The 60,948-nt window shown below is 48.0% G+C and overlaps 5 protein-coding genes across 9 annotated transcripts; 3 read left to right on the forward strand and 2 right to left on the reverse strand.

The window, feature by feature from the left end:
• The first annotated feature begins 1,039 nt into the window (after positions 1-1,039).
• On the forward strand, positions 1,040-5,876 carry LOC120688583 (ubiquitin domain-containing protein DSK2a-like). Its single transcript, XM_039970948.1, has 8 exons — positions 1,040-1,468; positions 2,995-3,717; positions 3,822-4,111; positions 4,215-4,328; positions 4,400-4,458; positions 4,540-4,568; positions 5,228-5,320; positions 5,410-5,876. The coding sequence occupies exons 1-8, from the start codon at positions 1,213-1,215 to the stop codon at positions 5,556-5,558; spliced, it is 1,713 nt and encodes a 570-aa protein (XP_039826882.1). The 5' UTR covers positions 1,040-1,212; the 3' UTR covers positions 5,559-5,876.
• A 33,200-nt stretch (positions 5,877-39,076) lies between these two features.
• Positions 39,077-39,523, reverse strand: LOC120692673 (EC protein homolog). The gene has a single exon (XM_039976045.1). The coding sequence runs from the start codon at positions 39,461-39,463 to the stop codon at positions 39,224-39,226; it is 240 nt and encodes a 79-aa protein (XP_039831979.1). The 5' UTR covers positions 39,464-39,523; the 3' UTR covers positions 39,077-39,223.
• Positions 39,524-44,658: 5,135 nt separating this feature from the next.
• LOC120689134 (putative cyclin-dependent kinase F-2) lies at positions 44,659-45,738 on the forward strand. Its single transcript, XM_039971465.1, has one exon. It carries the CDS (start codon positions 44,659-44,661, stop codon positions 45,685-45,687), a length of 1,029 nt encoding a protein of 342 aa, XP_039827399.1. The 3' UTR covers positions 45,688-45,738.
• A 2,640-nt stretch (positions 45,739-48,378) lies between these two features.
• LOC120689135 lies at positions 48,379-49,644 on the reverse strand. Its single transcript, XM_039971466.1, has 2 exons — positions 49,612-49,644; positions 48,379-48,735 (listed from the first exon to the last, which is right to left on the reverse strand). The coding sequence occupies exons 1-2, from the start codon at positions 49,642-49,644 to the stop codon at positions 48,379-48,381; spliced, it is 390 nt and encodes a 129-aa protein (XP_039827400.1).
• A 420-nt stretch (positions 49,645-50,064) lies between these two features.
• On the forward strand, positions 50,065-56,603 carry LOC120687530 (ABC transporter F family member 4-like). 5 transcript variants are annotated; one of them, XR_005680773.1, is made up of 7 exons: positions 50,065-52,324; positions 53,448-53,671; positions 54,098-54,201; positions 54,325-54,713; positions 54,785-55,193; positions 55,565-55,985; positions 56,059-56,603. XR_005680773.1 is itself a non-coding variant. In XM_039969547.1 (2 exons), exon 1 carries the CDS (start codon positions 50,162-50,164, stop codon positions 52,304-52,306), a length of 2,145 nt encoding a protein of 714 aa, XP_039825481.1. In that variant the 5' UTR covers positions 50,065-50,161; the 3' UTR covers positions 52,307-52,324; positions 52,826-53,164. The 5 variants fall into 5 exon arrangements, 1 of the variants encoding a protein (XP_039825481.1); XR_005680770.1 differs by having other exon boundaries at positions 54,325-55,193; XR_005680771.1 differs by having other exon boundaries at positions 53,503-53,671; positions 54,325-55,193.
• The last annotated feature ends 4,345 nt before the right edge of the window (positions 56,604-60,948 follow it).

The following is a 60,948-nucleotide window of genomic DNA, read 5'->3' on the forward strand; positions in this document are numbered from 1 at the left end:
CCACAAGAATTGGATCCCCAAATTCCTATTCCCCGTTCTGCCACCGCGGCGCCCGATTCGCCAACTGCCACGCCGCACCTTGCTATGCCGCCTTCTGTCGTCTGCCGCAAGCGCTCCCTGTCCCCTGCGCCCGGCTTCGACTCTGCTGCAAGTGCACGCGCCCGATGCCGGTGACGGACAGACGGAGTAGGCTAGCGCCGCGCGACGTCATCCGTTGCACCGTCGTGTGCCGCCGCTGGCGCGGAGGCGCCGTGCCTCTCCCCGCGGCCGCCGTTCATGCCCGTCGCGAGCGTCATCCCCGGCGTCGCCGGCCCCCTCCCGTCGGCAGCGCCCTGGTGCGGCATGGTCCTTGCAGACTCCCGCGACCAGCGCCTCTTGCTGCGGGAGCTCGGCCCCGTCTGCAACCGCGAGCTCCGGCTCCTCATCAACCCACTCGACAAGCATGTGCGGGCGCTGGCTGGCGACGCCGTGGCAAGGAAGGAAGAGACAGACGAGTCGGAGTTGTAGCAGGGGCAGTACGGGCAGCGTGTAGCGGAGGAGGCGCGGCGCACGCACGAGCCCAGCAATAGCAAGCTAAATGGTTCGACCCACCAGAACCATTGGTGCAACCACGGATCATTTGGTGCTCCTCACCTCACTGAATGGGTCGTTGGATAGTTCCAGGATCGCTCTATGGTGCACATACGCCCATTTTGGGATATATTAATCTATGATTAACGAATAGTTACTGTAGCAGCACTATAGAAAATCATGAATTAATTAGATTCATTAAATCGTCTCGCAAATTAGCACCCGCAAAAAATTTTATAAACAAATTTTATTTAATACTTATAAATAATAAATAATAAATTATAGCTCTGGCCGTCACGCCACTAAAGCAGTCGAACCTAGGCCTAGAACCTTCTTCACAACGACCATCACGCGCCGGTTCACGCCCCACTCCCAGCCCCACCCCGCAGAGACACACACCTCCACGTCACGGGACGAATCCGGGCCGTCCATCTCCTCTACCACGCCCCGCTCCCCGCCGTTAAATCCCACGCGCCACACTGTATGTTCTTCTTCAGTTCTTCTTTCCTTGCAAGCAGAGGGGAACAGGGGAGGAGGGGGAAAAAAAAATAGAGAGGAGAGACCTCGCAGCTCACGCGCACACGCCAAACCCCAATCGGAGCCGCTGCCGCCGACGCCGATCCGGAGCAAGGTATCAAATCCATGGCGAGCGGAGGCGATGGCGCAGGGAGCGGCGAGTCCCCGCCTGCTGCCGCGGGGGAGGCGCCGGCCGCGGCGGGGGCGACGCTGCACATCCGGTGCGCGAACGGCTCCAAGTTCACGGTGCAGGCCGACCTGGCTGCCACGGTGGGCGCGTTCAAGGAGGTCGTGGCCGGGAGCTGTGACGTGCCGGCGCCGCAGCAGCGCCTGATCTACAAGGGCCGTATCCTCAAGGACGAGCAAACCCTAGAAAGCTACGGTGCGTGCCGAATCACCTTTGGTAGAGTAAAGTAGCTCGCGATTTAGCCTTGTAGGGTGAGATTGGCTGGTTATGCGCATGAATTCGGTGGTGGGGTTGTGAATTATGCGTGCTTCAGGTTATCGGCGAAATGCCTGTGCTTGTAGGGTATTAATGGTGGCTAGATTCTGCATTTGGTTTTTTTCCTGGCTATGCAAGCTAGCTCGTAGTAGATTTACTGTGTATTGTGCTAGCTGACACGTTTGATTCGGTGATGTAAGTATACTGTTATACTCTCAACTTACATACTATGTAGTGTCCGATCGTAACGTAAAACCGTTAACTTGATCAATATTATTACAGCCTAGGATTAGATGAACTGTTAACTTGATCAATATTATTACAGCCTAGGATTAGATGAAGTAAAAGGCAGCTTCTTTTGTCCTGATTCTCATATAAATCCAAATGTTATGCAGACTTTCCAGAATTGTTGGTTGTGCATGTCTCGGTGTGTATTCATAGGAAACACGTATGACCCGTGGATGGACTTGGGAGGTCAAGTAAAATTTGGTATATTTGTAGCATAGTGCCCGTGCGTTGCTACGGGTAACATAAATTTACTCAGACCTACATGAGACCACTATTTTTTTGCTCTCATTCCATGTGCCGTGACCGCATGAGGTATTGATTGTCCAGGTTCCGATTGGGATTTGGATTGATTTGTTCGGGTTCCGATTAAGATTCCGATTGATTTGTCCGGATTCCAATCAGGATTCCGATTGACGGACCAAGGAATCATTTCTTGCTTTAGAAATAGTAGAGATAGAGATAGCGATTAGCTTATGATTGACATGGGGGAGATACATTATTATCAATTTTTTTTTGTTAGAGTGCACTTGATTCTCTTATATATTTATGTGGTTGTAAATAGAAGCTATTGATATCAATCTAGTGTGGTGAGCTCAAAATATTTTATTTGCCATAGGCCTGCGTAGTAAATAATATACTATCATTATATTTCTGTAAAGTTCTCAACTTTCCTGAAAGTTATTTGGTTTGTTTGTCATGGGCATGGCAACCAAAAAACAATTGGCTTCGATTATCTGATGCATCCCGCAGTTGATTGTTCAAGTGCTAATTTTAAAAACTAAATGAGGGGTTGATATCACCCCAGTGAATGTCTCTGCCATCTACTTTTTATCGTATAGGATGTAATGTGACAATTTTGCACTAAATGATCGTGCCGTTCAGTGTAATTAAGTCATACTGCTTTATAGTGTTACAATATAGATTTATTATTAGTGCATTGCAGTAGCCGTTGTATGGTGGCAACTTCATTTTTAATGATACTATAGATTTATCGCACACTCACAAGATGATTGCCTTCCGCACATATATAAATTCTGTAGGTATTTTAACTGGGTGTTCTCTTGGTTTTGTTTGTATCAGATCTAGGAACATTCTCTTTCTTTCTTTGTTAGTTTATCATGTACAATACAAATATTGGAATTATTAATCATTTTGCACATGCTTCTTATATGTTGTAGGCGTTGAAACAGATCACACAATTCACTTGGTGCGTGGTGTTGCCGCACCGGCTGCATCAGGTGCACCTGCTGCTGCCAGTCCCCTTGCTTCATCTACTCCTAGCAGTGGCCCAGCAGGTGGCCTGGGAGGCCTATTTCCAGGTGTTGGTGCTCCAAGAAGTGGCAGGCCATCAGGTTTATTTGGAGCAGGATTTCCAGAATTAGAGCAAGTTGAGCAGCATTTAAGCCAGAATCCCAACTTGATGAGGGAGATGATGAATATGCCAGCAATGCAAAATCTCATGAACAACCCAGATTTAATACGCAATATGATCATGAGCAACCCACAGTTGCGCGAGATCATGGATCGGAATCCAGATCTTGCCCATGTGCTCAATGACCCGAGTGTCCTCCGCCAAACTCTTGAAGCTGCTAGAAACCCTGAAATCATGAGAGAGATCATGCGGAACACGGACAGAGCTATGAGCAACATTGAATCTTCTCCCGAAGGGTTTAATATGCTCCGACGAATGTATGAAACTGTCCAGGAGCCATTCCTAAATGCAACAACAATGGGCGGGGAAGGCAACACAGCCTCAAACCCATTTGCAGCTCTTCTTGGCAATCAGGGTTCTAACCAACCTGGTCAACCGGCAACAAATGCTCCAATTCCTGGTTCTGAGTCAACAACAGGAACCCCTGCTCCAAATACTAATCCACTTCCAAATCCCTGGAGCACCAATGGTAGGTTTTGAATAATTCAGTTTTGGATGTCTTGTGTTTTATTTGAGTATTTTTGTATTGATGTTGACATGTACTATATTTTGTTTGCCTACTAAAATCACCAGCTGGGGGTGCACAAGGAGCAGCACGGTCCGGTCCTACTAGCAATGCAAGAACTGGTGCCACTGGGAGCCTGGGAGGGTTGGGTTCACCAGATTTGAGTAGTTTGCTCGGTGGTCTTGCTGGCAGTCAAAGATCTGGTGCTGCTGGTGGTCTAGGAGGGTTGGGATCAGCAGATCTTGGGAGCATGCTTGGTGGTTCAGCTGATGCTTCTTTCCTTAATCAGATGCTGCAAAACCCCGCAATGATGCAGATGATGCAGAGCATTATGTCTGATCCACAGACCATGAACCAGGTACAGTAGTGTTCAACTTGATCCCACATTAAATTTCTTTTGTCCTTTTCTAGAAGGTGGAATCCTAGCATTGGGTCGTTTTGTAATCTCTCCTTGTCCACAGTTGCTTAACTTCAACCCGAATGCACGCAACCTGATGGAATCAAACACTCAGCTGAGGGAAATGTTCCAAAATCCAGAATTTCTTCGCCAGTTGACATCGCCAGGGACTTTGCAGGTACTTTATGATACAAGACATTAACTACTTCCATCTGTTACTAAGCCTAAATGTTTTTCCCTTTCTTTCAGCAATTACTCTCATTTCAGCAGACCTTATTAGGACAGCTTGGTCAACAACAACCTAGCCAGTGAGTGTTTTTGAAATAGAATTTGAGCAGTGCCATTATTATGTTTTTGGAGTTACATTTTAATTGTTTGATTTGATTCAGGGATGGCAACAATTTGGGCAGCGCCACAGGTAAATTCCGAGTTGCTTTTGCCCACTATGTTTTCTTTCACTTGGATTTGTATGTCGCTATGTCATGTTCGGTGTGAGTGGTGTTAGTGTTGTTCTGCTTGTGCAGTAACTATTGCTTTGCTTTGCATTTGGTGCTTGATTGACTGTATTCCTCAAGGTTTCAGTCATGCCATGAGTTAAGCCATAAATTTGATCATGAGAGCTATTACCGATTACCATTTGATCGTTTCTTACTTAGTGCCAAACTGCTAAGGTAACTTAAGTGCATCAAGTTTCCAGAAACATTTATCTCAAAAGTCCCATTCAAGTTCTCTATCAGGCATTGCTTGAATATACTGGAATTAGTTTGGATATTACTAAACTGTTGCACTCAAATGGATTCGATGACTGGGAAACATATGAAAGTTCCCTAGGTCTTTATATCACCACTCTGGAAACACTGGAACTATTCAAGTTAATTCGTGAAGTGGTGGACATGCCTGTGCTACTTTACAGTTCCTTTACTGTACCATCCAAATAGTGAGTGAATTCAGGCCAGTTTCAGGCTAACCTCCATGAGTTCCCCATTCTAGAGCAATTTTAGATTGCAGCTGTGCATTCTTGCTAGATAAATTGTAGGAGAGTACTCTAGTTGAGCACTTGCAATGATATATTTTCAGGTACCCAAGGAAACCCTAGCCTTGACACCTTGATGAGCATGCTCAGCGGGCTTGGATCAGGAGGTGGCCTTGGTGTTCCAAATAATTCCAATGGTGAGTATACTATTACTGAAAAACTTGGGTGCTTATATATGGATGATTGTTTCTTGGTTTTGTAATCATTAATGATGATCTCATTTCAGTGCCGCCGGAGGAGCTGTATGCAACACAGCTTACTCAGCTCCGAGAAATGGGTTTCATTGACAATGCGGAGAACATCCAAGCACTGCTTGCTACTGCTGGGAATGTACATGCCGCGGTGGAGCGCCTCCTTGGTAATCTTGGCCAGTAGCCAAAGCGAGTCAGAGGCTGCTCAAAATTCCGCGCACCTGCAGGAGTGTCCCCGGCTTGCTGTTTTTTGAGCCCAGAATTTGAAGGCGGTGCCCATAGTCCGGAAAACAAAATAAAAAAAAGAAGTCAGCCAGCCATTAACTTTGCCATACATGGTCGTCGTCGTGTCTCTACAGACTACAGTGTTGTATTTGCAATTTGGATTAGTGTACATACATATCGGTCGGATGTTGCCCCATAGAATATGCTGTAGTCTTTCCAACTGTTGATTCCTCATCTATCAATCTATCTGATTCAACCGGATTTCAGTTATGTTATATACATGTCGATGCTGACATGTCAGCTATGGGTTTTGTGATGGCTGTAGAGTTATCCATGAGGAATTAGCAGTGTTTGGGGTGTTCGGATAACATACTACCGAAGATACACGCTAATACAGTAGTTTCACGTAGAAACACACTAGTTTCCGCAGCAACTTACTTGGAAATGATCCATTTGATCAGCTTCTCCCTAAGTACCTAAAATTGTCACCAGTCAACCTGTAAGCATCCGGCTATAGCAACTCCTCTTACAGCAATCTGCCAGCAGCCACACGCATTCCTCTTGTGAAGTGAACTACGGACGAATAAAATCCTGTCCCGTTCTGCATGTATTTCTATATTTTTTCTGCCTGTTTCTGTATTTACGGGCAACTACGAAAATGGAATGGGAAGTGGAAAGAGGTGTATCCCGCCCGTATTTGCAGGAACCCATTTTTAACCCGGATGATCCCGTATTTATAAAATCCAGAAAAGATTTATTAGGCACATCATATATTCTCTCTTGTTCCACAATATCAATCGGTGCACTTCAGGTTTAGACATAGGAAACATGAAGTCTTAATCATATTTTTTGAAAAAATAGCTTGCATGAAGGAGTCTGTAGTGTTATATTTATGTAAGATGAACGGCGATTAAACAATAATGCCTTCCGGTAAATTTTCTGGTTCACGCGCGTTCCGTAACCGGTATATCCTGTTTTCGCTCCCGTTCCCATTTCTCGTAATAAAATATGGAAACGGAAACTGCTGAAGGGTTTTCCTGCCCAATCCTGTCGGGTACCATAATTAGGGGCACCCTCGCCCCCAAAAACGCAAAACACGATTGGGCAATCAGGCCCACAGTACCTACCACCACGTCATACTCTACATTTATGATGAACTGAGGCAAACAGTCTTCCTCCTATCCGAAGGGAAAGAAGGACTACTCGACGGCGATCCTAGAGAGGAAGAAATCCTCTCCAGATCTCGAAGAGGCCCAATTTGCACTCGGCCCACGGCCCAGCTCCGCAGTACGGCCCATCCGTGGCCCCCCCTCGAACCCGCGGAGCGATCTCCGACTCGCTCGAGGCCCCCCCACCAAACCCTCGACAGAGCATCACCTCTCCGCCTCGCTCGAGGGTAGCGGACCTACCCTCGGGAGAGCGGACCAACTCCGCCTCGCTCGAGGCCATCCCTCGGCAGACAGAACTAGTAACCCATCTGCTCACCCACCCGACGGACGGAGGCATTAAATGCCAACCACTCCACCGCGGAATGCGGAGTCAAGCGGCATCAGGCCACCATGCTGCACAGCAGCTGTGACCGGAGTCCCGTCCGCCAACTCCGGTCACTGCTCCGCCATCCCCAGCACTGTGTCGACACTGTGGGAACCTGCGGCGTCCCGTGCAGACGTGCCCGGCGCTACTCCGGCCACTGTGCTGCCTACTCCGCGTACTTCCTCTGCTACGGAACCCTCGATCGGCATGGGTGCAACCCTCGAATGCGGTCCGAGCCTTGACCGGAGCAAGACCCCCCGCCTGCAAGACCCTTGGCGCTCCACCACGCCACGCCTGGAGGATGGTACCCTCCACAGCGACCGCCACGACGCCTACAGGAGCCATCAGGACGCCGGTGCGATCTCCACAAGACCAAGGACGTCGCCCAGGACAACTGCCACGCCCGGCGCCATGCCCTCCACTACACCACAGTGTACTTTCTACAATAGTCATCCACTGTGCACCCCCGATTCGGGGAGGAGACGACGACTCTAGATCTCCTCGTACATGTACTCCGCCCTCCATGTGTCTATAAAAGGAGGAGACGGGCCTCTCATCCGGACAGACGATCTCACATGCTCAGACGCTCAACTCATCCCTTAGAACACACACCCGCTCTCCGGAGCACGATATTGGCACTTGCCTCAATCTCTTAGCAGAGACCTGGGAGTTTCCCTCCCTCTCTCGCCTCGCTTGTACCCCCTACTACAAGCACCACGGTGCAAGATAGTACAGTGCACTCGCACACCCCTTTGCTGGACGTACGGCCCCGCGGCCGGAACCAGGATAAACTCGTGCATTACTGTGTTGCCTCTTGCATCAACCATCTAGGGTGAGGGACCATGCAGCATCATCACTAGTTGGTGCCGAACCGCCGGGTCAGGACACCGACAGTTGGCGCGCCAGGTAGGGGGAGCTGCGTGACTCTTGTATTCGTTCCCTCTTGTTCCCTAGATGGCAGACGGGCCACGCCTGCTCCCGGCAGGCACAGTGCTCCAGTTCGGGAGCCTCAACTTCGTCGCGACCGGCAACGGTTACGACATGGAGCTCCTCCCGGCCGGGGCCAACCCCGACACTCCGACTCCACCGCCCCAGCGCAGGAGGCGCTCGGGCCAGCGCGCGCGACGAGCGCGCATGGAGCGGCGCAGAGCGGCTCGCCTTGCCACCCCATGTGGGTCGAGGTTGGCGCGTCGCAACCTGCAGCCGCGGCGGAGGATGTCGCTGCTTTACCACCACCGAGTGCAGCCTCGGTGCTTCCCAAGGAGGGCGCGGCCGCGCCGTCGCCCTTTCCCTTCGGGATGCACAACGCCGCTACAACCTACGCTTCGTCGGTCAGCACCAACATGAGCACGTACGAGGATCTGCCGAGTCATCACCTCCTCTCGATCCGCAACCTCATTGCGTCATCACCCGACGACTCCCGACACTGCCGACGGCATCAACTTATTCATGGACAACTTCACGGCCGCAGAGTGGGACCACTCCGGGATCCGTGACCTCGACGCTTTCCGATCGTTTCAGCTTGTGGCGGACTACTGCCTCACCTGCTCCGAGGACTCCAGCGAGAGGGATTACGATCCCACTCGGGAGTGCTTCATGGTCGAGTTGGCGGATGGGGCTATCGACGACGCGCCGAGCAACGACAGAAACAACGAGGACCCCCACTAGCAAACCAAGCGGTAGTGCCTGCCGCGAACCCAGCTGCGTCGGCAGCCTCGGCGGCGCGGCAGGCACAGCTGGCGCAACTCAAGGAGCTCGAGATCAGGCTCTATGTGGAGCGTCGGCAGACACGAATGCTGCACACCGCGCTCGAGCAGAAGCACACCACACGCGGTACGCGAGCTCGGGCGGCGGGGCGCATCGCCCAGGAGCGGATCCTGGCCGATGACGACGTCGACAAACCGCTGGAACTGAAAAGGGCTAGCCAGAAACTCGTCACTGCGGCGTACCTGCTTCAAGCCATGCCCGAGCCCTCTACGACTGCGGGACGCAACCTGCGCAACGAGGCATGCAGTATAGCAGGCTGAGAGCTCCGCGTCTCGTATGCGTTCGGTGGCTTCGGCAAAGGCTGGTGGGACTGCGCAACAGAACCACGAGGCCTCGGTGCACACACTACCAGGAGGACGGGGCAAGACAACCGCGGCCGACGATGCGAAAGCACCCTCGGTGCATGACCGCATCAAGAGACCTCCTGTGAAGGAGCGCCTCCACGACGCGCGCCGGCACACCGACGACGGCGACGCCAGCAACGGGAAGAAGTACGCCCCTCGACGGGGTGGCCGGTTCGACCCCAAGCATGACAGGGGCGTATCACCGGAGTCTCCGGGCACCCGTGTGTTCAGCCGGGAGATTCGCACTGCTCCCTTCCCCCCGCACTTTCGACAGCCCACTACCCTCGTCAAATACACGGGAGAGACAGACCCCGCGCTCTGGCTCAACGACTACCGCCTAGCATGCCAGCTAGGCGGTGCGACGGACGATGCCATGATCATCCATAATCTTCCTTTGCACCTCGCAGACTCTACGCGGACATGGCTCGAGCACCTCCCCACGAACCAGATCCATGACTGGGCCGACCTGGTCAAGGTCTTCGTGGGCAACTTCCAGGGCACTTACACGCGCCCTGGGAATTCCTGGGATCTCCGAGGGTGCCGGCAGAAGCCCAACGAATCCCTGCGCGACTACATTCGACGCTTCTCCAAGCAGTGCACCGAGCTCCCCAGCGTAACCAACGTCGAAGTCATCAATGCCTTCCTCGAGGGCATGACGTGCAATAACCTAGTGCATGAACTTACGCGGAGCCGTCCCACCAGCACCAATGAGCTGTTCGATACTGCCACCAACTTTGCTTCCGGCGAGGAGGCAGTTGGTGCCATCTTCGATGGCAAGACGAGCAAGCGCAAAGAAGATGCGCCCGCAGAGGGCAGCAGCAAAACCAAGACCCCCGCGAAGAAGCAGAAGTGGGGAAAGATAGGAAAGAAGCCGGCACCGCAGAACCAGCGCGGTCAGGGGCAAGGAAAGGACTCCGACGAGGCCTTCATCGCTTCCCCAGATCACAAGGGTCCCCGAGGCCCCCCTCGGGGCGGCGGCGGCCTGTTCGACGACATGCTTAAGAAGCCGTGCACTTACCACAAGGGCTCGGTCAACCACACCCTCGAGTAGTGCGAGATGCTCCGCAAGTACTACAACCGCGTCGCGCACTGCGACGAAGACAAGAAGAAGGATGCAGACGACAAGGGTGGCGACGACGAATTCCCCTCGGTGGAAAACGTCTTCTTCATCTTCGGGGGGCTCACGACGAATATGACCTCTCGACAACGCAAGCGCGAGCGCCGAGAAGTCTTCTCCATCACCAAGGCCACGCCATCCTACCTCGACTGGTTGAAGGACACCATCTCCTTCGGTCGCGAGGACCATCCCGACTACATCCCGGATCCGGGAGAATATCCACTCGTCATAGATCCCATCATCGGCAACCCTCGCTTCTCCAAGGTGCTCATGGACGGGGGCAGCAGCCTCAACATCATGTACACCCACACCTTGGAGCTCATTGGGATCGGCATGGACAAGCTACGCCCCAGAAAGTCGCCATTCCATGGCGTTGCGCCGGGGAAGCGAGTCCAACCCCTCGGCAAGATTGACCTGCCCGTCTGCTTCGGCACGGCGGCCAACTTCCACAAGGAGGTGCTCACCTTCGAGGTGGTAGGGTTCCAGGGAACATACCACGCCATTCTTGGGCGTCCATGCTACACCAAGTTTATGGCGATCCCCAACTACACCTACCTCAAGATGAAGATACCGGGCCCGAAGGGTGTCTTCACCGTCGGTTCCTCATTTGAGCACGCCTACGAGTGCGACGTCGAGTGCGTCGAGCATGCCGAGGCCCTGGCGGCGGACGAGGCCCCCGCCGCACAGCTAAATAGCATGGCAGACGAGGCCATGGACTCCAAGCAGCGGCACGCAGGCAGCTTCGAGTCTGCCGAGGGTACCAAGGACGTCCCCCTTGACCCCAAGACTCCCGATGGCAAGGCGCTGAAGATCAGCGCTACCCTCGACAGCAAATAGGAAGGGGTGCTCGTCGACTTCCTCCGCGCCAACGTCGATATCTGTGCGTGGAGCCCCTCGGACATGCCTGGCATCCCGAGGGAGGTCGCCGAGCACTCCCTTGATATCCTGCCGAACTCCAAGCCGGTCAAGCAACGCCTGCGGCGCTTCGACGAGCTCAAGCGACGGGCAATCGGCGAGGAGGTGCACAAGCTTTTGGAGGCCGGATTCATCAAGGAGGTATTCCATCCCGAGTGGCTAGCTAATCCTGTACTAGTTAAGAAAAAGAATGGGAAGTGGAGGATGTGTGTAGATTATACTAGTCTAAATAAAGCATGTCCTAAAGTTCCTTCTCCTTTGCCACGTATCGACCAAATAGTTGACTCGACTGCGGGTTGTGAACTTTTATCCTTTCTTGATGCATATTCCGGTTACCATCAAATCAAGATGAAAGAGTCCGACCAGCTCGCGACTTCTTTTATCACCCCTTTCGGCATTTACTGCTACATCATGATGCCCTTTGGCCTTAGAAACGCCGGAGCTACGTACCCGTGATGTATGCTCCACGTATTTAAAGATCATATAGGGCGAACCTTAGAAGCATATGTCGACGACATCGTCGTAAAATCCAGGAAGGCGAACGACCTGGTAGCCGATCTCAGGATCACGTTCGATTGCCTCAGGGCCAAAGGGGTAAAGCTCAACCCTGAGAAGTGCATGTTCGGAGTCCCTCGAGGCATGCTCTTGGGCTTCATCGTCTCCCAATGAGGCATCAAGCCCAACCCTGAGAAAGTCTCGGCCATCACTCGGATGGGCCCGATCCGAGACCTAAAGGGGGTATAGAAGGTCATGGGTTGCCTAGCAGCCCTCAGCCGCTTAATCTCACGCCTCGGTGAGAAAGGCTTGCCTCTGTATCGGCTTCTGAGGAAATCCAAACGCTTTTCGTGGACCCCCGAGGCCCAAGAGGCCCTTGACAAACTTAAGGCGTCGCTCACAAGCGCTCCAAACCTAACGCCACCAATGGACAGTGAGCCCTTCTACCTATATGTGGCGGCCACGACTCAGGTCGTCAGCGTAGCCATCGTTGTGGAACGACAAGAGGAGGGACACGCTTTGCCCGTCCAGAGGCCGGTGTACTTCATCAGTGAAGTGCTGTCTGAAACCAAGACACGATATCCACAGATCCAGAAGCTGCTCTACGCAGTGATCTTGGCTCGGCGCAAGCTGCGCCACTACTTCGAGGCTCACCCATCACCGTGGTCTCGTCTTTCCCCCTCGGAGAGATAGTCCACAACCAGGAGGTCACAGGTAGGATAGCCAAGTGGTCAGTGGAGCTGATGGGAGAGACCCTCACCTACGCTCCTCGCAAGGCGGTCAAATCCCAGATCTTGGCAGACTTCATTACCGAGTGGACCGACACTCAGCTGCCCCCACCTCATATTCAAGCCGAGTGCTGGCTCATGAACGGGTCAGTGATGAAGACTGGTGCAGGCGCGTGCCTCCTCTTCGTCTCACCCCTCGGAGAACACATGCACTACGTGGTACGCTTGCACTTCCTGGCGTCCAACAACATGGCGGAGTACGAGGCCCTCCTCAGTGGCCTCCGCATCGCCATCGAGCTTGGTATCAAGCGCCTCGACGTCCGAGGAGACTCCCAACTCGTCATCGATCAGGTCATGAAGGAGGCCAGCTGCCACAACGAGAAGATGGAGGCGTACTGCAACGCAGTGCGCCGCCTCAAAGATAAGTTCAACGGGCTCGAGCTCAACCACATCGCACGCAAGTACAATGAGGAAGCAAACGAATTAGCCAAGATCGCGTCTGGGCGGACCACAGTTCCCCTGAACATTTCGCCCGCGACCTCGCCAACCAATCCGTCGACTCCAAGACCCCTGCGGAAGCCAGCGGAGCGGCACCCGAACCCTCGGGGGCTGCGACCGTCGAGCCATCGGCCGAAGACCCCTGGGCGCAGGAGGCCGAGGCCGAGGCCATGGACACGGAGACCGAGACCTCCTCGGCGGATGAGTCCGAAGCAATGGAAATCGACGTGGCCCCACCTCTGCGAGGCTGGCGTAGCCAGTACCTCGACTGGATGATCCGATGGATCCTACCCTCAGACCGTGCTCAGGCACGGCGTATCGCCAGGAGGGCCAAGTCCTTTGTCTTGGTCGACGATGAACTGTACACAGCCCCTCAGGCGTTCTGCAACATTTTATCCCCATCCCCGAGGGCAAGAAGTTGATCCGGGATATCCACGCTGGCATCTGCGGTCATCACGTTGCACCGCAGACCCTCGTGGGCAACGCGTTTCGACAGGGATTCTACTGGCCCACTGCAGTCACCGATGCTACCGACGTCGTACGAACCTGCGAGGGCTGCCAGTTCTACGCCCGGAAGACGCACCTCCCGGCTCACGCTCTGCAAACCATCCGCGTCACATGGCCGTTCGCCGTGTGGGGATTGGACCTAGTCGGGCCTTTGCAGAAAGTGCCCGAGGGCTTCAACCATTTATTGGTAGCAATCGACAAATTTTTGAAGTGGATCGAGGCTCGACCCATCGGCAAGATCAAGTCTGAGCAGGCCGTTCTGTTCTTCACTGACATAGTCTTTAGGTTCGGGGTTCTAAACTCGATCATCACCGACAACGGCACCCAGTTCACAGGCAAGAAGTTCTTGGCGTTCTGCGACAACTACCACATACGCGTGGACTGGTCAGCAGTGTTCCATCCACAAATGAATGGCCAAGTATAGCGTGCCAATGGTATGATCCTACAAGGCCTCAAGCCAAGAATCTTCAACAAGCTAAACAATTTTGGCCGAAGGTGGCTCACGGAGCTACCCTCGGTTATCTGGAGCCTGAGAACGACCCCGAGCAGAGCCACGGGCTTCACCCCATTCTTCATCATCTACGGCGCCGAGGCCGTCCTCCCCACGGACTTCAAATACGGATCGCCGAGGCTCAAGTCTTACCAAGAGCAGCAGAACCAACAAGCCCGCGAGGACTCGCTAGACCAAGTGGACGAAGCAAGAGATGTGGCGCTCTTGCACTCAGCATGATACCAACAGTCTCTGTGACGATACCAAGCACAGAGGGTTCGACGCCGAGACCTCAACAAAGGGGACTTGGTGCTGAGGCTTCGACAGGACAACAGAGGACGCCACAAGCTCTCACCACCATGGGAAGGTCCATACATCGTCGTTGAAGTGCTCAAGCCTGGCACATACAAGCTAGCTAACGAAAATGGCGAAGTCTTCACCAACGCTTGGAACATCCAGCAGCTATGTCGCATCTATCCTTGAAATTCCAAGCTACTTGTATTTCAAATTTTCCGAAGTAATAAAGAGTATGCTTTACTTATTTATTTTTTGGGAACCTTCTGAACCCTCGGGGGCTCGGACGCGCACGAACACTGAGGTAGGCTCGACTTTACCCTCGGCAAAGTCAAGCCTCCCTCGGGGGCTACTACGGGGGGAACCCCGAACGTCCCCAAAAAAAGCCAACATTTTTTCGAAAAATTTTCGTTTCTCGTATACTTAGAAAGGTAGACGCAAGGCATAAACGACTATGGAACGGGACCAGCCGAGCCGCGGGACCGCCTACGCCTCCGGGATACAGCATCCTCTCTCACCTCCCTACGCCTAAGTTGCTTATGAACGCAAACTTCCTCGCAGAGACCTATCTAAGACGCATACGATAACACAGAAATAAAGTAAAGAAAACAAGGGCTCGAATGCACATGCCTCGAGTGGCCACACTATCAATATACATCAACTAGTTTTCTCACACATAAACATAGTTAAGACAAAATACTAACTTATCTACACGGGCTCCATGTCCCAAGACTTCTACAGGTTTCCTTCTCCTCCCAGCGGACCCTCAGCGGCGTTGTCTTCAGCATCAGGGAGGAGGTTGACCTCGAGTCGCTCGGACAAGGCGGCGGTGAAGTCCTCGACGGCGGCGGCGGCCTGCTCCATAGCAGCCACCGCGTCATCCCCCTCGACGCCAGGCGCAACGACGTATCCCATCACCACCTGCTCGAGGTTCATGTCGTAGTGCATCGACGCCACGGTGAGTGTCCTCTGAACGCTGAGGCGGAAGGCGCTCCTGAGGCGCTCGGCCACCCGACCGCCCAGCGGTCGCAGGCGACTGGTCCCCGAGCTCCCGGACGAGCCTCCCTCCCCCTCGAGTTCTTGGCACACGGCCACGGCGATCCTCTCCAGGTCCTCGTGTTTGGCCTGCGTCGACATGAACGCGACTTGGATGGCTTCTTTCGCCGCGGTCTTGTCCGCCACCGTCTTCCTCAGCTCTGAACAAGAAAACGAAGATAAGTTTCGGCAAAATAAGAATCAACTTAGGTGAAATCATAGATACTTACCCTCGATGCGCTCTTGTGCTTGCGCCAGCTGAACCCGCTCGGCATCCGCCTGCTCCCGGAGCACGGACAAGGAGGCCTCTCTCTCCTTGAGGGCGGCCTCTGCGTCCCGAATGGCCACCTCCTGTGCAGCGAGGACAGTGTCCTTCTGCACGAGGGTCTCGGTGAGCGTCGCGACCGCCATCTTCCCGCTCTAGAGCTCAGCCTCCTTCGCCTCGAGCACCTTGTCTTTTTGCTCCAGCACCACCGCGTTCCGCCGCAGCTTGGCAGCCTGCGCCGCTGTGGCAGTCCCGCCTAAATTAATCCGGCTTAAGTACGCTAACCATCATCAAAACAACAATAAGGGTTAACACGCACTTAAAACGGAGTAATCCGGCAGTGCTGTCGGTTAAAATCCCGATTAAACCACTTGAATAGGATCAACAAAGCAGTCCAGAGGATGCAATATTCCACAAATTTTACAGCACAGAGTATGAAATTGAATTAATATTACAAACCAAGTTTGAATTTATAAAAAGAGAACAAAGTTCAAGTGCAGCAGAAAAATACACGATAGTCTAGCGACGATAGAAGACGTCATGATGAAGCCCGTACATGACATCAACCGTAACCTCTGATCCACCACCTGAAAACAAAGCCACAAGCAAGGCTGAGTATACTAATACTCAGCAAGGCTTACCCGACTAAGGGTATACTTAGCCCATTATCTAGACATGCAAGGCTTTTGGCTTGAGGGGTTTGTTTTGCCGAAAAGCATTAAGAGTATATCCTTAATTTCAGGTTTTAGCTTCCAAATTCTAGTTCAATTAACCATTCTAGGTGAGCATCTATCCAATAGCATACATGGTGGGAAACAATTATCTTTCATCATCCAACCAAACATATTCATCATCATCATCATCATCTTTCACTTCTTACTCTATGTGGCAAAAGGGTTAAGCAGTCCCAAACCATGAGAAGCGGACAACTCGAATCGAATTTGTTAACCTGGCCAGGCAGACCTAACACACACGCATGGGGATCGACATCTCGCTTCGCCCACACGACTTTTCCCTTCAATTCCCGCTGCACAGAACAGGCCCACCGCCCTCGACTACAAGAATCCACGCCACGGTACTACGCCGGGTCGTGAGCCTTCTTGCACCCGCATGTGGCCGCATGAGAACAACATTCAAAGACGGTGGGGAGTATGTTCCGGCCTCGGTGCATTCCAGTACTTGAGCTTACCGATTACCATATTTCTCGGCATGTGGTTAGTACGTTCAAAAGCTTAACCACCACTACCACACACTGCGGCCTTATCCATTTTCACTAAACAGAAGGGGTATCACAAGTACCACAACCCTGTCCGTGAGCCTTATAGTTGCAGTATGTAGTAAACATTCAACTCCTATAATTCTCGCGAGTGACAAGAAATCACTCGACTTCTACCGATCCATTAGCCTAGCCAACTAGCGACCTACACATACTAGTGTTCAAGCATAGGTACCTAGGATCATGCAGCTAAGGTTCCAAGCAACTCCTGTAAACTTAAATGTGCAAGTAGATAGGAATAATAATAAGTTGCATAAATTTAAAATATATAGGACATGCTCCGGGGCTTGCCTAGGAATAACACTAGGTCAGAGTTAGTTAGAGGAGAATTGCTCAACGAGCAGCTTCCTTCGGTCTTGTACATCAGGATCCATCTGTCCATCTTCTAGACGTATCCACTATTCACCGTCTTCTGGCTCGGCTCCGATATCACATCATTCACGCGGTTCTTCTATCGTACCTAAATGAAATGCGACAATGCATATGTATGAATGCAAAGTTCCGAGTTGCTTAGCGATTTAGGTGTTATTGTTTTTCCTTCACGATAAAGTTGCAGTCCAATAAAACTCAGGTCAAGAAAACAACCATTTCATTTTCTACTTACAGGGCAGTTATTTATAGAGTAGTAATTAACTTGGCTTAAACTTATAGAGCAAGTTGGATTTCTCATTTTTGTCTTTTGTCATTTGTCACATAGAAACTTAGTTTATTTACTATCATTACTAGGAAGAGTTTATTGTGTTGAAACTTTTATGCAGAGAACAAAACTAAACAAAAAGCTTACTAAAAAAAAGTTTCAGCCATTTTCATTAATCATATCTAACATGAAAATTAAAATACACAGATTCTTCTATAAACAAGATTCATTTCTACAGGATGGAATATGACAGTAATGGTGCTCATGATTTTACAGAGTATTCCAGATATTCTAATAAGCCTACTGTAAAAGTTTCAGCAAATTTTAATGAGCCAATTAATCGTGAAAAATAAAACAAATAGACACAGCTAGAAACAAAACCTATTTATACAGATCAAGGTATACAAGTTCTGGTATTAAAACTTTTTCTGAATATTTCTAATATGGTGTAAAGTATTCTGTGAATTTTTCATATTTTTCTAGTTACCAGAACTAATTATCATGAAATAGCACTATTAAACATGGATTAAAATCACATATATAGCTAGACTGATCAAAAATTAACCAAACTTGGACAGTGGTGTTTACCTAGCATTAAAAAAACATGGAAAATTTTTCATACACATATCTATAGTATAACATCCAGAAATAAATAGCAAGTTGTTATGCTAGATCTAGCAAAGACTAGGATTTCATCTTGTTAGGGGTGTTCATTGGTGCTCAGATTTTTACACAGGTCTACACATTGCAGGAAGTAACATCTAGCCAAAAAATCAAATATAGATACCTAGTAAAACTCCTAGAACAAACATAGCCCATTTAATCTAATCTTTTTCCTAGATTAAAATGTAGACAGATTATGAAGATGTGCATGTAACAAAACTTGTAGATATCGTAACAAGGATTCCAAAACATTTGGATTTGTATTTTTATGATTTTTCTACGAATTGTTACGAATTTTTGAAGTCCGCAAAAAAATTTAGAAAAACCTAACTAAACCTTACAAACCAGTCCCTGGTTTCTTGTGCTGAGACCCCTGGGATTCTAAAACTATTTGCGGTTGGGTCCTTCGCCGGTGGAGAAGAAACAGGGGACGGCCCTGCCGGCCGTTCCCGGCGGCGATGGTTGCCGGCGGCGAGGGAGAACGGGTCAGGGAGCTCGGGTGAGTTGAGAGCTACCTTGGGAGGGTGGTGGCGCGTGAGATGGGTGCCGGCGGCGGCGGCGCTCCGATGGCCCTGGGCGGCGGCGATCGGGTCGAGGAGCATCGATGGAAGCTGAGGAAGGGGTCTAGGGCTTCAATTTGGGCTGAGGAGGGTCAGAGAGGGGTGCTCCACGGTGGCCTATGGGGCGGCGGCGGTCTGCTCCGGCGCGACGGCGCTCCGGTGGGCGAGAGCGAGCGGGGACGGGCTGGCGAAGCTGCAGTGGAGGATGTGGGAGCTTGTGGGCTGCCCAGTTCGGGCGCACGGAGGTCGGAGAAGGGGGTCCGGCGGCGAGCTAGGTGGGGGCGGCGGCCATGAGATGCGGTGGCGCCTCTGGCGTGCGAGCAGAGTTCGGCCTGGGCTCTGGCGCGAGGAATGGAGAGGGGAAACACGAATTGGCTTCGTCGGACGGTTAAGCGGTGACGAGGGCAGTGGCACGGCGACACGTGGACGCGGACGCCGAGAAGCTGCGGCGGCGCGAACAGAGGAGATGGAGGTGATGGCAGTCTCGTAATTAACTCGAAGTTCCAAAATACAGTTTGTAAATTCAGTTTTTCTCCTTCTTCCTGGCCTCAAATGAAAAACTCTTGAATACCAAAGTTGTTCAAAATTTTGAGATCTACAACTTTAGTTTTGGGCACTTTTTCATTTGACGCTTCGTTATAAAGATAAAATTTAAAACTTGAGTGCATTTGAAAAGGTCCTATACACTTCGAAATTTAAATTTTTCTCCCATTTTTGTGTGGCGACTCGAAAAACTTTGAACACAAAAGTTGTTCGTCACTCGAAAACCTATAATATTTGTTTTGGGCAAATGTCCATTTAAGCAATGGTTTGAAATTTATTTTTTTAAAACCTGTTTGTTACAATTTGAAAGATAATGTAAACGTTTAAAAACTGTGATTTGAAAAATTCGTCATTTCATGTGCAAAACTTCATTTTCTCACATGTTTTCATATACACATAGACACATACACATGCATATACAAACACACACACATATATATTTCCCAAAAGAAATGCATAATTTGAATTGTTCTTGTTTATTAAGCATGATTCGGTATTTATTATTTCTTGCTTAGTATTTTAAAAATCTGGGATGTCACAGCCTCGACCTCCTGGGCCTTCTGCTCTGCCGCGGCCCTCTGGGAGGCGCGCTCGTCGACCGCGCCAGCTCCTCTTCCAGTGCGCACTGACGCGCCCCCAGGTCGGACACCAAGATATTGGCCTCGTTCATCCGCGTGACCATACTGGCATTGCATTGCTCGAGCCACTGCACCTGGGAGTACTGCCGGGCTAGCTCGGCGCTTTTGCTCTGCGATATTTCCTTCAGTCGTTGCGAACGGAAGGACATAAGCAGAACACACACAAACGGGATCAGAAACGGACAATTCCTAGGGAAAGGCATTTACCTTGCTGATGAGGAAGTCCGTCTTCTGATGAAGCTGAAAGGCGCGGCCAAGGGCGTCCTAGATCGGAGTGCCGACCTCGTACTGCGCCTTCCAAACCTCCTCCTCCTCCTCCCGCTCATTGCGATCAAAATCCGAGGGGACCCCGTGCTGGACCGTCGCCCACTCGACCCCCACGGGGGGCCCCTCGGACATCCCCGCACCGAGGACACCCTCAGAGGCTGAGACTAATTCGGCAATCCGGGCAGCGGCGCTAGCCGCAGCATTCGGGTCGATCTCCGCTGAAAGTGATCTAGGCCCCTAAGTGGGTTTTGGTGGTTAATGACAAAACACATGTGCATTTAATCGTGTAATTGAGCATGTGTGCAGGTGGTGAACATGTATAGGTGAATCAAGTGACGATATACGACCCTCAAAAAGGAAATGAGAGAGTGGAGTTCAAGTTTACTCAAGAAATTAGATTTTGAATTTGAAATTTGAGTATAGGAACGCCGTACTATCAAGAGGGACTTGGTTCAAGGGTTTCGATTTAGATCTTGTGCTCAAGAGAACCTATACAAACACTTGTGAGCCACAAAACACCTCAAAGGAGCTATAAACCGAAGTTTTTCCCTGCCTTACCCGGATACTCCGGGTATAGGGCCGGATACTCCGAACCCCATTGCCCGGAGTGTCCGGGTGCCTTATTTCCATCTCTTGAGCACTTGGTTTTGGTCAAGCCCACGGATTCAAGTTTATTACTCTTGGAGCCTTGTGCTCCTAGACGGCTAGGCATGCTTGTGATTGCTCAATCAAGATTGTGAGCTGCACAAGAAGTTTGTAAGCTTCATTCCTCGCCGAGGAATCCATAGTAAGTAACCTTGGGCTTGAGAGGTGATCTCGCCCTTGGAAGAGGAGCATAGGGGTTCTTGAGCACCGTCTCTCGAATCCTTCCTCAACGGAGACGTAGCACCTTCGGGTGTGAACATTCGGGAAACAAATCCTTGTCTCCTTCATGTTAGTTTACTTGATTTCATTGCTATTTGCTTGTGAGACTTCATTTCTAGGGTTTGAGCTCGATCTACTCACTCACAAGTTTCTAGTAAGTTTTGTTTGTTGGATATCAACCTTAAGGAACCCCTGGTACTCTTACTTTAAATCGATCTACTTTTCATACACAGATTCTTGCAGTTTTCTTTCAGGTCATTCATACCCGGAGACTCCGGATATATCTCCGGATACTCCGGATCACAAAACCCGGAGTATCCGGGCCTATACCCGGAGTATCCGGGCTAGTCTGTGTCTCACATTTTTGTTAAGTGTTTTAAATTGCAGATTGCCTATTCACCCCCCTCTAGGCATCTTAAGATCCTTTCAATTTTTATCAGAGCTTGGCTCTCCACTCAAAGGGCTTAACCGTCTGGAGAGGTCAAGATGTCGGATGATGAAAATAATCAAGAGAATCCGGTTAATGAAGGTGAAAAAGGTGATCCTAGTGATAAAAGAGACAAAGACAAGAATGTAGAGCCATCCAACAACAACAAGAAGGGAAAGAATAAGAATGGTGGAGTAGAAAGTGAAGAAGAGACATCCGATGATGAGATGTCTTATGAGGAGTGGAAGGCATGGAGGAAAAAGAAGAAGGAGCAAAGGAAGAAAAAGACTAGCTCCCGAGTTATCATTGACTCTAGTGATGACTCCGACACCGATTCCAAGAGAAGAGCCTCACGCTCTTCAAACAAGGGCAGCTCATCAAAGTCAAAAGGCAAAGGTGATTATCAAAGAGTTGCTCATGATTACACTTTTTCTCTACCTAGTGAGCACAATGCATCAATTCATATGGGCAAGCCACCTTTCTTTGATGGTACCGGATATAATCAATGGAAGACTAAGATGTTCGGTTACATGAATGCAATTCACAAGGATCTTTGGAAAGTTGTGGAAGTTGGGTGTGAAATTCCGGATGAAGATGAAACTCCAACCCCGGTTCAAGCATATGTGCTACAAAGGAATTTCCAAGCATTGAACATCCTACACACATCCGTGCGTCCCGAAGAGTTTGACAAGATAGAGGATGCACCAACCGCCAAAGATGCTTGGGACACTCTTCTTGTGAACCATCAAGGGTCAAGGAAAGTACGTGAATCAAGAATCAAAACTTTGGAAGATGAATTGAGCTTATTCTCCATGAAGAAGGATGAAGGTGTGAAAGAAATGTATAACCGCATGAAGAAGATCACAAACCAAATCAAATCTCTTGGTGGTGACAAGTGGGGTGACCGTGAGATTGTGGACAAGCTCTTGACCGTGTATATGGCTAGGGATGTTACTCTACCTAGCTTGATTAGAGCCGAAAGAGGATTCAAACACTTCACCGCCGAGAATGTTCTTGGAAGAATTGAAGCTCACCATGATCAATTGAAGAGAGTCAAGATCAACCAAGATCTAGCCGAGCTTCAAGAACAAGCGGCCAAGAATAGTGGGTTGGCACTTCAAGCTAAGTCAAGAGGCAAAGAAAAGGCAAACCAATCCTCAAAAAATGATGGCACTAGTAGTGATGATGATGAAGAGCTTAATGATGAGCAAATGGCTTTCTTTATCAAAAACTTCACAAGAGTATTGAAGAGAGGCAACTTTAGAAACTTTGAAAGAACAAGAAGTATGAGCCAAGAAGAAAGTCTAATAGGCCGTGTTTTGGGTGTAACAAAGTTGGGCATTTCATTGCCGATTGCCCGGAAGAGAAGAAGGAGAACAAAGACACCAAAGAAAGCACATCCAAGAGAGATAGATCAAGATACAAGAAGCAAGCCGGAGAAGCTCACCTTGGTCAAGAATGGGATTCACAACAAGAAAGTGAGTCCGAGAAAGAAGATGTTGCAACCATGGCTTTTAAAGCATCATCTCCACATCCTCCAAGCTTGTTTGAAGATCTCACCGACGATGAGGATGAAGCTCCTATCATGTGCCTCATCATGGCTAAAAACTCCAAGGTAACATCTCCAAACTCATCGGATGATGAATTGGATAATGAAGTAGAAGTTGCTAAACTAGTCAAGAAATATGGTAAAGGGGCCGCAACTAAAATGATGAAATTAGTTATGAAACTAGATGAAGCGGATGAGACTCTTGAAACACAAGAAGAATTGCTTAGACTTGAGAGAGAAAAATTCAAGGCTCTTGAAAAGGACCTCGCCTATGAAAGGGAGGAAAACAAGATGCTTGTGAACTCAATCAAAGTCAAGGATGGCACTCTTCTTGAGTTGAAAGAGTCACTCTCTAGTGAAAAAGAAAAAGTGGATGATTTGACTAGAAAATTTTCTTTTGTCAATGACACTAACACTTTTCTAAGAAAGGATAATGAGAAACTTCAAGAGAGCATGACAAGCTTACAAGCTAATCACACGGCACTTGAAGTTCAATTTAATACTCTTTGGGAAAGTACTTCTAAGACTAAAGAGACATCTAATTCATCTAGTCCTTCTACAAGTAATGGATGTGCACGGTGCTTTAATATTGATATTCAAACTTGTGCTACTAACCATGTTGAGATGAATGCAATGAAGAAAGAAATCTCTAGACTCACTCACTTGTTGCAAAAAGAGGCTCCATCACATACTCAAGTCCCAAAGAAAATTCCCTTTACAAGGGTAGGTGAATTTGAGAAACACACCAAGGGATTTGGGTCAAGATACATGAGCAAGTTTGGGTTTGAAGTGGGTAAGGGACTTGGTAGGAATGGGCAAGGTACCCCACATGCCATTCCATTTACCAAGAACAAGAACAAGACCGCATTGGGTGCTCAAGGAGGTCTAGTGAACATGACCACTCTCATTCACAAGACAAATGATGTAATTCAAGAAAGTGGTCGTGTCAACTTCATCAAGAGAGGCACAACATGTGATGAGGGTGCTAAGATTGTTGCATCCTCATTCAAAGAAGATAAGTTCAAGGCCTCTAACCCAACTAAGATCAAGGCACAAGAATCATCTCATGTATCCTTCTATACCAATTATGTATTGACAAGGAACCACCATGGTAAAGTGGTTGCCAAATATGTAGGACACCGTACATGGAATACAAAAGTGAAAAACCATGTATGGGTGCCCAAAGTTCTTGTGACTAACATTAAAGGACCCAAGTATTGTTGGGTACCTAAAAGAAAAGAGTAACTTTGTTTTGTAGGGATACTCCTCCGGTGGATCAACTTGGGTGATTGATAGTGGTTGCACAAATCATATGACCGGAGAAAGGAGTATGTTTGAAACAATAACCGCATCAAGTGGAGATCATTTCATTACTTTTGCGGGAAATCAAAAGGGAAGAGTGCTTGGTACCGGTAACATTAATCTAAACTCAAAGTTTACTCTCTCAAAAGTTCTTTTAGTTGAGTCACTTGGTTACAATTTGTTGTCCATCTCACAACTTTGTGATTCGGGCTTCAATTGTTTGTTCACTAACGAGGGTGTAACCGTCATTAGAAGAAGCGATGACTCCGTTGCTTTCAAGGGGGTGCTCAAGGGAAAGCTCTATCTTGTGGATTTTTCTCAAGAGAGGGCTCAACTTGATGCTTGCTTGATAGCAAAGTCTAGCTTGGGTTGGTTATGGCATCGCCAACTAGCTCATGTTGGGATGAGAAATCTCAACAAGCTTCTAAAGGGGATCACGTCCTAGGACTAACAAATGTTTCTTTTGAGAAAAATCGTGTATGTAGTGCATGCCAAGCCGGGAAGCAAGTTGGTGTTCCACATCCATCAAAAAGCATCGTCACCACCGTCAAGCCATTTGAACTTCTACATATGGATCTCTTTGGCACGGTGGTATATATTAGCATTGGTGGTAACAAATATGGTCTTGTCATTGTTGATAATTATTCTCGTTTCACTTGGGTGTTCTTTTTGCATGACAAAAGTGTAGTGCAAGAGACTTTCAAGAAATTCGCAAAAAGAGCTCAAAATGAATTTGAGACTAAGATCAAGAAAGTGAGAAGTGACAACGGCACCGAATTCAAGAACACTAATGTAGAAGAGTTTCTAGATGAAGAGGGCATTGGTCATGAGTTCTCGGTTCCATATACTCCTCAACAAAATGGAATTGTTGAGAGGAAAAATAGAACTCTCATCGAGGCCGCAAGAACAATGCTTGATGAGTACAAGATCTCGGATCAATTTTGGGCGGAAGCAATCAACACGGCATATCATGCAATCAACCGCCTATATCTTCACAAGATCTTGAACAAGACGGCATACGAGCTCCTACTTGGTAAAAAGCCTAATGTGTCTTACTTTAGAGTTTTTGGAAGTAAGTGCTTCATTCTTAACAAGAAGCCCAAGAACTCTAAGTTTGCACCTAAAGTTGATGAAGGTTTTCTTCTTGGTTATGCCTCAAATGCTCATGGCTATCGTGTTTTCAACAAAACCTCCGGTTGTGTTGAAATAGCGTGTGACGTGACATTTGATGAATCTAATGGCTCTCAAGGGGAGCAAGTTGATAATGTTGTAGGAATGGAAGAATCATCAAGTCAAGCTATCAAGAAGTTGGTGATTGGTAAAATAAAACCTCAAGAACAAGTGGACAATGACGATGATGATGTGTTGATGTTTCAAGGGCCATCTACCTCTACATCCGCTGCAAAACCCGGAAACTCCGGATATGAAGCCGGAGACTCCGGACATCTTGACCGGAGTATCCAGACTCCAGACCGGAGTATCCGGGCTACTCAAGCTGAGGCATCAATCCAACATCAAGATCAGTCTCAAGATGGTAGAGATGCTGAACCAATTCAACATCAATCCACCATTCCACATCCAAGAGTTCATCACATAATTCAAAAGGATCATCCCGTGGATAATATCCTTGGAAGTATAAGTAAAGGGGTAACCACTCGATCTCGTTTGGCTACTTTTTGTGAACATTACTCGTTTGTTTCTTCCTTGAAACCTCTTAAGGTGGAAGAAGCATTGGATGATCTGGATTGGGTGATGGCTATGCAAGAGGAATTGAACAACTTCACTCGGAATGAAGTCTGGTCCTTAGTAGAAAGACCGAAGCAAAATATCATTGGAACCAAATGGGTCTTTCGAAACAAATAAGATGAACATGGCGTGGTAGCAAGAAACAGAGCAAGGTTGGTTGCTTAAGGCTACACACAAATCGAAGGTTTGGATTTTGGTCAAACGTATGCACCCGTAGCTAGGCTTGAGTCAATTCGTATTTTGCTTGCCTATGCTACTCACCATGATTTCAAGCTATATCAAATGGACGTGAAGAGTGCTTTCCTTAATGGACCAATCTCCGAATTGGTATATGTTGAGCAACCACCGGGCTTTGAAGATCCAAAATTCCCAAATCACGTCTACTTGCTCCATAAGGCGCTCTATGGGCTCAAGCAAGCCCCTAGAGCATGGTATGAATGCCTTAAGGACTTTCTCTTAAGAAAAGGCTTTGAAATAGGCAAAGCCGATCCTACTCTCTTCACTCGCAAAGTTGATAAAGATATCTTTGTGTGCCAAATATATGTCGATGACATTATATTTGGCTCTACTAACAAAACTTGGTGCGATGATTTTAGTAGGATTATGACAAAGAGATTTGAGATGTCTATGATGGGTGAGTTGACCTTCTTCCTCGGATTTCAAATCAAGCAACTCAAGGATGGCACTTTCATTAGTCAAACCAAGTACACCCATGATATGCTCAAGAAGTTTGACATGGAAAATGCCAAGCCCATCAAAACTCCCATGCCAACCAATGGGCATCTTGATCTCAATGAAGATGGCAAGGCCGTGGATCAAAAGGTATATCGCTCCATGATTGGATCCCTTCTTTACCTTTGTGCATCTAGGCCCGATATTATGCTTAGTGTGTGCATGTGTGCAAGATTTCAAGCTAATCCGAAAGAATGTCATTTGACTGGCGGTTAAGAGAATCCTAAGATATTTGGTCTTCACTCCTAACCTTGGTTTATGGTATCCCAAGGGCTCATCTTTCGACTTACTTGGCTATTCCGATTCGGATTATGCCGGTTGCAAAGTGGATCGAAAGAGCACTACGGGGACTTGTCAATTTCTTGGCCGGATCCTTAGTAGCTTGGAGCTCTAAGAAGCAAAATTCGGTTGCTTTATCCACGGCGGAGGCCGAATATGTCGCCGCCGGTGCATGTTGTGCACAACTCTTGTGGATGAGACAAACGTTGAGTGACTTTGGTTTTCATTTTGATGCAATTCCTCTATTTTGTGATAATGAGAGTGCAATCAAGTTAGCAAACAACCCCGTACAACACTCCCGAACAAAGCACATAGATATTCGTCATCATTTCTTAAGGGATCATGAGGCTAAGAGAGATTTTGCTTTACAACATGTAAGCACCGACGAGCAACTTGCCGATATCTTCACTAAGCCTCGAGATGAGTCGAGGTTTTGTGCTTTGAGAAGTGAACTAAACATCTTGGATTCTCGTAACCTAGCTTGAATTATTGCATACACTTGAGTGATTATATATTAAGTGGTTATCAAAATGAAAAGATCTTGAAAACTTTCAAAAATTGGGTGACTTTTGCTTTATAAAAGGCTTAATTCTTTACTTTACTCTCTTGAGATCATTGTTCTCCTTGATTGATTGTTGGCTGATCTCAAGTTGAGTAATTTCTCTCACACCATTAGATCTTCAAAATCTATCTATACCAAATCTATCTAGATCAAGTTCTTTTGAACTTTTTGTGCTCAGTCTCAGGGGGAGCCGGAGTCTCCGGCCCAGGGCCCGGATACTCCGGACTGTCCGGATACTCCGGCCCTGAGGCCGGATACTCCGGATAGTAAAACGTTCCTATATATATACCGCGGGGAGGGTCTGGGAAAACGGTTCCTTTCATTCTTTTTACCGCAGCCGCCGTCCCCTCTTCTGTCTACTCTCCCACTCACGCCCTAGGGGCAATTTCTACCTTCCGGCCATCACGAACTCGTCAATCTTTGAAGGAAGGCTCTCCTCCCCTCCGGAAACTCCGGGGAGTCATTGGATTTGAAGTTCCCGCCCTCTCAATGGTCTCAAAGGTACTTTTGAACTTCGGATCGCCCGATCTCCCAATGTCGTAGGTTTCTTTGAAAAATCTTTAGGGCATCTCTTCCTAGCATGTGTAGGAACCTTTGGCTCAAGTTTCATTCAAATCCCATGGTCAAATCCTTAGATTTTTTAAACCTAGGGTTTCAGTTGCCTGAATCCGGAAACTCCGGATATATACCCGGATACTCCGGACCCTCTGGGCCGGAGTCTCCGGTGCTATAGCCGGAGTCTCTGGACTTGGACACCATCAGCACATCTTTTTCTTCCCAATTCTATCCAGCTTGGTCTTGATCTTTGTTATCTATCCTTAGGCATGGTGAGGCCACGCGCTGGTGAGTCCTTGGAGGATGCGGAACAAAGAAGACAAAAGCGCCGTCATGATCCTCGCACTCAAAGAGAAGATGCTCCTCGAAATCCTCCAAGGGAGCTGCGTCCACGTCATCGTGCGGGCAAGGAACCCGCTGGCAGCAGTTCAAGAAAGGAGCCAAGGAAAGCTCCTTACATTTTACAAAGCCGAGCCGCGGCTCCTCCATCCCGTCCGACTCCGACAAGCAAGGGTATTGCTCATGACATATGTCCTAAGACCCCTCCTCGCTTGGTAGTTGAGTACTCTCCCGGGCAGCGCACTTATCCTAACATTCCAAGGCATCATCGACCTGGGATAGTGCCTGGTTTCATAGTAGAGATGGAAAGAAACTATTACAAGCAAGATGTGGCACTTAGGGAGGCACGCAAAGAGGAAGTTTACAGATATGACAAGAGTGAAGGTCTTGAGCGGCGCTTTTGGTGCAAGCTTCATGAAGACTTCTATTCTTCAGTTGTGATGCGTAAGTCTCGTACTTCCATTGTTCATTGCAAGTACGTGGATTGGAAATATTATGAGAATATGAAGGATCCTATTCTTTAATGAGGCTATGGAAAAGTGCAAAGAGATGAGTCTCTATGATATTATGGGTTTTCGCTATGATTGGAATGAGGAGATCCTTGCTCAATTTCATTCTTCTTTATATTATGATGAAAATGAGATTGCATTTTATTGGACCACCGAAGGAGCAAAATATGGAGTGGATTACATGACCTTCTCTAGGTTACTTGGACTTGGCACTGAGGATGAGAAGAGAGATCACATTCATGTTGAGAAACAACTCAAGACATATCAAGTACCCACCTTGTTCTACAATCCTATTTGTGCTCAAGAAGGAAAGGCAAACCATCTCTTGCCGGTTTACTATGCAATTAATCAATTCTATAGAGCAACCATTGATGCAAAGGATGCAATTAATCAATTCTATAGAGCAACCATTGATGCAAAGGATTCTAGCCCGGACTTTGCCAAGTGGTAGACCTTTTTGCATTATGGATTTCATTTGGAATGAGTTAAGAAGGACTATGATTGAGGCCAAGAAGTCCCTTCCTGCTGCACCATACATCATGTATATGATAGAGAGGGTGACCAAGGTCACATTTCCAAAGACAGTTAAGCATGAGCCTCTTCACTTGCGTGCCCGCTCAGGTGATGCACCACCACCTCCTCCAGCTCATGCCGGTGCAACAAGGAACCCAAGACATGATCCTGCTCCATCTTCTGTGGGTGCCTCTTCATCGTCTCGTCACCGTCACCATGACTCCTTTGTGAAGAGGGCCCTCCGCAGCTTATTTGGGATGTGTAGGAATATTGCAAATGATGTGCATGAGAACTCAAGATCCATCAATGAGATTCGGGGTCATTTGGGACTTCCTTTGGATCCTCACCGCGAGCTCCCGGACTTTGATGATCCATTTTCTGAGTGGGATGCCGCCGATGAGGCTTCTATTGCCGCTACTCATGCTCCACTTCCACGTGCTCGTCGTCAGCCCCGTTCTCCTCGTCGCCGTGCTTCTTCTTCCTCCCGCCGTGCTCCTCCAAGTGGCCAAGAGATCTTTGATGAGGAAGAGGAGACCGAAGAAGATGAGCCCATAGGCTATCGTGAGCACACCGACTCCGATGAAGATGAGGATACCTCCGAGGATGCCGCTCAAGACGAAGATAATGAGTAGATGAACTTCATGCTTCTTTTCATTCCCTTTTTTGGCACTTGATGACAAAGGGGGAGTGAAAATGCCATTTATGTACTCATTTGGGCATGTGTCGCCTTTGTATCGAACTCATGTCGTTTCCATTCCGTTTTAAACTCTCTTGATCGTTTGTAAGGACTATGTGGTGTGAGAACCTTTGTAATGTGTGCTACTCTGTGCTTAGCTATCAAACTTGAGTTATTTCTAAGGAATTTCTGCTAGTGTGTGACATATTTGAGCTGTGGATTATCTGTTTTCTGTTTTTCTGTGTTCTGGTTCAGAAAGGCCGGATACTCCGGGCTATAGGCCGGATTCTCCGGATATCTTGACCGGAGTCTCCGGACTTATACCCGGAGTCTCCGGGTCCAGCTGACAGATACACATTTTATTGAGTGGATAACATGTTCTTGGCACTCACCTGTTCACCCCACTGTAAAACTTATAAGAGCTTTTGTGTTTCTCTCGATAAATATGCCAATTGTTGACATGTCAAGTCAAAATTGAAATTCAAAGTTCATGGCATACATTTAGGGGGAGCTCTTATATGCTAGATGTTTATCGCTTTATGATTATCAAATGAGTTACATTTGGGTTATCATCAATCACCAAAAAGGGGGAGATTGAAAGTGATCTAGGCCCCTAAGTGGGTTTTGGTGGTTAATGACAAAACACATGTGCATTTAATCGTGTAATTGAGCATGTGTGCAGGTGGTGAACATGTATAGGTGAATCAAGTGACGATATACGACCCTCAAAAAGGAAATAAAAATGCGGAGTTCAAGTTTACTCAAGAAATTAGATTTTGAATTTTAAATTTGAGTATAGGAACGCCGTACTATCAAGAGGGACTTGGTTCAAGGATTTCGATTTAGATCTTGTGCTCAAGAGAACCTATACAAATACTTGTGAGCCACAAAACACCTCAAAGGAGCTATAAACCGAAGTTTTTCCCTGCCTTACCCGGATACTCCGGGTATAGGGCCGGATACTCCGGACCCCATTGCCAGGAGTGTCCGGGTGCTGTTTCCGGGCTGAAAAGTCAGGGTTGCCCGGAGTCTCCGGGCACCCTTTTGCCCAACGGCTATTTTTGGGCTGAAGACTATATATACCCCCTCCATACCCTTTCAGCCTCCACTCTTGCCACTTTGACGAGCTGAACTCAAATCTAAGCCAAAAAGAGCTCTCTCACTCTCCCTTCTCCATTCTTGAGTGATTCCCTTGAGGGATTTGAGTGAGAAGCAAGCAAGAGCAAGGATTAGTGCTAGTGAGCCTCATTTCCATCTCTTGAGCACTTGGTTTTGGTCAAGCCCGCGGATTCAAGTTTCTTACTCTTGGAGCCTTGTGCTCCTAGACGGCTAGGCGCGCTTGTGATTGCTCAATCAAGATTGTGAGCTGCACAAGAAGTTTGTAAGCTTCATTCATCGCCGAGGAATCCATAGTAAGTAACATTGGGCTTGAGAGGTGATCTCGCCCTTGGAAGAGGAGCATAGAGGTTCTTGAGCACCGTCTCTCGAATCCTTCCTCAACGGAGACGTAGCACCTTCGGGTGTGAACTTCGGGAAACAAATCCTTGTCTCCTTCATGTTAGTTTACTTGATTTCATTGCTATTTGCTTGTGAGACTTCATTTCTAGGGTTTGAGCTCGATCTACTCACTCACAAGTTTCTAGTAAGTTTTGTTTGTTGGATATCAACCTTAAGGAACCCCTGGTACTCTTACTTTAACTCGATCTACTTTTCATACACAGATTCTTGCAGTTTTCTTTTAGGTCATTCATACCCGGAGACTCCGGATATATCTCCGGATACTCCGGATCACAAAACCCGGAGTATCCGGGCCTATACCCGGAGTATCCGGGCTAGTCTGTGTCTCACATTTTTTGTTAAGTGTTTTAAATTGTAGATTGCCTATTCACCCCCCCTCTAGGCATCTTAAGATCCTTTCATCCGCCGAGTCCCCGAACTCCTCGTCCGACGGCGTTGCCACCACCAGCACTACGTTCTCCAGCGCCATCTGCGCTGTTGCCGCTGCGGCGGCCCTCTCGCCACCGGCCCCCGTGGACTCTGGGGCGAGGGGCCCCCGTCTGCGCCATTGCCGCGGCCGAGGCACCCTCGTCCCCGGCCCACGCGGGCTTAGGGACGAGGACCTCACCCTCTGCTTGGCCGGCAGGATGCTCCGGCGCTTCCCCGCCAATCTCTCCCCCAGCTCTTGGCCGGGCGGCATCAACAATGCCGCCTCGGCCAGCGTCATCCCCGGCGCCCGGCGGGGCGGCGCCGTCGTTGCCGCCTCTGCCGGGCTAAGCTTCAGCATCCGGCCGGGCAGCACCCTCCTGGCTGCCTCAGCCGGCCTCCCCTCGGCCCCCGCCCGAGTGGTCGCTGCTGCGCTGCTCTGGCCGGCGTCGCTCCCGCCCTCCTGCGCACGGGCCTGCTGGGCCGACTGGGCCCCTCGAGCCATCGCCTCCCGGAGCACCGCGGTGGCCGTCTCCAGTGTCTGGGACAGTCCGGTCGGGGGCTGCGGCGCCGAATGCGGTGTTGCACTCACCCCGGTCTTGAGGGCCTTGGACGGCGCAAGACGGACTGTCTCCCGGGTAGTGGCCTTGCGGCTGGACCGACAGGGGAGAATGACAAGTCAGCAGGGGCCGGAGAGTTGAACAAACAAACACGAAAAACGGAATCAAGATTGTTTACCTCGACAGGGAGCTCAGCCTGTGCTTGCTCGTGCTGCTCCTCTGGCCTCGCGGCATGCTGTCGCTTCCTGACGACTGGCCCAGGGGGCATCGCCCCTCGATCAGCTTGTGCCCTCGGGGCTGTTAGCCCGAGGGTCTCCGCGCTTGCTGCGGATGTCCTGCCACCCTCCGATGTCACGGACGAAGACGTCCGCCCACCCGTAGCCGCCGTAGGCGCGGGTGCTATCCTGCCTGTTGGCGCGGGTAATCCCCTACCCGCTGCCGGCGCGGGAGACCTTCGATTCGCCCTTGCCGAGGGCGCCCTCTCCAGCCTCGCCGGCGCGAGCCTTCTCTCGCCCGGCACTGACGCCGAGGCCTCGACGCCGGCCCATTGGTGGACCGGCGGAGGGCTTATGGCCGTCACCACCTCGAAGTCGTCAGACTCCGAGAAATCCACCCCGCCGGACGAAGAGTCTTCCTCTTCGGTGGACTCGGGCGTGGTCGGCGGGGAGAGACCCTCCCTCTTCCATCTAGCGCACTCCTTATCGTGGGTCTCCCTTTTCTCCCTCTTCCTGGCAGCGGTCGCCTTCGCCTCGTCCTTCCTCCTCTTGTCCGCCTGCGCGCGCAGGCAGTTCGCTTCACAGACCTCGGGGAGTGGGAGCTTCAAGACATAGCCTTTGCGGCTTAGTCCCTACAAGCACGACCCAGATCAAAAACAAGAAGAAGGAGAAGAAACAACGCGAGATCAACAACAATCGAACGCCGAACTCACCAGACTGATGTACCCCTCCTCGGGGCGCATCTTGATCTTCCAGAGATCCTCAGAGTCGGAGGGGAAGTGCGCCACCGCGCTCTTCGCCCTCTGGGCAGCGGCGTCGAGGGGGAGTAACCTGCTCGATATCCTCGAACCCTCAGTCGCGGCCTCGGGAGTCAGCTCGAAGATCGCCAGCCTCCTCTCCATGAGGGGAATCACCCTCTGCCGGTGAAAATTCGCGATGACGGCGGCCGCCGTCAGCCCCTTCTTCGCAAAATACTATAGCACCTCGATGAACACTTTGAGCCTGGCCTAGCGCTCGGGGGGTGACACCCCCCATCTCCATGCGTCTGGCTTCTCCCGGAGGACCTTGTCGGTGAACGCTGGGAGCCGCTCATTGTCGTTGCGCAGGTAGAACCACCCTCGGCTCCACCTGGCGTTGTTCGTAGTCATCTTACAGGGGATGTACAGGTTCCCCCTGTTCTCACGCACTTGGAGCATGAGGCCACCGGCGCGAGCGACTCTCCTTGGCTGTCCTGGGACGTGCTCGGTGTAGAGTTCCCCGTGGAACAGGTGCACCCAAAAATCCCAGTGCGCCTCCACGCCCCCAAGTATCCCTCGCATACGGCGACGAAGACCGCCACCTGCGAGATGGAGTTGGGAGCGAAGTTGTGCAGCTCCACCCCGTAGTGGTGGCAAAGTGCACGGACGAACTTACCAGCGGGGACGCTGAATCCCCGCTCGTGGAGCCACGCGAGGCTCACAACGTAGCCGCTCGGGGGCTTCGGCTCCCTCTCCTCCGGCCTTGGGACGATCCACATCAGCGGTGATTGGTCGGTGTTCGGCGGCAAGAGCCCATCGGCGACCAGTGCCTCCAAGTCCGCCGCGCGGACGGTGGACCTGCCCATGGCGCCGGATCTGCGAACTGTGCCATCTCTTCAACAAAGGGGGAAGGCTCGAACGGGAGGAATGGTGTGCTCGCTTCTCTTCTTCTTCTTCCTCTCGCTTCTCGGCTCTGGGCTCTGGATGCAGGGGAAGCGGAGAAGGCAGGGGAGGCGAGAGCAAATGGCAAGGTGAAGCGAATCAATCCCCCTTATCTCTCTTTAATTCACTGAAAGGGAAGTTGGCCGATCGCCCCACCTGACCAAGCATGCAAGGTGGCGTTTGTAGCCCTTGGACGAGTGCTAGCACTCCTTCAAGGCCTCGGGGGTTACACCCGCAGGTGCGCTGACCCTTCTAGCACCCGACCCTTCTCCTCATTCCGGCTAGTGTTGGGTTCGGAGTTGGACCCGTTTCCACCCGTAGCCTCCGGCTCCAAATAAGGCCGCAAGCGTCCGATCCTTCTCCTCGTTTCTATCTTGCTCCGCAAACCAGCCTAAACCCTCCCGTCAGTGCGGTGACGACACCCCCAGCGGCGACGTCATGGTGCTCGAGGCATGCCGTGCGCCTTGCCGCCGTCTGTCTGTCGGCGAACTCCGATCTTGAACTAATCTCCTCTAGCTACGCCCATGGGTGCGCCGACATGCCCCCATGGAGAAAAACCTAAACCCCCATGGTCGGCATCCGAGTCACGACTTTGAGAGATCAAGCCTCTGCAGGGCTGAAGCTCATCCCTACAAAGGCTCGGGGGCTACTGTCGGGTACCATAATTAGGGGCACCCTAATTAGGGACTAAACCGCCCCCAAAAATGCAAAACGTGATTGGGCAATCAGGCCCAAAGTACCTACCACCACGTCATACTCTATAGTTATGATGAACTGAGGAAAATAGTCTTCCTCCGATCCGAAGGGAAAGAAGGACTACTCGACGGCGATCCTAGAGAGGAAGAAATCCTCTCTAGATCCCGAAGAGGCCCAATTCGCACTCGGCCAACGGCCTAGCTCCGCAGTACGGCCCATCCGAGGCCCCTCCCCCCCTCGAACCCGCGGAGCGATCTCCGCCTCGCTCGAGGGTCCCCCGCCAAACCCTCGACAGCGCATCACCTCTCCGCCTTGCTCGAGGGTAGCGGACCTACCCTCGGGAGAGCGGACCAACTCCGCCTCGCTCAGGGCCATCCCTCGACAGACAGAACTAGTAACCCATCTGCTCACCCACCCGACGGATAGAAGCATTAAATGCCAACCACTCCACCGCGGAATGCAAAGTCCAGCGGCATCAGGCCACCATGCTGCACAGTAGCTGTGACCGGAGTCCCATCCGCCAACTCCGGTCACTGCTCCGCCATCCCCAGCACTATGTCGACACTGTGGGAACCTGCGGCGTCCTATGCAGACGTGCCCGGCGCTGCTCCCGCCACTGTGCTGCCTACTCCGCGTACTTCCTCTGCTACGGAACCCTCGATCGGCATGGGCACAACCCTCGAATGCGGTCCGAGCCTTGACTGGAGCAAGACCCCCGCCTGCAGGACCCTCGGCGCTCCACCACCCCACGCCTGGAGGACGGTACCCTCCATAGCGACCGCCACGACGCCCACAGAAGCAATCAGGACGCCGGCGCGATCTCCGCAAGACCAAGGACGTCGCCCAGGACAACTGCCACGCCCGGCGCCGTGCCCTCCACTGCACCACAGTGTACTTTCTACAGTAGTCATCCACTGCGCACCCTCGATTTGGGGAGGAGACGACGACTCTAGATCTCCCCGTACATGTACTCCGCCCCTCCTTGTGTCTATAAAAGGAGGAGGCGGGCCTCTCATCCGTACGGATGATCTCACACGCTCAGACGCTCAACTCATCCCTTAGAACACACACCCGCTCTCCGGAGCACGATATTGGCACTTGCCTCAATCTCTTAGCAGAGACCTGGGAGATTCCCTCCCTCTCTCGCCTCGCTTGTACCCCCTACTACAAGCACCCCGGTGCAAGATAGTACTGTGCACTCGCACACTCCTTTGCTGGACGTACGGCCCCGCGGCCGGAATCAGGATAAACTCGTGCGTTACTGTGTTACCTTTTGCATCAACCATATAGGATGAGGGACCACGCAGCATTATCACTAGTTGGTGCCGGACCGCCGGGTCAGGACACCGACAGTTCCTATCCGTTTTCATCCCTAAATCAGACCACTCTCCTTTGGTGCTACTTGAACTCTTGAGGGAGCTTGGCCCTCTCCTCTCTATTTATAGCACTAGATATATAGTACTACACAGCCACAATGGCTTACTCCCTCCGTACTCGAAAAGAAAGTTGTTTTTGGATAGCGACACGATCTCCAAAGCTTAACTTTACATTTTTATTTTAATAAAAATATTTATCGTAAAGTGATATATTTTTATTTATACTTTTATGGAAGTATTTTTCAAGTCAAATCTATTCATATAGTTTTTGTATTTTGAAACTTAATAACTTAAAAGTTATTTATAATTTATATTTCTAATATTTGATCCAAATCTTTTCCAAAACAATTTTCTTTTCAAATAGGGAGGAAGTACATGCCAAGGCAAGAATTTGATTTGACTCAACTTATCCGGCAAAGACTTGAACCACATGGTTATTGCTAACATGAGGTTTCAGTAAAGGAGGTCTAGTACAGTAATAACGATCTGTCACAGAAGTTGCTGACCTTGGAAGCCACTCCAGGATATGGGTTCCACGAAGTCGCAGCCTCTTTACTGTCTTGTGCAATGAATGAATCAATGATCTTGCGGGGGGGGGGGGGGGGGGGGGGGGTAGCTCATGATTGAAAACCAAATTATACCTACACCAATTCATTCTTATGAGAAAAATGAATATTATCCACTCCATTCCAAACCACCACAATCATGCACCAACCCAATCCAAACATTTCAGCTCATAATAATGTAATAAACTATTAGTCAAACTATAGTTACAACCCAATAAAAATATGTTTCTAAAAAGAATTTATAGTGTAGCTCTTGCCATTGTCTTGCACAGAGTAGCTACCAGTCATACTGAGTCATCTCCAAAAATTTCAATTAATTTTCATAAAATTTTATAGTGTGAACGTGAGGTTTTATTTCCAAGGTCCGGCTCTTTACGTATAGTGTGAACACGAGATTTTATTTACAGGGTCTGGCTCTTGATGTGGAGCCCACGTATAATTCTAGCCACACTGCTTTGCACAGAATAACTGCTGATCATACTGAGTCATCTCCAACAAATTTTAGTAAATTTCAATAAATTTTATAGTGTGACCGCAAAATTTTATTTCCAGAATCCGGCTCCTGACGTGGGCCACTTGTAATTCTAGCCACAGTTCTTTGCAAAGAGTAGCTGCTTGTCATACTGAGTCATCTCCAATAAATTTGGTCATGCGAGATTTTATTTTTAAAGTCCGGCTTTTAATACGGAACCGATATTAATATATATAGTCATACTATTTTGCATAAAAGTATCCATTTTAGTCCCCACTAATCCACATTTACATAAACCCGCTCCACCTAGTCCATTTACCTAGTACAACACTAGACTATTTACCTAAGGGAATATATCTGGTGCAAACCAGAATCAACCCACCAGTCCATTTAACTAATACAACATATTTCAACTCAACACATTTCAACCCACCAGATACACTGCATATCAAAACTCATTAAACTTATTTCTACCCAATTCATATCAAAACCTAATCCATATAAACTCATTTCAATCCAAATCCATTTATATCAAAACTCATTAAACTTATTTCTACACAATTCATATCAAAACCTAATCTATTAAACTTACTTCAATCCAAATCCATTTGTAGGGCTACGTGAGTGCAGTAACGTTGGTAGGGGGCTACGTGAGTGCAGTCACGTTGGTGGGTTACATCGTCCTGTTGCCCTGTTGGTCTACGAGGGACAAATGGTTATCAATTCGAAAGCCTTCGTGGCGTACCTGCGCGACGACAAAGCAGAGCCGAGTATCTTTAGTGGCTCACTGCGGACAGATCCTGCACCTGAGTGAGCTTGACCAGATTACGCGATGTGAACCATGCCACAGCTATCCCCTGTTCTCATGGTCGAAGCCGTATGCGATCCGCGGCCTCCACCACAAGTCCACAACGGGAACGCGAGAGATTAAAGATGATCATTGTGGCGGAGCTCCCCAGTCGGCAAGTCCCAAGGGGCACGGACGCATGGTGCCATAGGCGTTGATGCGCCAAGATCATGTTCAGGACTTCAGGTGCAGTTTTTTTTATTTATTCCATATTCTCACACGTGTTTACAAACTTATATGCTATATAATTTACATGCTGCCTTCAGTCCTCTCTTACAATAGTAGGACCAGTGGCGGAGGTAGTAGGACCAATGGCAGAGGTAGGATTGGGGTCAAGAGGGGCTGAATCAATGGAGTTAGGGATTGAGATTGATTTTTAATAGTATATTAATATTTTTACTATAATATTTTGAGTATAATTATTTGTTTTAGGGGGCTGGAGCCCCAGCCCCCCTGTGCATCCGCCGCTGCTGAGTAGGACATACACCACGCCGCGTCGCCTGATGCCGAGTTCTGAGCCTGAACTTGCACAAGCCCTTTATTACCCTTTTAACACTAAGAGATGCGACTATAACATGCGAGCTTCCAGCTCCAGCTGGAGTGTGTCTAGACGGGGCGACTCTACCAGACGAGAGCTTCACAGCTTCGGGCCGCGCATGGATCGGTCAGGCCGTGGCGCTGCAGGAGGGGCAGTTGCAGGCGGGCCCGCAGGAGCAGTTGGCCCTCCTGTTCTCCCGGCCGGACGGCAGAGTGGCACGCCCGCACGTGCAGGGGCTGCACTCGCAGTGCTCCCCGCAGGTGCACGTCGCGTGCTGCTCCCGCTGCCCGCCGCTCGCCGACGCGCACCGGCAGTCCTTGCCGCCGGGGCACGGCACCGCGCACCCGCACTTGTCGTCGCACCCCATGCCTCCCTCCGCTGCCTGACCGGTGGCCGGGTGTTCAAGTTCAGGGTGCGAGCACGCCGAGCAGAGCAAGTAGCGCTGGTGAAACGGGGCTCCACACTGGCCGGGCACCTATATAAGGGGCTCGGACGAGGCGCGCGCGAGCTCTCTAGAGCGGCCGGGCGGCTCCGCGAACGCACGCGGCGCGCCATGCGCGACAGGTGGGCGGACACGCGGGCGCGTGTGAGGTATTGAGATGATACGTGCAGCCACGTGTGCGTGCCCTGCCCCGCTGCGACTAGCTCGTTTGTGCGTATCCTCGAAGGCCTCGTAAAATTTTTAAGCACCGCCCCAGCATAATACTCCCTCTATTTTTAACTACAGAACATTTTAATATTTTTATTGATATATTTTTAGTTAAGCATATAGATATATATTATGATTAGATATATAGCAAATAATACGTATCTAGAAATACTAAAACAATCTATAATTTGAACAGATGGAGTAAGAGATAAAAATTGATTGTGAATAAATGGTCAAGTTGTAAAGACCCCCTCTCAAGATGAGAGAAATAATATTTTACAAAATCTCGTCCCCCAGCGACATTCCCTTTTATACGAGGTGGATTCAAAACTTCAATTTAGAAAGTTTATTTTCCCTTTTCATCTCCCTCTTTTCTTTTTTTTTATTCTTCCTCACCTTTTCTTCTTCCTCTTGTTTATAAGTTGTTAAAGTTTATAGACAGCATGGTGGGGGCTTACCCCCGCCCCCCTGCCTAGGGATGAAAACGGTCGAAAACAATCGGTGAAAGACTCCACTATTTTTGCTTTCACATTTTTTCATCGAAAACGAAAGCGGTACGATATTTTTTGAAACGAAAACGACGCCGGTATTCCGGTAATTTCGAAAACGAAAACATACTGTCGAGAACACATCGATAACGGTCGAAACCCATCAAACCAGTATTTAAAAAATGATAAACATATCAAACAATAGAGCATAACATTAACTATATGACTTGACACATTTCATATGCAAGTAGTGAATATTCGATTAAGATATTAATCCAAATATCGAACCAAACCGTGATAACTGACACATAATAGTATGCACGATAGTATGGCACAAAGTTGCACAAAGCATACATGACATAGTCATACATGATCATTAACCGAATTCAAATAGAGACTTAAACATAGACTAGCATGCCATTAAGAATAGTGCTAGTGCAGGGGCGCTGGCTGCCTATGCCTACAGCTAAACCTCAGGCATGTGTTAGGCTGAGATTCAAATACGATAATACCTGTGGTAAATTACCGGATAAATACGATAATTTTTGAATACTGTCGGTAGAGGCTGAAATCATTTTCGCTTTCAGTTTCGGATAAAAATATCATTTTTGTTTTCGTATTTTCGGTAGTCGTTTTCATTTTCATTTACACCAGAATGTCGGTAAAATCTCGAAAACGGTTCCCGGTAATCGAAAATTTTCGTTTTCGTTTTCAACCCTACCCCCCCATCCCCGGCACGCCCTGTGCCACGCTCTCTACGTTCTCAGATAAGGAGTTTGTGATGTTTTCAATGAATACTTCTGCAAATGACATAGCGTTTCTGGAGTACTATTCAGTCCTAGGGGCGAGTAGAAGCAAGGTTATTAGATATCAAAGGAAAGCCCAGCCAATGCATTTTGAAGGAAGGAAATCAAGACAGATGGCCTTACAGTTTATGCACTTGCACAGTGTGTACATTCTTTGTCATCCACTGATTACCACAACTGTTTGAGCTTTTAGCTAGTCGACAAACTTTCAGTGAGGCTAGCAACCATAGGAACAAGGATGTCTAACATCTGGTGTGAATACCATTGGGAAACATATGTTTTCTTCAATGGATCACCTCTATTAGACCTTCAATCAAGTGAGCCAAGTGATGAACTTGGAATTCTTTAACGTAACAAACTTCCTCTTATTACATTATTTTACCTCAGTTCATGCAGAAAAGATCAAAGATCATCATAAGAAGCACAAATGGGTTATAGTGGTCGCAGTGGTGGTTATTGTAGTCATATTGGCAGCCATCATCTCTGGATAGGTATCCAGAGGAGGCATCTCTGGATAGGTATCCAGAGGAGGCCAAAGATACTAAAGTTAGTTGTTGCAAGAAAAAAATATTTGTTCTGTATTTTTAACTATATGTGATCTATATTACATCAGTTTATATAACCATAAACATGCAGACGAAAGAAAGAAGAGCGTGGAAGAAACCAGGGCAGTCCAGCAGTTTAAGATTACTTGTCTTCCTAGCTATTTCCACCATGGAACACGTCCTTTGTCAGCAGCTGCGGAAGCAGAGTTCAAAGTTGGGGGTGGGTAGAGGGGGTAGGGGGCTAGAGCCCTAGATCCGTCTCTGCCTGTCGTTTGTTTTTTTTCAAGTTATGGCAACAAATTGTTAATGCAATTGATTTCTTATTGAGATATATATATATATATATATATATATATATATATATATGATTGATTAATCAACTCGATCAATGCTAACAGTCCCAGGTGGGCACAGAAAGGAAACTGACTGCAAGGGAAAAGCGACAGTGGTAATAAGTTCAATCTTTTACGGATGTGCATTGAAAAGTGTGGCATTTTACGTTGGATTTTAGACGTGCTTCAATTTAAGGAGGAGGCAACTCGTAAAATGTATGTCGGAGGAATCAGTTTAGGCGTCTCGACCAAACTAGCTATACATTATCAATGGCTCACGCCGAGACATCTCTCGCCTCCTGACCCCCAACTTGGAAGCAATGTTACTAAAAGTTTTCAAGTATTGACGTCTCAACTATAAAACACATTTCACGCCATATATGTCATTCTTCTTCTCTTAGATTTGTAATGCCAGAGTGGATCCCTAATGACATCTCAGGAGGAGTTGACCCTTTCAGCAGATGTGGGTGATGTCTAAACTCCAAAACCAAGGAACAATATCTATACGCAGCATCATTGCTCTTGCTAGTGTAGGTCAGGATAGAATGTTTATAATTTCATGGGTTGGGACTTGGGAATAGAACCCAGATTAGTGGCACAGTGTAGCCGTGGCCATAGCACAAAGGATCTGATGATAAATCGATTGTCTTGCTGTGATTTGCAGGAATACTGGTATTATTTTGGCTGTGTAGCAGTGCTACATGATTTATATATATCAACCTAGGCCCTGTTTAGTTCGCGAAATTTTTTAGGTTTTAGTATTGTAGTACTTTTGTTTTTATTTTGCAATTAATATCTAATCATGGACTAATTAGGCTTAAAATATTGGTCTCATCGTTTACAGTTAAACTATGTAATTAGTTATTTTTAACTGCATTTAATGCTCCATGCATGTGTTCGAAGATTCGATGTGATGGATAATGTAGGAAAAATTTTGGAAACTAAACATGGCCCTAGTGATACACACTTGTCACAATGCTTGAGCTATACTCCCTCTGTCCCTTTTTAATGGTCGTTTTTTGTGTGCGTGTCACAAGTTTGACTCGATTTGTAGAAAATATGTGCAATATTTATATTTTCAAATAAATTTATTAAAAAACTAGATTAAAAGATCTATCTAATGATATCAATTATGTATCGTAAATATTAATATTTTTTTATATAAAATTAATTAAAGTTATTTCTCGGGAAGCGAAAGCGACAGTTATTTAGGGACGGAGGGAGTACTCTTTATTTGGACTGTTTAGTAAAAATGGATTCCTGAATTTAGGAATGCTTTAATTTGGTTCCGACCCTGGTGTGTGGTGTATGAGACTGCAAATCATGCCCTTTTGCGACAGGCAGCATAATCTGATGGCAAACGAATCAGCACTTGAATTCTTTGAAAGATAGGAAATCACCTGCTAGCTAGCTGCAGAAGCTGTAAACAGAGACATCTCAACAAGCTCTCCAGAGTTCAGAAGTGGTTGAAGAGATCACATACATTGTTCTTTGGGAGGAAACTAAGCCCCAAAAGGGTGAACTTTGAATTCAGCAGCAGTTTGGATCGAAAAATGCCAGTATAGAGATTTTTCATCATGGACAGTCAGCATAACGCCGAAACTCTGAAAGTTTACACATAACATTGCAGGACAAGTGTTACAGCCAGCACAACAGCACTTCCAGTTCCTGGTCATCTTCTTTCTCTGGTTGCCTGAGGGGTGAAATAGCCTGATGGTGTTTGGATTCCGGTCAAATGGTAATCACTTCCTATGCTCAGCCAACCTAATCGGTGTACTTCGTATTGCTGGGCAAAATTTCGTGCAACAAATTTATGAAAAATGAATATAGTTTATTAGCATTTTTTCTTGAAATGCGCCTGGACTAGGAAAAGGAACTGACGTATTGGAGCCAGCAGCGGGGGTTTGTAAAAAAGGAAAAAAAAGTCCTAGTTTTATAGTTGGTCATCCGGCCCGAGACCCGTGGGCCACCCTACGACCCAACTTTTTGGCCTGGCACGGACCTCGTGCCGTGTCTGAGCCGAAATCTTGGCACGTGGCCCGGCCCGGCGTGGCATGATTAGTAGGCTGTCACGATTTTGGCCCGATTAACAACAGGCCCAAATAAAAAATATCCACACTAGCCCATAAATGTATACTTATAATCCCTCCAAACCCTAGCTTTCTACACCACCCTATCCCACACGCAGCAGCCAGCCCGCCACTCCTCCCTTTCGTGCGACGGTGCCCGACACCTGCGTTGGCGCCCGCCCCTCCTCCTGGCAGCGCGACGCAAGGCCACTTCGTTCCCTCCCTCGTGGTGGTGCGGCCTCCACCTCTCTTCCCACTCGCCGTCGCCAGCGCCATCTCCCTCTCCAAGCAGAGGCACGGCTGGCATGGCGCAGCGGCGCAGTTGACGCCCGCCCCTCCTCCCTCTCCTAGCGACAATGCGGCCGACGCCCGCCCCTTCTCCCTCTCCCAGTTGCAATGCAGCCGGCGCGGCGCGGCAGCGTGACCAGGACTTGCCCCCAACGGTGGTGGCACGACGAGATCAGTGAGGCAGCACCCGCGTGCGGCGTGCGGCGTGCTTACGTGGGCTAAGCGGGTCGGCCGGGTCGACCCGGCACACCAAATAGGCCTTTGTGCCATGCTCATTTCTGTGTCTCACCACGTGGGCCGGTCCGGCCCGACACGAATAAATAAACGGGTCAATCGTGCCGGATCGTGCCGTGCGAATGACCAACTATACCAGGTTTGGCAGACCATGCCATGCGCACCAAGAGATGCGTTACGAGCAAGCAAACCACTTCCTCGGATCGCATCCGGTAGTTGCTCCAGCAGAGGATTTTGTGTTGATATCGGTTTCAATTCAACTGGCTGTCAGACTCACTCCCATAATAAATGCTCGGTTTGCTTCGTCACTCCCATAGCCATCCGTCGGGCTCGACCGCCTCTCCCCTGCCTCGCGCAATCATCCTTGCTCGTCGTCGGCTTCCACGGCGTCGACCGCATCCCGGGCACCTTGGACCTCCGCCTCATCATGGACTTCATGGGCCCCAGCCTCCACGACATCCTCCGCCAGCTCCCCCGCGAGAGCCCGCCGCTACCCGAGGCCACGATCCGCACTGCCATGTGGCAGCTGCTCACGGCCGCCAGGAAGATGCACGCCAGCTGCATCGCCCACCGCGACGTCAAGCCCCAGAACGTCCTCGTCAGTGAGGGTTACAGCGTCGTCAAGATCTGCGGCTTTGGGCTCGCCATGTCCACCGATGAGCGGCCGCCGCACCAGCCGGCTGGCAGGCTGTGGTACGTGGCGCCTAAGATGCTGCTGGAGAAACCCGACTACGACACGCAAGTCGACATCTGGTCCCTCGGCTGCGTCATGGCGGAGCTGATCAACAATGGGAGGCCTCTATTCCAGGGCTCCCACGACCAAGGGGCGCAGCTCAACGCGATCTTTCAAGTGCTCGGCGCGCCCGACAACAGCACATGGCCGTGGTTCTTGTCCACGGCGTTCGCCACCGCGGTGACGCCGCCGCAACTGGCCGACATGCAGCGGGAGAACCATCTGCATGAGCTGTTCCCCGAGACGAAGCTGTCCAAGGAAGGATTCGAGGTCCTCAGCGGCCTCCTCACGTGCAACCCCGACAAGAGGCTCATGGCAGCTGCCGCTCTTGAGCACCCCTGGTTCGCCAAGATCGACGCGCTGGAGCTGCCAAACACAATGGAGGTGCTGTCGCCGTTGCCCAAAAGACGGAGGATACATCACATACATGCTGTTTGCGTGACTTAGATCGTTGATGGTGTATCAATGTAGTGATGCAGATTGCATTATTGTTTGAATCACATCCTTTCATGCTAGGCTATGCTTTTGAATGGATTTTCTTGATCTTGCCGTCAGTATCTTCTCGCAGTCACGCTTAGCCCTGAGCACCCAGACATCTCTGAATTTTCGGTATGCCAGGATCCAATAAGGTCCCCAAGCCAATTGCAGTGTTCAGGAATTCCTTGCATTTTTGTTTTTGCTAAAGAAACCAATCCAACGTCTGGCATCTGCACAAAGATGGAATGCACCACGGATTTTTGAGATAAATACGACAAACAATGTAGCAGGCGACAGGTCTACTATAAAATCGGCAGAGCTCGTGCAGTCCTTTTGATTCAACAATTTGGGAAGATCAGTGGATGGAGATTATTTATCATTGGAGATTCGAATGGGATTCAAGTTTCAGTTTCAGGTGCTGCGAAATTACACAACTTTTTATGTGGTTGGGAAGGTCAAATTAAAATTTCAGGTCTACTTCAAGCAGAGAGACTATAAAAGATTGCATGTACTATAGGTTCTCAAACGTTTTAGCTTTCGGCTGATGGCACTTGTAAGAGCAACTCCAAAAGACTCTCTATATTTATCCTAATTGTTAGAAATAGAGATTTTGATGAAAAATAGCTTCCAAGAGCTTCTCTAAGTGGCTATCCAAATATAACCATCATCTATTCTGGATTTCTCGCTAGCCAAAGATAGATAGCGAAAATAGCTCTCTAGAGTGTAAACAAGATATTGAAAAGCTGTTGGAGAGTGAACATGTATAGAGAGCGATTTTTATGTACATGACTCTCCAAATGATGATTTAGAGAGTGAAATTTAAAAAGACTCTTGGAGATGCTCTAACTGATCCATTTGCGATCCTTCTTTATAAATTTGATTGATGCACCAAGCCAATGGCGACTAAACTGGCTGCACTCGACACGCAATGCAATCTCAAGTAGTACCGTACTACCGTAAAGTTTACTTTTGCGCCAGCCAAAGCAGGTGTACAAGGCAACTAGGCTTCTTGAGAATTCAGTGTGTTCCCCCTCCTTAACTTGGTGCGTTTCCACGTGATTGTTTATAAATTGGGTAAATTTCTTATGCCTGATCTGCTACCTAAATATTTGAAGAAGAATCCGCGCGGCTGAGCAAAGTTGTTGCAGGGATCCAAGATAAGCTAATTGGAATTTGTATCAACACCGAAGTTAGCGAACACTGAGCGAAGGGATGCAATGTTGTGGCAGCAGTTGAAAAGATGTGCATCTTACCCCAGATAGACAGTCCTAGTACTTTCATCATCTTATAAATTTTTGCTGTGACAATTATCTATATCTATATATACTATAAAGATCGAAAATAATTGAAAATATTTCTCATCTAGATTGTGTTCGCCGTACCCCTCACGCCGGACCCGTCTGTCAGGGCCGAGGGAGGTGGGAAGGGGTGGAGATCTATAGAAATCGAAAGTTCGAGGATGTTTCTGTCCAAAACTTAATTTTTTTCTCACCCATCGCGGTTGTACCCACCCCCACCATTGAAATCACCGCATATACAACTTGTATACAAGAAGAGTCCGAGTCCAAGTCCAAGTCCAAGTGAACGAAACAGCGAGTAGCTGCAGGCCTGCACGCGCGTCTCCTCGAGTTCGAGTCCGTTATCCCCGTCCGCGCGTGCCACGTCTTCTTAGTGCTCGTCTCCCTCTACGCAAGTCCCTCGGCGCAGGCGGCGTTGATTGAACTGATCGCCGTGACAGCGGCCGTCAGCGCCACTCCGATCCTCTCCGGTGCAGTGCCGTCGCCGATTCTAAGCAGGCAACGGCTGCACGAGGCACCAGTGCAGGGGCCGCAGGCAAGCAGGAAGCTCGACTGCGCAGGGCGCAGGCAAGCAGGTCCGTGGAGCTCCATGACGAGGGGATGCACACGACGGGAAGAGGGGCATCCAAACTTCCAAAGCCACGACCCACAAGGCCACAACCTCCCGCCGTGCATAAATATTGGCATGACTGAGAGGGGAAAGGCAACTAGACTCTGTTGATGTGCCAACACGGAAAGGGACGGAAGTGTTATCTATCTCTTTGTTTCAAGTACATGAGTGTGAGTATACTTCACTTTTTATTTATTACCACTAAAGTTTAAGTTATCAATTTTTATTCACTACTATATGTACCCGCCCACAGCTTAATTTTGATCTTCATCTTAACTTTTTTTTCTTTTTTTTCTAAGAATGAGAATGGAGGTGAGAAAATTTCTTTTTCTATGTTTGGAAATTTTGATTCTATAGTGAGAAATAATGCATATAATTTGTTCCCAATTCTCCATTGTAGTTCATTCCTGTTGCATTAGATTTGTGTTGATCTAAGCTATAAGATATCATTGAAGCTTATCATGATACATGTTTTTAGAATTTATTTTGAATATTAATTTAATTAATACTTAATTAAATATATATTTGAATTAAAATCTAATTATGTTTCTTAAATCACGTGCGTGTCGCACGTGCATCTATGCTAGTATACTATAAAAATAAAAAATAATTAAAAATCTTTCACACCCATATTGTACCCGCCGTACCCCTCACGTCGGACCCGCATGTTAGCGTGGAGGGAGGTGGGAAAAGATGGAGACCCATAAAACCACGAGTTGGAGCATGTTTGTGCCAAAAACTTAATTTTTTTTCTCACCCGGCCTCACATACCTGCCGCCCTGCCCACCTGACGATCTCGGCCGTGGCAACGGCACGCACGAGCGATAGAGGCTTCTCACCCAGCCTCACGTACCCGCCCTCCCCCGCCCACCTGAAGATCCTGGGCGCGACCCGTGATGACGGGCGCGCCGCCTCCGCCGCGCCGGCCAAGACGGCCTCCCTGAACAGATCGGCGGCGAGAACCCCAAGCTGGGCCTGGGAGAGCTCTGCCTCGCCATCGAGCCCCGTGGCGCGGAGCGCGGCATCGACGCGGGCGTGGGGCGGCGGCGAGGGCACCCAACGCCGGAGCAGCAGCACGGAAGCGTGCAGACGTGCCGCGGCATCGGCCAGCTGATGAGGTGGACTTCCCAGAACTAGCGGCCAACTCAGACACGCGGCGTCCACGCGCTTGGAGGAGCTCGCAAGACTACCTCTTTTTCTTCTTGTCAGATAATAGCATCTCCAGCAATAGCTCCAAATCACAACCCTCGTATAGTTTTTGAGAGTTGGTCTCCATTTCATACTCTCCAAATAATACATCCAATTCCAACAGAAGCCCTCATATTTGAGCCCTCATCCAAGTCTAGAGGAGCTGATGAGTGGGGCCCATGAATAGAGGGCTCCCTAGAGACCCCCCAGGCCTAGGGGGTGGAGGGGGAGATTTGAAGGCCTCCATAATTTAGGGACTCAAGTAGAGGACTTGCTGAAGTTGTTTTTCTTGATTTCACCCTTTAAATTTGGGGAGACCCCCCAGGCCTAGGGGGTGGAGGGAGAGATTTGGAGGCCTCCCTAATTTAGGGACTCAAGTAGAGGACTTGCTGAAGTTGTTTTTTCTTGATTTCACCCTTTAAATTTGGGGTAGGGAGTTTGATAGAGGGTCTGCTGGAGTTGCTCTAAATAGAGTGGGTCATAAATATTCGTGCTGATGACCTCCTGGCATCATGCGCCGGCGAGGCATGTTTCCTACTAGCAATCCACACTCCTTCCTATCAAAGAAAAAACGATTGCATGATTTCATAATATTAGGATAAATTTGAAAGATTTTTTAGTATATACTGTCAGTGTTAGCTGATGTAGCAAAGTCAAATAATTGGTCTGCTCAACAGAGTTAGATTGGTGATTATCACAAGAATCAATAGTGCTTCCTAGCACAAAGGTTGGTCTTATTAACGCTTTGCTTAACCTCTTGGCCCACATAATCATTACAATAATAATATTTCTAAATACCTTCACTTTCATTTTCTTATGTGATAAGCCCATGACCATATCAAAAAGGCATTATGCTCTTGTGCTTTGCTGTGACACATTGTTTGTGAGAGGATAATTAGGTCTATTTTTCCTTCAAAGTAGAAACTATTTAGATTTTATCCAGAGAATCTTGAAATAAACATTAGCTTCCCAGTATGTTATGAAAGATTGTTTTTGACTGATTCACTTAAAAAGGTCACCACGGCTCTTTATATTGGAGTTTTAATTAGCATCATATTCATATTAACGTAAATCACACGCACGGGCCATCTTGCTAGTAAGATGAAATTAAGCCAAAAAAAAAGTCGAATCTCGTTGAGACGAAAACAAAGGGGCACGACCGCACGAGTCGCCGTGGCGGTGCCGCACTTGACCACTCAAAAGCAGAAACGGGCCGGACACGCGGCCACGAGGACGGAGACGGGCCGGACCATCTCTCCTATCACGTCCACAGGAATAAACGCATCCCCCGATCTAACCCTGTCGCGCTAAGCCAAACCTCCCATCCCACGCCGCCGCCGCAGCATCGATGGGACGCAAAGACTCCTCATCGTCTTCCTCCTCCGCCGCCGCCGCCGGCGGGAAGAAGGACAAGCCCATGTCGGTCTCCGCCATGCTTGCCTCCATGGACGCGCCCGCGGCCAAGGGCAAGCCCTCCAAGTCGGCGGCGCCCTCCAAGCCCAAGGGCAAGCCATCTAAGGCGCCGGCCTCCTCCTACATGGGAGACATCGACCTGCCCCCCTCCGACGAGGAGGAGGACGAGGTCGAGCTCGCCGCAGCCAAGCCCAAGCCGTCCCGCGCCGCCGCCGTCGACCTCAGCGCCGGCGTCGCGACGTCGCAGAAGGACGCGAAGAAGAAGGACAAGCGTGAGGCCATGGCGGCCGCGGCCGCCGAGGCCGCCAGGCGGGAGGCGCTCCGCGACGACCGCGACGCCTTCTCCGTCGTCATCGGCGCGCGCGTCCCCGGATCCGCCACCGCCGATGACGGCGCCGTCGACGACAACGTCAAGGATATCGTGCTCGAGAACTTCTCCGTCTCCGCGCGCGGCAAGGAGCTGCTCAAGAGCGCCTCCCTCCGGATCTCGCACGGCCGGAGGTACGGCCTCGTCGGCCCCAACGGCATGGGCAAGTCCACCCTGCTCAAGCTCCTGGCCTGGCGCCAGGTCCCCGTGCCCAGGAACATTGATGTCTTGCTCGTGGAGCAGGAGATTATTGGTGATGACCGGTCGGCCCTCGAGGCTGTGGTTGCTGCTGATGAGGAGCTCACAGCTCTCCGTGCTGAGCAGGCCAGGCTTGAGGCGTCTAATAATGCTGATGACAACGAGCGTCTTGTTGAGGTGTATGAGAAGCTGAATCTCCGGGACTCGGATGCCGCCCGGGCGCGTGCATCCAAGATCCTCGCAGGGCTGGGGTTTGATCAGGCTATGCAGGCCAGATCCACAAAGTCCTTCAGCGGTGGCTGGAGGATGCGCATATCACTAGCCCGTGCGCTCTTCATGCAGCCAACACTGCTGCTCCTGGATGAGCCGACTAACCATCTGGATCTCAGAGCTGTGCTGTGGTTGGAGGAATACTTGTGCTCACAGTGGAAGAAGACGTTGATCGTTGTGTCCCATGACCGAGACTTCCTGAATACAGTGTGCAATGAGATCATACATTTGCATGATAAGAGTCTGCATGTCTATCGTGGCAATTTTGATGATTTTGAGAGTGGCTATGAGCAGAAGAGGAATGAGATGAACAAAAAGTTTGAGGTGTATGAGAAGCAAATGAAAGCAGCCAGGAAGTCCGGTAGCAAGGCTGCCCAGGATAAGGTTAAAGGTCAGGCGCTGTCAAAGGCGGCTAAAGAGGCCGCCAAGAAAAAGGGTAAAGGGAAGAATGCAGCAGATGATGATGATGACCAGAAACAGGTGGCTGTTCCACAGAAGTGGCGTGACTACAGTGTTGAGTTCCATTTCCCAGAGCCCACTGAGCTCACACCACCTCTCCTTCAACTCATTGAGGTAGGGTTCAGCTACCCAGGTAGGCCAGACTTCAAGCTGTCTGATGTTGATGTTGGCATTGATATGGGAACTCGTGTAGCTATTGTTGGGCCCAATGGGGCAGGGAAGTCTACCCTGCTTAATTTACTTGCTGGTGATCTTAGCCCTACAGAAGGGGAGGTTAGGAGGAGTCAGAAGCTGAGGATTGGGCGATACTCACAGCATTTTGTTGACTTGTTGACAATGGAGGAAAATGCAGTTCAATATTTGTTGAGGCTTCACCCAGATCAAGAGGGAATGAGCAAAGCAGAGGCTGTCCGTGCTAAACTTGGGAAGTTTGGGTTACCTGGACACAACCATCTCACTCCAATTGTTAAATTGTCTGGTGGTCAGAAGGCCCGCGTTGTGTTCACTTCTATATCAATGTCTCAACCTCACATTCTCCTGCTTGATGAACCAACAAATCACTTGGACATGCAAAGTATTGATGCTTTAGCAGATGCGCTGGATGAGTTCACTGGAGGTGTTGTCTTGGTTAGTCATGACTCACGATTAATATCTCGTGTTTGTGAGGATGAGCAAAGGAGTGAGATATGGGTTGTGGAGGATGGCACAGTGAAGAAATATGATGGTACATTTGAGGATTACAAGGATGAACTCATGGAAGAAATAAAGAAGGAAGTTGAAGAATAATGCTGCTCCAAATGGCAGGTGCTTTGCATGTTCTTTGTAGAACACGCTGCTTTCTTGCACTGAAATTGCATGTACTATTAGTTGGTTTTCTTTTCTCTGGTTTGCAGAGAATTCATATGTTACAACTCTGAAACAATGTAAGATGAGGTGCGCCTGCTTTACTTTATGTTCTAAGAAAGCCTGAGAATATGGTAGTAGTATTTGTCTGTATGTTTTGTTCTGAGTTATGGTTCAGTCAGACATTTTTCAGTGATATACCTCCACATGAACTGCATATGGTCTTTAACCACATAATAAACGTTGTAAGGTGACATATACAGTATACTTTGCTTTCAATAATTTCAAATATATATAAGGACATAAGATTTTTTTGTTTGTGTTCTCTCAGATATGATACAATTGTCTTTCCTGGAACGTTCCTGACTTCCTTTGTTATCGATTTTTGCCCTTGAAGTGCTTGATCTTGATTCTTTACACTGTACATTGAACAATCACAGCTTACTTTGTAATTGGTTCCAGGAACTCATGCAAACATGACACCTACAATTTACTGCGAAATGACGAAAATGTGATGAGGATTAGATAGTTTTGTTTTCTCTTGTTTGGATCTTAATCTTATGACTTATGGTTATGATTCCAAAATACGACAAGATGAGCTGAGCTCTGTATTCTGCATAGTCTATTAGAGTTTTAAGAATGATAATATCTATGATTGTTGCGCCATGGTGCAGTGACTTTTTTCCGGTGTACACCCTATCAACTGCATTTAGTCCCTTAGCCTCATATCTTTGTTTTGTTCATTTTATTTCCAAGGTGATGAAACTGTAAAAATGCTTTGTACATATTATTGTTATTTTAGCCAGTGATCCTATCATTATTGAGATGGCAAAGATGTTGCTTTAATGTTAAATGCTTATCAGAAATTATTTTTTGGTTTTATGCAAACATTTTTCTAACTTCTAGGATTTTTCCCAAAATCTATCACAGAATATTTTGGTTTCTTAGCAGATTTTATTTTCTTTGGTCTTGCGTTAAAGTGTATGATATTCTGTCATTTGATAATATCTGTTTTCCTTGTATTATAAAAAAGGGCTTGAAAATCTGATAGTATCTTTTTATATGATTCATTGCTAATTACTAGATGATTAGGCACGCGATGCACGTCCTACCATTTTAACAATCAAATCCAACAATAGAATCAAATAAACATTAGAGAGCAGGATCTCTGTCGAGATCCTTGTGGTGACTGATGATCTGCGTCGGGAGGATCTGAATCTTGCTCGCGACATGAAGGATTTGGATTTATCAGCGGCGAAAAAGGGTACATCTGGATCTAGCTATGGAGATTTTTCGGTGCTTGCTAAGGTTAGTGTTCTTGGATTGCATCTATAGTCTCGATTGCTGACCAGTTTAGTATTCTTGGTTCGTGTCTTGTGTTTTAGAGATTACTTGTCTCTAGATTGATGTTTATGGTATGGTTCTGTTCTTGACTACGAGATCAATGTACTGTCTGTATTGTGTTCTCGATTTTATGTGTGCCATCTATCTGTTGTTCCAAGTTTAGATGACTTAGATCCAAGTTAAAAACCTTTTAAAGTTTTATCTTGTTTGCAGTGTCTGACTATTTGTCTTGTTTTTACTCAAACAAAAAATTGAAGTCAACATGTTCACACCCCCCTGTTTCCACCTAAATACTACAATATGGAACTGTTGCTACATGGATCTTGACAATACATGAATTAACTGTGATATCAACAAGATCTAACCTACTGTTTTGCTCATAAATTTCAGATAATAACCTTTACAAGGCATTGGTAACCTTTACGAGGCATTGTTAAACTTCAGAGCATTAGCAAGTTGTGCCAAACATTCGAGGAGCGAGCACCATCAACCTGGTATTTTTTTTCACAAAACCATTCACCGTCAATAGATGCAACTTACGGCAAAGGTAGCAGCCAAGTTCCAGACTAGGACTATGTCAGCACTGATATTTACTGTGTTCTGCTGCACCACTTTAGGCTGCTGGGTTGATTCCGGCTGGGCTGAGCAGCCCAAGCCGTTCCGCTGCCCTCCACCAGCCGTTCGGCTGCCCAACTAGCACAGTCCCCTCCACTTTTGGTGCAACGAAGCACTGCAGCTGCCGGTTTGAACCAGGCAGCGGGGCTGCTGCAGGGCTACTGCTGGCTGCAACAGCTCCATCCCAAAGCAGCCCAGCGAAGATCAGCCGAACAGAGTGATTGAAATACAGGGCACACAAGAACACCCGAGCCAAGGTGCCATTATTTCTTAGTACACTTATCTGGTTGTTTATGCATGTTCGTTGCTGCAACTCTTGGGCAACTCCTTGCTTCTACATGTAACCCAATGTTGAGTGCACAAGTATTCTTACGTCTAGGTAATCATGCAGGTAAATACTTACCTTTTTTTCCCATCCTCCCTGGTTTATTCCTTTACCATTGGCAATTGTGTATTTTTCAGCACTATTCACAGGTGTTGTTCCCAATGAACATCTGGTACTCTTGCTTTTATATTATGCTCACCAACTTTAATTAGTGGTTTAAAGAGGAGATGTTTGTGTTCCAAGCGCCGCTGATACAATCGTGCCTGGGATCCAAATCCTGTGTGTCTTGAACCAATGAGTGGATTAGTTGAGGCTTACGGTGAGGGGTCAAAGTCCGGCGAACCAGCTTGGTCACCATGTTGCAGAGGCAAGAACCATTCGTGCTTGCTTATTGTGCTGATTTGTTCCTTCACTCCAAGATGATGTTTTGTCGATTGGGAAATCCACTCCAATCCTAGTTTCAGCAGAATCCAGTAAATCTGCAGCGCAGGTTCAGGTCTGGATGTTGTGCAGATGCATCAACACTGAAGCACTACCAATAGGCAGGTACCTATAAACGTCTGTATTTTTGGATGAGCCCATACTGTCAAGTACCTAATCTATATCTTTTTAGATCATTGAACTATAGGCACATGGAAAAGTTGTTTTGGTTATGCTTCTGGCATTATGGGAATACTAGAATCTGGTGCTGTGGCATTTAAAGGCTGGTAGATTAACAAATATTATTTGTTAGAAGTGCATAGATAGATTCATTTGTTGCTAGCATTTGCATTTCAGAGTTAACAGATAAACCATATTACATGCCAAGTGAAATCCCAAAATCCCAACAGGTAGCACAAGGATGGAAAAAAAAAGTTCACTAGGCGACATGATGAATGCTTGGGAAATTTACTCACTTTATCTCTTATATGTTTCAGCAACCCATCATGAGGGGAACCTATTTTAAGATATCACCAGATTGCACTTCATGGGAGATAGCTTCTATCAGTTCAGAACCTTAGTTGTGCACTTCATAGCTCCTGTCAGCTTCTATCTGTTTTCAGAAATATTTCTGGTGTGTCACCAGAGCACTTCATCTTCTAGCAAAACTGACCTCATGTCTGGACTCTTTTATGTGATATCTATGAAGCCTTGTAATATTCAGCCGAGATGTAGTGCTAGTGCTTGCCCAGATGCACAAGTTACACGCATTAATGTACCTTTAGCAATATCTTGTATATTTTGCTCTGGGGACAAGCACCAGCTCTAAGATTGTCAATTATTACTGAGATATTACAACCTCAACACGTAACAGGGGCTTTGGTCACAACAAGGATCACATAACCTACTACTATTCAGGTCAGTGTTCGATTTTTTGACCTTTTTTAAATAATATTTTAATTTTAACTCGGTCTGGATTTAATTTGTGCAGCGTAGTCCGTTTGGTCGCACCAGCTCAGTGGTGCGATAGGTAGCCTTTGTCGCGTCATTGCGGCTGGCGCGACAAGCAATGTTCTCACGGCGCTGCGGCGACTCGTGGCGACCTACCCCCCTCACAACTCCTAGGCGTATAAGGCGCGCGGCGAGGCGATGCCATAGACGTATCCTAAATATACTATGATAGCAAAAAATTTAGTAGCGTATACATACCTTTGTTGAGTTGTTGTACCATAGATTATTCCCTTCCCAATTGCTCCTGCCATCCTTTCTCTTCTTCCAAGCAGCAAGCTACATAAAGAATGAGTAAGAAATCAATTAGCAAGACCAACAACAATATGACACTCCCATCTGCCTGAGCTTGAGGGTCAATCTGTGATGTCCTAGTAGCCGATCCAGTAGGAGAAAAGACCATTTGACTACCTGTTGATAGACCGGTCCCACAAAACCAGGTGTTCCCCTATCTTGTAGCATCTTGAGCACAGCATTGTGAACATGGTTAGCCATGATTTACAAAAGATTGTCCGATCTCTTGATTCATCAGATGTATCATCCTGTCCTCCTTTTGTGACTCATTATAGGGTGGAAGAGTAGGAAAATCATACTTTTTGATTATCTCTCCACTCCTGTTGGTGCTGTATGACAAAAGGAACTGCTACTCAAAAGTTTCAATGACTGCTTTGAGTTCTGCCTTTTGCTCTTCCTTCAGCTTATCCTTGTCGATCAGGATCTGGTTCTGCGGATAAACCTTTCCCTTATCTTCAGTTGACATCTTGATGTTTCTTGTCCCACCGTGCGTGCCAAATGATGTGTTGACACGAAACGATCACACACTAAGCCCGAGAGCCCTGTACGCCAAGCTCAGACTACACTTGATTCAAACCAAGGCGTGCCAGTCAATTTGACCTATAAATTGACAAGGAAACAGCAAACCATCAAATTCAAGTGTATCGGCTGGATTTCCAAATCACTCTTACGCGGGATTGTGTATAAAGAGCGTGTAGTAAAGGCATTCTACAGGGAATCGGCAATAATCTGCCAATACCGGTATGCAACTAGACGGCTAGATCTAGAGCCGACACATGCCAGGTAACAGTGTACAAACCCACAAATGTGTGGATCTGGACAAAGCTAAGCTTTACAAGGTTTATCGTGATAAACAAGGAGCTTACAGCCGATTAAACAGATCGCAAAGTTGGGTAGTTTGTGAATAGATCTAAACGAAAAACAACGATACGCCCGAGATCAAAGCTTAGATAAATTCGATAAATTTTGAATAGATCTGAACGAAGCCATAGCGATACACTCGGAAGCTAAAGCTCAGATTTACTCGGTAAAACAAACACTTACCAGCAAACCAAGTCGCTCGAATGTGAGGCGTCCTTGATCAGCTTGAAAGAACTCGCGGAAAAGAAAAAGGGGTGGCGAAGTCGCTGACGAGAAAGTAAATTGCAAGTAGTAAAGTTTGTTTGTTTGGATGCATATCAATCTTTACAATAGCCGGGGGGCTCATATTTATACTCACGCCAACACAATCCTAGCCGATTATGGCAAAACATGATTCTATCTTAGGAAACCTTTTTTTTTTTTAAAAAAACACCACCTTCCAAACCGAGACCGTCTCGTACCAAAATTTGCTCATAAACGCTGAGACGCCTGATCGGCACCAAATCGTGACCGATTCCTTTCCTCCGTGCACCATCGCCATTTTCAACTTGGCATTCCTTTCATTTATCATCATTTTGATGCGTGCCAAAAAATAGTGTCAACAACCATACTATCCAGATCTTCCTAGAACTGCTTCTTGGTGCTCTCACTGATGAGGACATGACACCTTCGAATACGACCATTGCTTATAAGGTGACTTTACTCTTACTTTTCCATAGTGATTTTTGGCACAATTCACTTAGTTCCACATGTACATGTCAATATTTGCTGCCGAGGACATGACACCTTCGGATACGACCATTGCTTATAAGGTGACTTTGCTCTTACTTTTCCATAGTGATTTTTGGCACAATTCACTTGGTTCCACATGTACATGTCATTATTTGCTTGTAGGTGCAAATATTTCTCAAAGTGCAAGTCCATCAAAGTTGCTATGTCATCGTCACGGGCTTGTTATTCACAATTGGGACTCTGGCCCAAGTTGGAGCACAACCCATGAAGATGGAGAACACATCAAGAAAGTCTTTGGATGTCCTCCACCTTGGCCACCTCCTTAGGAGGCCAGCAAGGGCGTCCAACCCAAGTTGGAGGCCCAATCGAATTTGAGCTCGAGTCTGTTTCGGACTCCAGGAGCAGCCCGTACTAAAACGGACGCCACGGTTGCATACGGGCTCGGATTTGGGCGCACTTTATATGGTTGGAAAGATAATTCCAAGACACTTCTAATGTCACCAGTATCAGGTCCAAATTCCTTCGGAGTCGACCGGAGTCGTCCAATGAAGTTGATGTCCAGAATCTGTCCCGGTGCGGCGTCACTGTTTTTGGGCCGATGGCCCGTGTATCGTGTTGGAGCCCAATAAGGGCGCGTCCAGGGGGTCTTGCACGACCTAATCCCTTACTAGCAGCCGTCGCCACCATCGTGAGACTTGGGTTTTGCTTAGATTATTCTGTCAAGAACAGTTTCGCCGCCGTGTCAGTTTGTGAGACCCCAACTCGTGAGATTAATCATTCATCTGCAGAGTCACTTCATTTGAGCTGCGTTCTTTCGAGTTCTTGCTTTTGTTCTTCGTTGCGCTTGCAGGGATTAGCCTTCTTGGCAAGGTCAACTGGGTTGTGACACGGTTGATAACCAGAGGAGTTGTGGTGCTAAGATTGCTGGATTCAGGTCTTAGGATCTGAAGCCGGATCGGTGTGTCTCGCTCCGCCTACAACGAGAGTTATCCAAAACCTGACGGAAGATCGGGAACCCATGTCCTTATCATTTGGTAATCGGAGCTTCAGGTATACCGTCAGGTTTACATCTATTCTTTAGTTTGAGTGTTTTCGCCTTCATCCCATAGTCCACCGCCACATTTGTTTCCTACCTGAAACCATCCGCGTCATAGCCTTTGCATAATTCAGTTTCAGAGTTCGTAGTGTTGAGTTTTTGTCCTAGGTCAAGGTCTTGTTGCTGATTTAGATCGTGTTTTAGTCTAATTTGTGTGTTCCCCCTTTGCTTTCCATCAACCCTTGCCATCACCATCCATTAGATCCAGATTTTTCGTCCATATAACATCCTAATTCGAATGTCTTTCATAAAACAATCATAACTTTTGTGTCCAAACTCGAAAAGGTGCAAATTTTATATCTACAGAGAACTAAAGAAAATTTTAGATCTGTTTCATCCTAGTAGTGCTAGGTTCGCGAAATTTAGAATTGCGAAATTCAATCAGCAAAACTGAGTTTCGGGGCTGACAAGTTTGGTATGCATTTGAGAGCACAATCATGATTTTGCATAGACTACATCTTTTATCCAATTGAGCTCACATTTTTTGTGGTTTGTTCTTGCGTGCTCCTTGCTGGAAAAAAATATATATCAAAAGTATAAGAGCAAAAAAAAGATTGAGAAAAAAAAGATTGAGAAAAAAAATATTGAATGAATAGACAAGAAAAGAGGAGCACATAAGCAACAACCAATAGCTCTATTTGTTTGTGGTGCCTTTTGCCTTGTCCTTATTCGTTGCTACCATTCATACTTGTTTTCCTCTCTTGTTTATCACAAATTGGTGCTAGGAACACGTATAGGCCAGCAACTAGGACAAGTGATTTGGATATTTATTCAATATTGCTATCTGTTACTGACTTGTGTGCCACATACATATATTTATTTATTTGTATGACTCCCAAGATCCACATATTACTTCATATCAGTACACCCAGAGGACCTTGCAATCTTGGTACCACTCCCTCACAGGTATCATGAACCAGCCACCGGTTGTACCATCTACTGCTCATGTTGGTAAGAACCTTGTAAGGGCTTGGTAAGACACTTCCTTTTGTTGTGTTGAGAGGCACCACTATCCACTTTCATAGTAGTTGATAGGGATAATCTTTTGTTGTCTTTTCTCCTATTGCTATCCTTTTGCAGGACAACATGACTAATGTAGCGCAACAAGTATTCAGTTTACAAATGGAGAAGGTAGAGAAAAATGAGTGCAACCATTTGTTCCAGACTTACTTTGTTGTGAGGAATCGATGTTTCCGTGTCATCATTGACCGTGATAGCAACCGTAACATTGCAAGTTTGGAGTTGATCGAGAAGCTTGATTTGACCATACAACCACATCCATGTCTGTACAACATCCAATCGGTAAATTCTTGCGACAATATATTTGTAGATAAAATTGCACGCATTGAATTTTTCATTGGTACTTATAAGGATAGTGCAGAATTTGATATAATACCTATGCAAGCATGTCATTTGTTGTTTGGTCAACCTTGGAATGATATAAACAATGTATTGCATAATACGGTTGCCAATAAATGCTCTTTTAAATATAATGGTAGAAAAATTACTCTTATAGCTATGACCGCTACCGAAATTTTAGAAGCTGATCTTGAAAGAGCAGAGAGAAGAAAGAATGAGCCTTTTAGAAAAGAATGGATTATTTCAGATGTTACAATGCCTTCCTCCAAATCTGATTTTGTACAAAATGAAGATATCGCTTTGTCTTTTTTTGGAACTAATATTTTGTAGCATATATCCAAAAAAGAAGACAAGGTGATAGAGAATGAACAGGTAATTGTCTCAGGTAAGAGCTCTCTTGAGGTGCTGAAATTGTCCACCACTCATGCTACAATAGAGCAACATTTAGTGGACACCAAATCTGAATTGGCTTTGTCACATGATGAATATTCTACTGATTTGTGTGATAAAGAAGAGTTGTGTGATAGTTCT

The sequence above is a fragment of the Panicum virgatum genome, chromosome 9N (assembly GCF_016808335.1).
Source record: "Panicum virgatum strain AP13 chromosome 9N, P.virgatum_v5, whole genome shotgun sequence".
Classification (NCBI taxonomy): Eukaryota; Viridiplantae; Streptophyta; class Magnoliopsida; order Poales; family Poaceae; genus Panicum; species Panicum virgatum.

Excerpts from the sequence above, each read along its gene's own strand:
- LOC120687530 (XM_039969547.1), top strand. The coding sequence starts at position 50,162 with ATGGGACGCAAAGACTCCTCATCGTCTTCCTCCTCCGCCGCCGCCGCC.
- LOC120688583 (XM_039970948.1), top strand. The coding sequence starts at position 1,213 with ATGGCGAGCGGAGGCGATGGCGCAGGGAGCGGCGAGTCCCCGCCTGCT. Across the intron at positions 4,112-4,214 it reads ATCCACAGACCATGAACCAG|TTGCTTAACTTCAACCCGAA; the intron begins GTACAGTAGTGT and ends CCTTGTCCACAG. Across the intron at positions 5,321-5,409 it reads TGTTCCAAATAATTCCAATG|TGCCGCCGGAGGAGCTGTAT; the intron begins GTGAGTATACTA and ends ATCTCATTTCAG.
- LOC120689135 (XM_039971466.1), bottom strand. The coding sequence starts at position 49,644 with ATGGGCTTATCACATAAGAAAATGAAAGTGAAG. Across the intron at positions 48,736-49,611 it reads ATAAGAAAATGAAAGTGAAG|CTGGCCGATGCCGCGGCACG; the intron begins GTATTTAGAAAT and ends CCACCTCATCAG.
- LOC120689134 (XM_039971465.1), top strand. The coding sequence starts at position 44,659 with ATGCCATGCGCACCAAGAGATGCGTTACGAGCAAGCAAACCACTTCCT.
- LOC120692673 (XM_039976045.1), bottom strand. The coding sequence starts at position 39,463 with ATGGGGTGCGACGACAAGTGCGGGTGCGCGGTGCCGTGCCCCGGCGGC.